General features: G+C 52.5%; 1 protein-coding gene across 1 annotated transcript; it reads left to right on the forward strand.

Moving 5' to 3' along the window:
* The first annotated feature begins 4,465 nt into the window (after nt 1–4,465).
* On the forward strand, nt 4,466–54,952 carry TCERG1L (transcription elongation regulator 1 like). The gene is made up of 15 exons (XM_059477051.1): nt 4,466–4,576; nt 5,246–5,449; nt 5,662–5,772; nt 6,197–6,343; nt 7,405–7,585; nt 16,657–16,815; nt 35,297–35,422; nt 39,921–40,015; nt 40,215–40,303; nt 41,135–41,289; nt 44,285–44,354; nt 45,602–45,737; nt 49,189–49,278; nt 51,962–52,080; nt 54,035–54,952. The coding sequence occupies exons 1-15, from the start codon at nt 4,466–4,468 to the stop codon at nt 54,189–54,191; spliced, it is 1,950 nt and encodes a 649-aa protein (XP_059333034.1). The 3' UTR covers nt 54,192–54,952.
* The last annotated feature ends 14,933 nt before the right edge of the window (nt 54,953–69,885 follow it).

A 69,885-nucleotide genomic window follows, 5' to 3' on the forward strand; every position in this document is an offset into this window, starting at 1 on the left:
TGGAGTGTCCAATGCCAGGCTGGACATTGGGGCTGGGAGCACCTGGGGCTGGGAAAGGTGTCCCTGGGGGGATTTAGGGTCCCTGGTGGGATTTGGGGTCCCTCCACCCTAAACCAGTCTGGGATTCTGTATTTCCCTGTGCCCTCCTGCCCTGCTTTCAGCTGCCCAGGAACTCGTTTGTTTTTCCTTCCTCAATTACCAGAGTTTGAAGTTTTGGTATCAATAACTCCGACTTTGGATAAAACCAGCTTGTGAACATTGTATAAATACCAGAAAACAAATTGATTGAGTCCAGTCAAAAGGAAACCGATACTCTACAGAGGGAATTTTCCAGGAGGAATGCTGCTGAATCCTTTTCCACCTGGTCTGCAGGGGTCACCTGTGTGAGCATGCTGGAGAGCTGGGAGAGGCTCCCGAGGAGCCCAGGGCAATTCCCACCATCCCAGAGAGTGAAAAAGTGAGTGAGAAGGGGCTCCCGGGGAGGCTGCAGTCCTGCACACACAGGTGTTCCTGCCGGGATTTTCATTGCACTGGAGCAACGCCTCATTTGCCTCCTCTCTTTTTGATATCTCTTAATGGGGCTGTAACAAGGCTGATGGAAATCAATGGAATTCAGCAAAAATCACATCAAAGAGCGGGGATTTCACACGCCAGGGGCCGAAACAAGGGGTCATTTTCTGTCAGTCTGTGATTTGATGTGTTTGCCTGGGGCTCTGCTCAGCGGGGGCTGGACCTGTGCTCAGAGCAGCAGGAGCTGCTGCAGCACCCACCACTGACACCCTCTGCAGCCACGGAGCACCAGGGGAGCCCGAAATGCCATGGGAGCCCTGAAATGCCATGGGAGCCCAAAATGCCATGGGAACCCTGAAATCCCATGGGAGCCCTGAAATCCCCTGGGAACCTCGAAATGCCATGGGAGCCCTGAAATCCCATGGGAACCCTGAAATCCCCTGGGAACCTCGAAATGCCATGGGAGCCTGAAATGCCCTGGGGGGGCGGAAATCCCATGGGAATTCTGAAATTCCATGGGAGCCCTGAAATTCCCTGGGAGCACTGAAATCCCATGGGAACCCTAAAATCCCATGGGAATCCTGAAATGCCCTGGGAGCCCCAAAACCCCCTAGGTGCCCCGAAATCCCATGGGAATCCCAAAATCCCGCGGGAGCCCCAAAATCCCATGGGAACCCTGAAATCCCATGGGAGCCCCAAAATCCCCTGGGAACCCTGAAATCCCATGGGAGCCCTGAGATCCCATGGGAACCTGCTGTGGTTTGGGATATGGGCGTCAATCCCCAAACCCCAAAGAGGGAATTGATGCAAGACTCCGAGGAGCTGTGCAGCAGAGCAGGAGCAGCCGCCGTGCTGGGGTGGAAGCGGGGGGTACAGGGAATTCCCGATCCCTGGATGCCCCGCACAGCTGGGGCAACATGGCTTGCTTTCCTCGTTCCGGGATCTCCCTTTTTAGCGCTGCTGGGAGCCAAGGAGCGGGCAGGGATCGGGATTGAGCAGGGACAGGGCTGGGAGATGCCCGCGATGGTGCCCTCGGTGCCCCGCGGGCCAGGGCTGGATCAGTGCCCCGCACACGGATGGGATGGGATGGGATGGGATGGGATGGGATGGGATGGGATGGGATGGGATGGGATGGGATGGAATGGGGTGGGATCGGGGGGAATCGGGGTGTGCTCAACCTTTCTCTGTCCCGCAGCATCAGCCGAGGGCATTCCCAGCCCCTGCTGCTGCCCCGGGACTCTGAGCTCGCAAACAGGCAGGAATCTTTTCACTGGGAATGGGCAGGGGTTTATTCATTCACCGGGAATGGCAGGGATTTATTCACTGGGAATGGGCAGGGATTTATTCACTGGGATGGGCAGGGATCTCTGTTCACTGGGAATGGGCAGGGATCTCTGTTCACTGGGAATGGGCAGGGATTTATTCACTGGGATGGGCAGGGATCTCTGTTCACTGGGAATGGGCAGGGGTTTTACCACCGCGAATTGACAAGGATCTGCTCCCTGGGACTTGGCCGAGCTGGATTGTGCCAGGATTGCGGGCGCTGTTGGCACCTGCAGAGGCTCAAACAGGCGCCGCAGGTGCAGCTGCACTCGGGGTTCCCCGGGATGCCTCAGGTGTGCTGAGGACCCGGGCTGTCCGTGGCCAGCACTCCAATTTAAAGGGATTCCCGGCGATGCTGCTGATCCACAGCGCCCCTTCCTTGAGTCATTGGTGCATCAGCGCCAGAGGGTTTGCTCATCACCGATCCTCTCTCACCAGACAGCCCCGGCAGGAGGAGAAGTGGTGAAGAATGCCCTCAGGGAGAGAAATCCATAATGTAGATATTAACAAAAGGCATGTCTCTTTGGAGTGCTCAGACTCATTTTTCAGACTTAAAAATGAAGATGATGGGTCTAAACCTTTTATTTCAGCGCTAAATTGGCTTTTTGCTGCCTGAAGTGCTCTTTGCAGCATTCAAGGGCCAAGGTGAGCACTGACTGAGGTGACAGTGATCAGCTGTCTCAGGTGCCTTTTCCCCACTGCATCCCAGCCCAGCTCCTGAGCACCACTGCATTTCACAGGAAACAGCCCTGTTTCTGTTTGTTGGTTTTTTGCTGTTGATTTTGTCATTGTGTTTCTGTTCCTCTGCTCAGCCCCAATTACCAGGATGTGGTTTTGAGTTTTACAAACAGCCACACACTGAAACATTTAGCAGTGATCCTCTGTTCATCTGATTTCTGTCGTTTTGTGCATTACTCCAACCTCCATCTCCCAGTGTCTTTCAGGGTAATTAGAAGCAATGCATTTCCCTGATCTCCTGTTTAGCCACAGATCATCATCATCTGACTCCAAAACTTCTAGGGTATTACCTTTATTAAGGTTATTTGCTGCCATGGGAATCAAACTCCCCTGCAATGATTCTAAACCGTGGAGCTGAAACATTTGTGTGCTGTGTGAATTCAGGCTTGGCCCATTTTGCTGTTATTCACTCCTTTAATTTTTTTGCTGGAGCTGCTGGAAGCTGTGATGCCGTCAGCAGAGGCTTGCTCAGCTCCTTCATTCCACAGCAGGGAGGAAACGGCAGGAGAAACAAACCCACAGGTTTGTGAGGGACAAACCCACAGGGTTGTGAGGGACAAACCCATGGGTTGTGAGGGACAAACACACTGGTTTACAAAGGACAAACCCACAGGTTGTGAGGGACAAAGCCACAGGTTGTAAGGGAACACAGACAGTCCTGGGAGGCTCAGCCTGGAATCACCTGGGCTGTGCTGGGCTGGACAAGGGAGCTGCCCTCGGGCAGCAGCAGGGGCACCAGGCTCCTCTCTGCTTGTCTGCCAGGAAATTCATAGGATCCCACACTGGTGTGGGTTGGAAGGGACCTTAAATCCCACCCAGTGCCACCCCTGCCATGGCAGGGACACCTCCCACTGTCCCAGATGTTCGCAGCCCCAATGTCCAGCCTGGCCTTGGGCACTGCCAGGGATCCAAGGCAGCCACAGCTGCCATGGGCACCCTGTCCCCTCTCTCCCAGGGAAGAATTTCTCCCGCTATCCCACGTAACCCTGTCCTCTGGCAGTTTCAATCCACGCTATTTTCCCTGCCAACGGAAGGGTCTCGGCTGAGGGGCAGCCGTGGGATACCTGAACGCGCTGATGCCGCGGCGCTCGCACGGCCTGGGGAAGGGGGAGATCGGGGGTCTCAGGAAGGTTGGGGGCTTTCTGGGCATGGCCAGCAGTTTGAGGACCTCCGGGAGTCGGAGCTGTTGGGGTGTCTGAAGGGTTTTAATGGTGAAGGGAGCTCCGGGAACTTGGGGGTGCCCAGGCTCTTCTACCATGCCCCGCAGGCAGGGACTGCCTCCGCACCTGCGGCCGCCGGGCATCACTCGAGAATCGCACCTGGCTAAGATCCCACCTGCCCGAGAATCCCACCTGGCTAAAATCCCACCTGCCCGAGAATCCCACTTGGCTAAAATCCCACTTGCCCGAGAATCCCACCTGGCTAAAATCCCACCTGCCCGAGAATCCCACCTGGCTAAAATCCCACCTGCCCGAGAACCCCACCTGGCTAAAATCCCACCTGCCCGAGAACCCCACCTGGCTAAGATCCCACCTGCCCGAGAATCCCACCTGGCTAAAATCCCACCTGCCCGAGAACCCCACCTGGCTAAAATCCCACCTGCCCGAGAACCCCACCTGGCTAAGATCCCACCTGCCCGAGAATCCCACCTGGCTAAAATCCCACCTGCTCTGCGGCGCCCCCTCCTCCCCTCCCTCCCCCTGTCCGTCCGTCCCCGCCGCGTCCCTCCCCTCCCCGGGGCGGCCCCGCTCTGCCCGCCCCGCTCTCCCCGCGCCGGGCGGAGCCTGTCCGCGCTGCCGCCGCGGGCTCGGAGTTGCGCCGGGCGGCGGAGGCGAGCGGAGCGCGGCGCTCCCGGCCCGGTCCGGCCCGGTCCATCCCACCCGGGCCATGCAGGATGCTCCCGGCCGCCGCCCCGCGCCCGCCGCCGCTGCTGTGGCCGCCGCCCGCCGAGCCCCCCGCGCCGCCCTGGGCCTGGGTGCTGCCCGCGGCCGCGGGGCTGCTCCGGGTGGGCGCTGCCGCCGCCGGGGCCCCCCATCCTCCTCCTCCTCCTCCCGGGCCGCCGCTGCTGCTGCCGCCCCCCGCGCTGCTGCGGCCCGGGCCGGGCTGGCGCGGCCCCGCCGAGCCCCCGCTGCTGCCGCTGCTGCCCGCGGCGGCCGAGCCGCTCCTGCACGGCCAGGTAAGGGCGGAGCCGCCGTGCGGGGACACAACTTTCCCGGAGCCGCTGCCCGGAGCCAGCCCCGGCACCGAGACCCCCGCCCGCGGCGTGCGGGGAGACGGCGGGGGCTGCCCGGGCTCTGCATCCTCCTTTTCCGAGCTCTGTATCCTCCGCTTCCCGGGCTCTGTATCCTCCGCTTCCCGAGCTCTGCATCCCCTTTCCCCGGGCGCTACATCCCTCTTTTCCCGGGTTCTACAGTTCCCTTCCCGGGGCTTTACGCCACCCGCCTTCCCTGGGCTCTGCATCCCCCCTTCCTGGGTTTTTTATCCCTCTCCCTCGGGACGCTGCATCCCCTCCTTCCCAAGCTCTGCATCCCCCTTTCCCCGGTTCTACATTCCCCCGTTCCCGATGCTCCGCACCCCCTTCCCCAGCTCTGCATCCCTCCTTCCCTGGGTTGTACATCTCCCTTTCCCCAGCTCTGTATTCCCCTTTCCCTGGGTTCTGCACCCCCTTTTCCAGCCCTGCACCCCCTTCCCGACGCTCCGCGCCCCGCGTGTGTGGGACCGCGGCACTTCCCGAGGCTCTGGGAACGTGCTGCGGGCATCTCTCCGGGGCAGAGGGGCTGCCAGGGGGCTGCGGGTCCCTCCCACGCCGGCTGCAGGCTGCGCTCTCCGCAGATGCGGCCGGAACGGGAGCGATGCCGGGGCAGCACCGCCGCCGAGCGTTCTGCGAATATTTATAAAGACGAAAGTTTTGAGCCGTGTCACTGGAACCAGCGTGTCGCGCCAATGCTTTCCCTGATGAATATTTCAATTATTAATTGCTGCCGTGAGGCTGCTCTCGGCAGAGGAGCGCTCAGCCGGGTGTTCTCCCCTCTCCGCGGAGGGCTCGGGGCCGTGCCCGCAGTTTTGCCTCGGCTTTATGGTTTTGGGCAGACAGAAGTAAAAATAAACGCGAGCCGCGAGCGCTGTGGCGTCCGCTCGATTCCGTGTGATGATTTCCAGCCTTTTCGAGCTCGAGCGTCTCTTGTGGTTCGGGAGAAAACAGTCGGTGCTGCTCTAATGAAACGGGAACATCAATTATTCCCCAGCGGGAGACTGCTCCACGAACCTGCAGAGGTGCTTCTGCTGTGGGAACCTGTTTGCCGGGCGAATTCAAGTTGAGGAAAAAATACATTTGTGCCGTTTCCTTTGGCTCTCCCGACGCATTTTCAGGCTCTTGCTGGCGCTGTACGGTTCGGTGTGAGCAGAGGAGCCCAGGCTGCCGCTGTGCCCTGCTCCAGGCTGCGCTTTGGGCTTCCCGAACCGCTCCGAACCTGCCCAGCAAACACAAACCCCCGGCCTGAAGGGACATTCCCGACATTTTCCGTCGCGTAATTAGGAGATCACGGAAAGCATCGTTTACCCAGGGTAAAATCCTTTTGTTAACCCTTCCTCTTGTGTTCCTTTGGTTTCTTTGTGCCCTCCGAAGTGGATATTTGGAGCTCACTCGCCGGTCGTGGGTTTCTCCCCTTCTTCCAGCGTGGAGTTGGTGCCGGTGCTGCCGCCCGCGTACAGCGCCGCGGTGCCGCCGCACGCCGCCAAGGGCTGGATTGAGAAAAGGCTGCCCAGCTGCAAGGTAAGTGCGAGCCTGGCCTGCCCTGGGGCTTTGGGGCTTTTTCCTGGAGTACATCGAGTACGTGAGCTGCAGAGTGCTGTGGGTTCAGGGCTGTGAGAGGTCGGTATTTGTCAGGAGAAGCCTGTGGAAGGGGCAGGTGATGGAGCAGCAGTTGCAGCTTCACTGTTCCCAAGTTTTAATAGGACTAAAATGTCGCTAATATTTATTCCTTTGAGTAGAATATCCTCATTTTCCTACCAGATGTGATTATGGGAGTTTTCCATCTTCCCTTTCTGCCTGGTTTTCCCACTGTTTGTCCCAAAGGGGTGCCACAGTGTGGTGCTGGCAGAGCGGTGTCACCGCGGGCACTACCACATCCCCGGTGCCAGGGTGGCCCTCGGGGTCCCGTGTCCCCATCCCACCTCTGGTCCCCATATTTGCCCCTCTGCCAGCTGAGTGCTGAGCACCAGCTTTGCGCTGCTGTCCCTCGGCTTTGTGCTGCTGGCCTTCAGCTGGTTTTGTGCTCTGTCCCTGCTGTCCCTCAGCTGATTTTGTGCTCTATCTCCTCTGTCCCTCAGCTGGTTTGTGCTCTGTCCCTGCTGTCCCTCAGCTGGTTCTGTCCCCCTGTCCCTCAGCAGGTTCTGTGCCCTGTCGCCCCTGTCCCTCAGCAGGTTTTGTGTTTCTATCCTTGCTGTCCCTCAGCTGGTTTTGTGTCCTGTCCCTCCCGGTCCCTCACCTGGTTCTGTGCCCTGTCCCTCACCCCCGTGTCCCCAGGCTGGGGAGGTGGCCGCAGTCCCTGGTGCTGACGGGGTCACTCAGGGTGGCCGTGTCAGGACAGCTCTGCCTCCAGGGACTGCTGGCCTCCCGTGCAGCTGCAGCAGCTGATCTGTCATGTCAAAGCCTGTTAATTTTAAGTGGTCACTTCACTTCAGCCTCAGCACTGAGGGACCCTGCTTTGGGCAGTTTGTCCCCAGCTGAGGCTCTGCCTGTTGAAATACCAAGTTAAAGATGCTTTGTTCTCACTTGTATTTCCGAGTTTGGTATCTCAGACTGTCACGTTTTCCTTTCTTTCTGTTGCACAGATCTACCTGAACAATGCCTTTGCCCTGGATTCGGCCTGGGTGCAGCCTGAGGAGTCCAGGCTGTTCCAGGGGGCTGAGAAGCCCCTGCTGCTGAGCAACCAAGTGGCCATGGCTGTAGCCAGGCCAGCTGCTGCCTCCAGGCCACTGCCCACGCTCGTCCTGGCCCCTCAGCTGATCCCAGGTCAGGAAATGAGCGCATCAATAATTAACTACTGCCTGTTTCTCGGTGGTTTTCCCTTAATGCATGCCCCAGAGAGGCAAGGCTGCTCTCTAAAGCAGAGATTCACTTCCACTCAGCTGCAAACCTTGCTTGAGCAGAGCCTTGATGGCCAAGTGCAGCTCAGCCTCTGAGTGACTCTGAGAGGAAGAGAGGGCCCTGTGTAATTACAGCAGATTGTGCCAGGCTGCTCTGGAGCTGCTTGGTGGCCCCTGCCAGGAAGGGACCAACCACTCCCCACCTACTGAGTTTATTTTTCAAACAGAAATCACTGACAGCCTCAGTGAGTCTATGGTTCCGTGTAGGATTCTGCTGGCTGCTCGTGCGCAGAGTTTGGTGGGGTCTGTGCAGACCGCCAGCAGGAGAGAGGAGCAGGGGATCCGTCATCTCATTAAGGCTCAGTCATTTGTGAAATCAGTTCCATTAATCTACATAACTGAACAGAAGAACTAAAATTTATAAATATTTACTATGCAATATTTAAATATTCTATGTGTAAATATTCTGCGATGCTTTGGGTAACTGAGATTTACACCTGGTAAAGAGCTTTTATCCTTGGACAAGAGCAGACCAGGCATTCCAGCAGGGCTGCACCTCTGTTTTGTGGCTGCAGGAGTAAATTAAAATAGCAGTTCTATCCAGAAGGCTGAGGAAAAAAGTGCCACTGATGTTTCAGCCCCTAAATACTCTCCTAAACTGGAAATTGGAATTACTGCCTTGCTGGCCGTTCCTGCCGTCCTCAGAGCAGAGGTGCTGTCCGTGGTGCTGAGAGCAGAGCTGCCCTTTCTGCAGGCTCTGCCCAAAGCAGTTTGCATTTCAGAGCTGTGCAGCACCCAGGACGTGCTGTTTGCCATCAGTGCTGGGGTTCAGAGTGTGCTGGAGGAGATCCTGGCTCCTGGGCTCGTTAGCAGACTCATTAATTAGCAGGGGGTGCCCTGGCACGTGCTGGCCCCTGCACCTGGGTCTGTGTTTTGGTGCTTGAGCAGAGCTGTGGCTCAGCCTCCTCTCCTGTGCCAGCACTGCCCAGGGCTCAGCTGGAGGAGTCAGTGCTGTGGGGAAAGCCTGGTGCGAGTTCATTTCTGTTTATTAGAGCATTTATTGGTATTTATTGCACACAGAAGCAGCTGCGTGCCCGGGCTGCTGGGGAATCACAGGATGGGTGTGCTGCCGAGGGAGGGGTCTGGGCAGGGGAGCCACAGCCCCTCCTGTTCCTGCACCTTTTAAAGACTCCAATGTTTTAAATATTTCAGTATTTTAAATGTGCACAAGCGTATTTGATCACATGCAGAATGGCAGACATAAGGCAGGAGCGTTCCTGGGAGCAGCTGAGGGGCAGTGCAGGCAGAACAGGAACACTGCCAGCCTGGTGCCACCTCTGTGGGCTGCAGGGAGCCCCAGCAGGGGAAGGGTTTTGTCCCCCTGGGCAGTGCATGTGCCCATGGCTGTCTGCTCAGGAGCCCTGCAGCTGGAGCTGCTCCTCCTGCAGCAGCTGGCTCAGTGCTGGCTGCCAGCCGAGCTCCCTCGGGGTGGGAGAGGGCAGAGGGGAGCTCAAATCCCCCACCATCTCTGTAAATAATGGGATCGCAGAATCCTGGAGTGGTTTGTGTTGCAAACCCCACCCCAGCCATGGCAGGGACACCTTCCCCTGTCCCAGATGCTCCCAGCCCCAGTGTCCAGCCTGGCCTTGGGCACTGCCAGGGATCCAGGGGCAGCCCCAGCTGCCAGGGCCAGTCAGGAATTCCTTCCCATCCTTGTTGAGCTGTTGCTGTGGTTGATGCCAGTCCATCCCATCCCATCCCAGGCTGTTTGTGGCTCCAGAGCTCATGAGGGACCTGTGGCCCTTCCTGCAGGGTGGCCCCATCCCTGCCCTGCAGGCAGAGCCAGGAGCTGCCTCCCCAAGTGTTCCCTGTGCAGTATCTGCCCTCAGTGAGAGCAGTGATGAAGGTCCTGGGGCTGGTTCCCAGTTGGGTGGGATCAGGGCAGTTCATCAGGTTCTGTGCAGCAGTTCATCAGGTTCTGTGCAACATTCACTCCAGAGCTGCCGTGGCGGCAGCAGCTCTGCCTGCCCCAGCCATCAGCAATGATAGAATTGTTTTCTCAATGGAGCTGCAGCCCTCCTCAGCTCCAGGAGTGAGCACGGAGCCTGGCAAGGCTAATGTGCATCATTGAGCAGCTGCAGCCCAGCCACTCCAAGGTGCTGTTGGCTGTGAGGAGCAGCAGTTATTGTTCTCTCCTGAAGTGCACGCCGTGAGTTACGTGCTCTGTGTTTGTGTTTCAGCAGTTATTGTTCTCTCCCACAGTGCACACCATGAATTATGAGCTCAGTGTTGTTTCTGAGGAGCAGGGTGCCCTGTGCCCCTGGCAATGACGCCTGGCTCACGCTGCTCTGGGGAGGGAGGCAGCATTTCATGTTCCTGCAAAGACAGCCCTGGTGTTTCTGGGAGGGAACGATTCATGTTTCTGTCTCCTGCACTGTGTGGGTGAGGTCAGGGCTGACCAGGTGCCCTGTGCCACTGTGCCAGTGGGTGTCCTGCACGTCCCTGTGGGCTCAGAGGCTGCTGGATGGGGTGAGGGAGCACTGGCAGGACCCCGTAGTGGGGTTCCAGCACTCCAAGGTGGAACCCAGAGCCCTGAGGCACAGGACATTCACCGGTGTCACTGGGAGCTGTGCTGGGGTGGTTTGGCATTCTGGTGTCAGGACCATGCTGTCAGTGGCATTTGGAGGTGTGCCTGGTTTGGCACTCCTGGTGTCAGGACCATGCCATCAGTGCCATTTGGAGGTGTGCCTGGTTTGGCACTCTGGTGTCAGGACCATGCTGTCAGTGGCATTTGGAGGTGTGCCTGGTTTGGCACTCCTGGTGTCAGGACCATGCTGTCAGTGGCATTTGGAGGTGTGCCTGGTTTGGCACTCCTGGTGTCAGGACCATGCCATCAGTGCTCCCTGCCCGAGGGGGTGTTCTGATGCTGTATCTGGGGAGGTTTTATGGAATTGTGGAAAGGTTGGAATGGACCCTAAAGCTCATCTGGTTCCACATGTCTCCTGCGTGGAGATGACGATGTCGGGTGGGGGCCCCCAAGGAAATGACACTTTGATCCTTCTCATTCACTTCTTTTTCTCCTGATGGCAGTGCCCTTTACAGAACCAAGGCAGTGTCAGCATGCAGATACACATCCAAACACAGCCCCAACTTGCTAGGTAATTCCGTTTACAGATTCTGAATGAAATAGGGCTGCTCTCTGTTGAATTTGGGTTCTGCTTTCTCATGAAGTACACCACCCAGGACCTCTGACCTCCTGTATTTCCTAAGCACAGCTCTGTGTTTGAAGCACATCCCCATTTACAAACATTCGGGTTTTGGCTTCCCAAATTGGATTATCTTGTATTTAAGTGCGTGTGCTGGGGCTCCCTGTTTGGGGACAGAGAATAGCACAGCAGGCCCCCATTCATGTCCCTGAAAAGCCATCAAGCCTCCCTTTGTTTGTGGAGCATTCAAGCACTGCCAGCCAAGTGCTTTATTAGCTCTGGGAATGCTTGGCTTTAACCACAGCTTTCACAAAGTTTTTGTTTTGCTCATTAAGCTTATGGTTTTTTGGTGCTTTTCCCGTTATTTCCTCAAATCAAGAGAAACTTAGAGTGAAGTTTGTTTTCCCACTTCAATGACAGCAATAACCGCAGGAGCAATGTGTTTGTGGGCAGGGCTGCGGTTCTGACCTTTCCATAATATCATCCCTCCTGAGCCCGGGAGCTCCGTGTGAATAAATCCAGCTCTCGGTGCTTGCAGGGGTGTCTGAGAGCAGCCAGGGATTTCTATTTACTGCACACGAGCAGCAAAGTGAGCAGGGCTGTGAATGGCCGACACTGGGCTTACAGTGCCAGTGCCAGCTGTGATTTCCCCTTGGAAAGCAGGGACATATCTACGTTTGTTTGTGTTTGCAGGGCTATTGGTGTGTTTGTTTCCCTTTATAGGGATATCCCTGTGCCTGTTCCCTGTGCAGGGATATCCCTGTGTCTGTTCCCTTTGCAGTGGGTTATCCCTGTGTCTGTTCCCTTTGCAGTGGGATATCGCTGTGTCTGTTCCCTGTGCAGGGATATCCCTGTGTCTGTTCCCTGTGCAGGGATATCCCTGTGTCTGTTCCCTGTGCAGGGATATCCCTGTGTCTGTTCCCTGTGCAGGGATATCCCTGTGTCTGTTCCCTTTGCAGGGATATCCCTGTGTCTGTTCCCTGTGCAGTGGGATATCGCTGTGTCTGTTCCCTTTGCAGTGGGATATCCCTGTGTCTGTTCCCTTTGCAGGGATATCCCTGTGTCTGTTCCTTGTGCAGGGATATCCCTGTGTCTGTTCCCTTTGTAGGGATATCCCTGTGTCTGTTCCCTGTGCAGGGATATCCCTGTGTCTGTTCCCTGTGCAGTGGGATATCCCTGTGTCTGTTCCCTGTGCAGTGGGATATCCCTGTGTCTGTTCCCTTTGCAGGGATATCCCTGTGTCTGTTCCCTGTGCAGGGATATCCCTGTGTCTGTTCCCTGTGCAGGGATATCCCTGTGTCTGTTCCTTGTGCAGGGATATCCCTGTGTCTGTTCCCTGTGCAGGGATATCCCTGTGTCTGTTCCTTGTGCAGGGATATCCCTGTGTCTGTTCCCTGTGCAGTGGGATATCCCTGTGTCTGTTCCCTTTGCAGGGATATCCCTGTGTCTGTTCCCTGTGCAGGGATATCCCTGTGTCTGTTCCCTGTGCAGTGGGATATCGCTGTGTCTGTTCCCTGTGCAGTGGGATATCCCTGTGTCTGTTCCCTGTGCAGTGGGATATCGCTGTGTCTGTTCCCTTTGCAGTGGGATATCCCTGTGTCTGTTCCCTGTGCAGTGGGATATCGCTGTGTCTGTTCCCTTTGCAGGGCTATCAGAGTGTTCAGAGTTTTTTAGGATGTCTAAACACAGGGTCAGGTATAGAAGGAGATATTTTTTTCCACACTAGGTGAGCGTTTTGCACAAATCTGAATTTATCCACTGAAGTGTCTGCACCCCTCCCGTCTCACTCACATTTTCCCATCACCTCTGTGCTGCAGAATCCTTCCACCTCACACGTGTCCCTGTGCCTGCTTGGCCCTTTTGGGGTGTCTGGTGCCATTTGGGGAGGTGACCCCCTCTCAGCTGAGGTTCAGTTCAGGCTCCAGAAGCCAGCTTAGTGCCAGGATGTTGCCCATCAGGCTGTAAAGCACAGAAAATCTCAGCACACTGAGCAGCACCTGATTGGCACACCTGGGAACATCTGTCTGCTCTCAGAGGGGGCTGGAGGGTGACAGTGGCACCATTGGGCTCCATCTGCAGCTGAGGTCAAAGGAAGGGACAGCGGATTCTGCCTGAAGCCCTGGAGCTTAAAAATGCAGAGAATCTGACTTAAAAATAGTGAAAATACTGCCTGAGGAGTTTAAAGTTGCAGAGAATCCGACTTAAAAATACAGAAAATTCTGCTTAAAGCCGTCAGCTGGGCTCTGAGGGGCCGGGCTGAGTGCAGGCACAGTGCTGGGGGCTCCTGTTACAGCAGGGCTGCTGCTGAGGGTGGCTTTGGGAACAGGAACACTGCATGTGCCCAGGGAGGGTGGCAGTGCCCATCCCCGGAGCTGTCCAGGGGATTCCTGAGGTGGCACTCAGAGCTCTGGGCTGGGGACAAGGTGGGTTTGTCCCCAGTGACAATGGGGCACAGCTGGCACTCTGATCCTGGAGGGCTTTTCCAGCCCCAGTGATTCTGGGGTTCAGAGGAGAAGGTACACCTCACTGCCAGGGTGTACCAAGACCTGGCAAAACCAGACCTGGGGAAAGCACCATTGCTGGAAAAAAATCCCTCATTGCGATATCCGTGATGGTGATATCTGTGATGGTGATATCCGTGATGGTGTTTGATTCCTGTTTTCATGGCGTGTGACTTTCGAAATTCCCCGCGTGGGTGCAGAGTGATTTACGGTAGCTCTAAAACCCTTTCAAGGCCTTTTTGAACAGAACGCACAGCAAGATCTGGTTTGTTTTGAGGAGAATTTCTCAGGCAGGTGCCCCCAGTCCTGGGGAGCCCTGGCCCAGCTGGCAGTGCCCTGGGCAGGGCTGGGCAGTGTTTGGGAGGCTGGGCTGGGGATGCTGCTGAGCCGAGGCACTGCAGGACCAGCTGAGCCCGCCCGTCTCCTCTCCCCAGCACTGAGACCCCAGGGATGGCCCTTCCTCCCTGGAGTTATTCACCAGGAGAGACAGAGTGAGAGCTCCATCAAAGGAGGGGAAACCACCCAAACTTCTCCTTCAGCTGAGCAATGAAACTTTGATGAGGGCATTGATGCAAGTTTAATGAGCAGCCCAGCTCGGCACAGGCTGTGCCTGCCCAGCTCACATCACTCTCCTGTTCTCCTGCCCTCTTTGGGGAAATCACATCCTCCTCTCCAGAAGAAAAGAATCAAATGAGAAGTAAACAACCTTCCTGCTCGTGTGCCCTGCAGGAAGGCACAGCAGAGTCGTGTTTGCAGACACCATTAGCTTTCACAGGAGGCGTTTTGTGGGTTTCTCCCAGCAGCAGGCAGCTGGAATTGGGAATGAGCACAGGCTCTTGGAGGGCAGGTGTTTGACCCCACTGAAAGATTGTTCCACTTCCCGGGTGAATGAACAATGAGCTTGTGTTTAACACTTGGATTGCTTGGACACTGATGGGTTTTTATTTTTTTGTTTGTTTTTTAATTTCTGCCAGTTGGTCTGGCAGAAAAATCTGTTTTCATTTATCCATTGCTAAGGGATCAAAACTTAAATATTTGTGGGGTTTGTTTGGCCTGTGTGCCCGTTACTGAGTGCATCTGCAGGTGTTCCTTGGCATGGAGGAATAATGACTGTGGAAATAATGGGCTTTTTTTGGTGACACTGAAAACACTAAACTTCTGCTCTGCTAATGCAGGGCTTATTTTGTTGGGAAATAATTGTTTGTAAAGGGCTGGGACACCTGGGGGGGCTCACCTGGACAGGAGCAGCTCCAGGCAGAGCTCAGAGCCCTGGCAGGGCCTGAAGGGGCTCCAGGAAAGTTGCAGAGGGACTGGGGACAGGGATGGAGGGACAGGACACAGGGAATGGCTCCCAGTGCCAGAGGGCAGGGATGGGTGGGAGACTGGGAATTGGGAATTGTTCCCTGGCAGGGATGGATGGGAGATTGGGAATTGGGAATTGTTCCCTGGCAGGGATGGGTGGGATATTGGGAATTGGGAATTGTTCCCTGGCAGGGCTGGGTGGGATATTGGGAATTGGGAATTGTTCCCTGGCAGGGTGGGCAGCCCTGGCACAGGTGCCCAGAGCAGCTGTGGCTGCCCCTGGATCCCTGGCAGTGCCCAAGGCCAGGCTGGACATTGGGACACCCTGGGACAGTGGGAGGGGTCCCTGCCATGGCTGGGGTGGCACTGGGGGGATTTGGGGTCCCTCCCAACCCATTCTAGGATGCTGTGATCTCACCCCTGTCCCTGCTGGGATTCTCCTGCCTGGAGCTGTTCAGGGGCTGCATCCCCACCCCACAGCCTCCCTCCCCAGCACCCCTTCCCTGTTTTCCTGCCATGCCCATGGAAAGGGAGCCTCAGGGTGAGGGAGGGCCTGCAGTGGGATCAGCTGGGGGTCTGTGGAGTCTCAGTTGTCTGCAGGGTTTGCAGGCGGGCTGGGCTTTGCTGGATGCCACAGGGAGCTGGTGATTGCTTCATTTCTGAATCCTGAGCTCGGGCGGAGGGAGGAACAGCTGCTGTTTGTCAGATTTGCTCTGCTCCTCAAGAGTTTTACACTCCTGTTCTTGTTTGTTTAACATAATTAGCCAGGATTGAGCTCTGAAGGTCTTCCCTGCCGCTGTCAGGCTGGGGAGAGAATGGTGCAGGGGCTGAAGGGTGTTCAAGGGACTATTTGGGACATTCCTCGCTTCCCTTGGCAGGGGCTGCCCAGGGAGGGCTGGAGTGCCCATCCCTGCAGGTGGCACCTGGAGATGGCACTCAGGGCTCTGGGCTGGGGACAGGGCACAGCTGGGACTCCCTGGGCTGAGAGGGCTTTTCCAGCCTCAGGGGTTCCATGAAGCGTCCTGCTGAGTTTTTGGGATGAAGGAGATGAGGTGCAGAGCTTGTCAAACTCGGGGATTTGTGTGCAGGACACAGCAGAGCAGCCAGGCAAGCCAGGGAGCAGTGGGTGCCTAATATAGCAAGGAATAAATTCAGCTTTGGCATCAGACAGTTACACTTTGGACAGCTGAGAATGATAGTGCTCCCAGTGTTCAAATATTTGACTTTTTTATTAAGTTTTTTCATTTAAATGTAATGACTCTGCACAGTTTGTGTGTGAGTCACTGCTGCCTTGTCCCTGGGGATGATGTGCTCACATCTGTGGGGTTCCATGGCAGAAAATGCCAGGAAATTTTTCTGGCTGCTTTAGAGGGCTCGAGTTCCTGCACAGGGGATCAGAGACTTTGGCACAGAGCTCAAAACTCTTATGCTTTTGATTTAGCTTTTGGAAAAAACAATTATTAACTTTATATAAAGAATTACAAGCTACAAAAGTTTAAGTAGAATGATAGTGAATTTATCACTAAAAATAGATTTTTGAGGTTTTTAGCATGGGGGTTCAGGGGGCAAGGTGGAAGAATCTGGCATGTCCTGCCTTTCTTCTTCTTCATCTAGGCCTCCATCTTCTGCTGTGATGTTGGCCCTTTGGATTGGTTTAGAGTAGAAGCTCACTGTCTAACATAGGTGATGTGTATTGGAAAGGAATGGTAAATATTGTACACGTAATTTTTAGTATAAAAAGATAACACTGCCTCAGGGCAGGCAGAGTGCCTCTGTCTGTTATGCTGAGTGGATCTTGGCAGGGCAGGAGAAAGAATTTTATATATAAGATACAATAAACAATATTGAGACTGAGAAATGAAGAGCTCTGACTCCTCCTTCAAGCACTGGGCTGGGAAAAAAGACTTTTTAATGTATCTCGGGGTAACTCTGTAACTCTGAGCAGCAGAGACCCTGATATCTCACCCCTCTCTCTCTCTGTCCCGCAGGTGGGTGCCAGAGCAGCCTTAAAGCCGTGGGTGGCACGCAGAGCCTGGCGCTGGTGGCCCTGGAGCCCGAGGCCCCGCAGGCCGCACCGGGCCTGCAGCCCTGCCAGCTGCTCACCCTGTCCCCCATCAAAGTGCCACTGCTGGCCTCGCCCTTCCCAGGTAAGGCCCTGTGGGGCTGGGGAGGCTCTGGGCAGCACAGGACTGTGGGGCGGTGCTGGGTGCTGGGAACGGGTGGCACTGCTGGCGTTAAACTGGGGGTTCTGGAGCAGTGTGGAGGTGTGCTGTGGGCTGGGTGTCAGGAGTGGGTTCAGAGCTCTGGGATGTTTGTCATGGATGTGTCCTTGGGACATTTGGGGCCAGCTGAGCTGGTTCCTGCCTCCTCTGAGGGGGTTCTGTGTGCAAATCTGTGACCCCCCCCCCCGCCCACCCTCAGGTTATGGTGGTGTGGTCACAGCTGAGCTGAAATGTTCACGTTCTCAGCTGGAGCGTTCGTGTTCTCAGCTGGAGCGTTCGTGTTCTCAGCTGGAACGTTCGTGTCCTCAGCTGGAACATTTGTGTTCGTGTCCTCAGCTGGAACATTTGTGTTCGTGTTCTCAGCTGGAACGTTCGTGTCCTCAGCTGGAGCGTTCGTGTCCTCAGCTGGAGCATTCGTGTTCTCAGCTGGAACATTTGTGTTTGTGTTCTCAGCTGGAGCGTTCGTGTCCTCAGCTGGAGCGTTCGTGTCCTCAGCTGGAGCGTTCGTGTTCTCAGCTGGAGCGTTCGTGTTCTCAGCTGGAGCGTTCGTGTTCTCAGCTGGAGCGTTCGTGTCCTCAGCTGGAGCATTCGTGTTCTCAGCTGGAACATTTGTGTTCGTGTTCTCAGCTGGAGCGTTCGTGTCCTCAGCTGGAACGTTCGTGTCCTCAGCTGGAACGTTTGTGTCCTCAGCTGGAGCGTTCATGTTCTCAGCTGGAGCGTTCGTGTTCTCAGCTGGAACATTTGTGTTCGTGTTCTCAGCTGGAGCGTTTGTGTTCTCAGCTGGAACGTTCGTGTCCTCAGCTGGAGCGTTCGTGTCCTCAGCTGGAACATTTGTGTTCATGTTCTCAGCTGGAGCGTTCGTGTTCTCAGCTGGAGCGTTCGTGTTCTCAGCTGGAACATTTGTGTTCGTGTTCTCAGCTGGAGCGTTCGTGTCCTCAGCTGGAACGTTCGTGTCCTCAGCTGGAACGTTCGTGTCCTCAGCTGGAGCGTTCGTGTCCTCAGCTGGAGCGTTTGTGTTCTCAGCTGGAGCGTTCGTGTTCTCAGCTGGAACATTTGTGTTCATGTTCTCAGCTGGAGCGTTCGTGCTCTCAGCTGGAGCGTTCGTGTCCTCAGCTGGAGTGTTCCCCTTCTCAGTTGGAACGTTCATGTTCTCAGCTGGAACGTTCATGTTCTCAGCTGAAAGGGCCCTCACGAGGTGTCTGCACACCGTGGTGCAACACTTTACTAAGTCCCCAGCAGATTCTCTGGGTGTTTTTAGTTACAGATGTGCTGGGAGAGCTCAGCCTGGGCCCTCTCCCAGAGCTGAGGTGTGTTTGGTGCCTGCAGAAATGGCTCTTTCTGGGTGCTGAGCGGAACCTTTGTGAAGGTAGCGGCTGAGGGGCATCCCCGCCTGGCTGGGCAGGCCTGGTGGTCGGGGGCCTTTAGGGCAATGTTTGTGACTGCACCTGGGGTGCTTGGGGCTATTTTAGAACAGTTATCTGCCAATTAAGTGAAAAATGTAAATGAGTGAAAAATGGAAATGAGGGCGCATGTTCCATCTTTTTGGTAATTGAGGAGTAGCACAGGGAGATTGAATTCTGCAGAAGGTGCAGCTCTGGTTTGGGGTTGGTGGGAGAGCTTTAATGAGAGATGGATCCCAGGGATTCTCCTTCCTGCCAGAGCAGGGCTGTGGGACCAGGGCTGTGGGGCTGGGAGCAGCAAACGGGCCCAGAGGAGGGAAAGGGCAGGAAAAGGAGGCTCAGGGGCCCTCATGGCTCTGCACAGCTCCTGCCAGGAGGGCACAGCCGGGGGGATTTGGGACCATCCCAGGGAACAGGGACAGGAGCAGAGGGAACGGCCTCAGGCGGGGCCAGGGCAGCTCAGGGCGGGCACAGCAGGAATTTCCCCATGGAAAGGGGGCTCAGGCACTGCCCAGGGAGGGTTGCAGTGCCCATCCCTGCAGGTGGCACCTGGAGCTGGCACTCAGGGCTGGGGACAGGGTGGGGATGGGCACAGGCTGCGCCTGTCCCGATCCATGTGTCACCTAAAAAGTGACCCTGGAGTTAAGGACCTGTGAGTTTGGTGTTAATGACCTATGAATTTGGGGTTAATGATCTGTGACCCTGCAGTTAACAACCTTCCCACATTGCCCTTCTCTAAAGCTTATGAAAGGCCATGGGCACGCAGCAGCAATGAACTTAAAAACCCCAAAATGACATCATTTCCAGTTTCAATCCCCATGTTTATTGGTACCTGGAAGGCTGAACATTGTGTGTGTGGTTAGCCCAATTAATTGATTATCCCCTGTTAACTGATTCTATTAGAGAGCAGTGTCCTGTTCCTGCCTTGTGTGGTCCCATGTCTCCAATCACAGGGATTTGCTCAATTTGATCAATAGTCTTGGGAGTGAATATTTATTTTTTAGGCCTTTGATTGTGGTTAGTTTTTTAGCCTTGCAGTTAACTCCTGGCAGCCTAATTAATAGCTTTGGGAATTAATAGCAGGGTGTTAACACGAGGTGGGAGGTGTGGGAAGGGCACAGGGCAGGTGGGGATCCAGGCTCTGCTGCTTTTCCATCCTCCCAGAGGAAATTCCTTGGAATTCCCTCAAAGCAAAACACCACGAATTTAGGGGAACTGTGAGTGTGCACAATGCAGTGTGGTCATTTTTAAAAATTCACTTTTAATACAATTTACTTTACATTTTGGGAAGGAAAATCAGAAGCAAAGCTATGAGAGAGCAGAGGATATTGAAGGGGTTTAAAGGCAGCCTTTTCCTGCAGGAGGCTGTGAAGGATCCCAGCTGGAGCCCTGGGAATGGGGCTGAGCACACAGGGCTGGGAGGTGCTGGCTGCTGCAGGCTGCTGTGCCTTGGCTCTGCAGCCAGTGGTGCTCTTGGGGATTGTTTTGTCACTGTGCTGAGCCTAGAAAAACTTGGAATGATGAAATAAACGTGTGGGAGAGAAGCAGCATAAAAGCCCTGGGTTTAATAGCAACATAAAATGCTGTTTTATATGGAATAAAATACTGAAGCTTGAGGAAGCTGTCCATGGAGTGATCTGTGGCTGGAGAGGCTCAGGCTCTGTGCACTGAGAGGGGCCCTGGCCCCACATTGCTGTGCCCTCTGCTCCCACCCCAGGGAGGTGAGCAGGGAAGGTTCCAGCAATGCAATTGCAGCCCCTTTTTTGGGTCAGAATTGCTTTTATTTCCTTTCTTCATTTCACATCTACTGGTGGTGCTGCTCGTGCATCTCCCAGGCAAATGTTCCCTTAAATATTTCATGGCAGCCTGGCTGCGAGTGTGGATTTTGTGCCAGGTTTAACATAAAGACTAAACAGGAGCTTGTGGAGATGCAGCTCCTCGCTGTGCTGCATCTTCCTGGGCCCTGCTGGGGGAGGAAACTGCATTTCCCAGCACTGCGACGCAGGGCTCTGAAATCTGCCTCAAAGAAACCCTAAATGCATTAAATCTGCAAGCACCAGCACTTACCTGCAGTAATTAAGGAATGGGGTGTCTGGTAATCTCTAACACCCCTCTGCAGCTCCTGCATAAAGGAGTGGGTGTTATTTTCCTCACATGCAGGTTTTTAATGGCAGCAGTGAAGAAGGTAAGAGATGAGCCCGTGCTTATGGACTCTGTAAATTAGCAGCGAGCACAAATATTAAAAAAGGCACCATCTGCCATAGAATCCATTTGCCAACTGTTCCCTGGCTCTCAGCATTATTTAAGGGTTTAAATGTGGTGGTTTAGGCTGCCACGGAGCAGCTGGGAAGTGACGGAGCCTTTTCCTCTCAGCACCTCAATGCTGAGTGCCAAGGGCTGCTCGGTGCCAGCTCTGTGCCCGAGTTCTCTCTGTGTCTGTCGGTCTGTCCGTGTCTGTCAGTCCCTCCTCAGCAGGGACTGCTGACTGAGCCAGGCTCGGTCTGTCCGTGTCTGTCGGTCCCTCCTCAGCAGGGACTGCTCACTGAGCCAGGCTCGGTCTGTCTGTGTCTGTCGGTCTGTCCATGTCTGTCAGTCCCTCCTCAGCAGGGACGGCTCACTGAGCCAGGCTCGGTCTGTCCGTGTCTGTCAGTCCCTCCTCAGCAGGGACTGCTCACTGAGCCAGGCTTGGTCTGTCCGTGTCTGTCGGTCTGTCCGTGTCTGTCGGTCTGTCCGTGTCTGTCGGTCTGTCCGTGTCTGTCGGTCTGTCCGTGTCTGTCCGTCTGTCCGTGTCTGTCAGTCCCTCCTCAGCAGGGACTGCTGACTGAGCCAGGCTCAGTCTGTCCGTGTCTGTCGGTCTGTCCGTGTCTGTCAGTCCCTCCTCAGCAGGGACTGCTGACTGAGCCAGGCTCAGAGCACACTCAGAGCTGGCTCATGGGCTGGGTTCAGTGCTGGGGGTGGGACCTGGGGTTAGTCCCACTGAGCCCTTGAGCTCAGCCTGAGGTCCCCAGGACATCACAGCAGCCCAGGATTGATTGGTTTGGAGGGACCCCAAATCCCACCAGTGCCACCCCTGCCATGGCAGGGACACCTGCCCCTGTCCCAGGTGCTCCCAACCCCAGTGTCCAACCTGGCATGGATGTTCCAGTATTTCCCACATGTTTCCTGGCCAACCTCGTCCCTCCCCGTTCCTTACTGGGAGGGCTGGGCTGGGCCATGTGTCCAACCTCTGTGCACACTCCTTCCTTCCTTCCTTGTGTTAATGAGCTAATTAGCAGCTGCAATCCATGGGTCAGAGCCTGGGAAGCCCCTGCAGCCCTGGCCAGGGGTGGCTCCTGCTGGCTCTGCAGCTGGGGCTCTGCTGGGCTCACTGCCACCCTTTGGGGTCCTCTGTGTGGGAATTCTCCTGGTGCACTTCTCAGTTCACCTTAGCCCAGCCTCCCCTGCACGGGAATTCCACAGAATCAGGTGAGCACAAATGAACATTTTGGGAGAACAGGAAAGTTCCAGGCAGGAATGTGGGGCTCCCTGTGGTGGTGTTCACAGGGGTCCAAGGATGAGGGAAGAGATGAGGATCTGACTCCATGTTGCACAAGGCTGATTTATTATTTTATTACATATATTCCATTTAAACTATACTAAAAGAATAGAAGAAAGGATTTCATCAGAAGGCTGGCTAAGAATACGAAAAGAAAGAATGATAACAAAGGTTTGTGACTGAGAGAGTCCGAGCCAGCTGACTGTGATTGGCCATTAATCAGAAACAACCCCATGAGCCCAATCCCAGCTGCACCTGTTGCATCCCACAGCAGCAGATAACCATTGTTTGCATTTTGTTCCTGAGGCCTCCCAGCTTCTCAGGAGGAAAAATCCTAAGGAAAGGATTTTCCATAAAATATCATGGCTACAGCTCCTGTCCTGGGGAAGCCTCCTCTGTCCTTGCTGGGTGTGCCCCGTGCCTGGCACTGGCACAGGCTGGTGGTTTATGAGCTGGCTGTAAATGCTGTGCCCAGCTCTAATGCTGGCTAACGAAGCAAGCAAATGAATGTTTATAGTTATTAGAGTGATAACTTCCTGCCTGGGCTAACATTCAGCACAAAATCACGCTTTGGTTCCCTGTGTTGGCACACTGGGGGAAGGTGAGCTGGTTCAGGGGCTCAGATAATGCCCAGAGCCCACTGAAATGGTACCAATTCCCTCCTCCCTGCACAGAGAGGCCCTGCTGGCAGCTGGAGCTGCCCACTATATCAGGGCTTTGTGATAATGGGGAGATGGCTCTCAGTGAAAATTCAGCTGGTTTGAGTTACCAAGGCCAAGTGCAGGAGGAGGATAGGCAGGGTGAGGTCAGGCACAGCTCTGTAGTGTTGCATATTTTTGCACCATCCAAAGCCACTCATGGGCAGTTTATTGGTGCAAATCCATGGTGGGCCTGCCTGGGTTTATGGATCACAGTGCACTTTGTACCAACAGTGGTTCCCAAGGCTTTGGGATGTCTGGGAGCAGGGGCAGGAGCTGAGGCTCAGGCTGGGCATCAGGAAAAGGCCCCACCTCAGTCCTGCTTAGGCCAGGCTCACGGTTAAGCAGCTGCTCCCCTGGTGTGCTCCAGGAGAGGCTCTCAGTGCCTGGGATGTAATAGCAAGGTATTGACAAAGGGAAAAATATCAATACTGCAGTGGCAGTTACAAAAGACAAACAACCCAAATCCTCTCAGTCGTTCCCAGCTCCTGGTAAATGTCATGGAAGTCGGAGTTAATTTAGTGTGGCTGTAACTGCTTGTTAAAGCCCCGAGCTGGCTTTGCTGTGGGAGTGCAGTGCTGGGCAGTGCTTCCATCAGGTTCCACTCCCAGGAGCAGCAGCTCCTCTGCTCAGAGCCCTGCCAGGTGGGTTTGTGTCACAGACACCTTGTCATGGAAAATCCTTTCCTTAGGAGTTTTCCTCCTGGGAAGCTGGGAGGCCTCAGGAACAAAATGCAAACAATGGTTATCTGCTGCTGTGGGATGCAACAGGTGCAGCTGGGATTGATCTCATGGGGTTGTTTCTAATTAAGGGCCAATCACAGTCAGCTGGCTCGGACAGAGAGCTGAGCCACAAACCTTTGTGATCATTCCTTTCTACTCTTAGCCAGCCTTCTGGTGAAACCTTTTCTTCTATTCTTTTAGCATAGTTTTAATGTAATATATATCATAAAATAATAAATCAGCCTTGTGAAACATGGAGTCAGATCCTTGTCTCTTCCCTCATCCTGGGACCCCTGTGAACACGGTCACAGGTTTTCCCCATCCAGGTGTTTTGCGGAGATAATCAAAACTCCACAACTTTGTGGAAGTTGTAAAGCTGGGATGTTTATTACAGCGCTGGACACATGTGGGAATCATCCCCTAAAATGACACGTGTACTTCTGGGAACTTCAGGTCCCTTTTTATCCTCCTCTCAAATACATATGCATACAATTCCACAATAGGTTCATACATATTCATTTTTACCAATTTCGGGTGACATTTGCCGCTAGTTCTTCTTTATCAGAAAGAATTCCTAGGTCAGGCTGACTGGCTGTCACAGCAGTGTCTGTCTCTCTATCACTCTCTGTCTCCCCCCTTATCTCTGTCCTTCACTGGGGCAGTTTCTCTGAGCCTAGGCCTTGCAGTCAGGCTACATAGCCATGTTTGCTAACCACAGACTCAACTCAAAAATGTACATTTCACCTAAATCAAAATGGATTTCTACCCTGGAACATTTCCACTCTGCTTCACAGGTGAGGCTGGGGCTGGCAGCACAGCTGGGGCTCGGGGCTCACACACTGACACAGGAGTTTGTCCTTTTCCCTTTCAGGAGCAGAGGGAGGGCACACAGGGCAAGCTGGGCTCTTCTTCTGTCTGTTAGAGACTCAAATTAACTGAGATTTGTGTTGCTTACAAAGCCCTCACTAAACTGGGTGTGTTTCTTGTAAATGGAGCAGAAGTCTTAGAAGGAAAACCCAAACTGAGTGAAAGAAAGGAATAAGCCTTGGAAGGACAATGGGATCGTTCCAGGAGGAGCCCTTGCTTGTCCCTCCCCAGAAGAAGATGAATGGATGAGAATCCCTGTGAGAATTCTGTGAGTTTTAAATCAGAGCTGAGAAACACCTTGTTGTGGTGGCTGCTGCATCCTGATATTTATTGATGCAATTAAAGCATTAGGAGCTCTGCAGGTGTGGCCAAGGCTTGCTGGGATGGTGCTGGGATGCAGAATAATCCCCAGGGGATGTTCAGGCCCAGCTTCTGTGCTTTTGGGGTGCCCAGCAGGAATATTGGGGGACTTGGAGAGGGGAACAAGACAGCAAATGCTGCTGAGGCCCCTGTAAAAGATGGGAGTGATGCTGTTTTGTGTGCCTTGGTCTTGCTTTTTAGTGAGGGGGGAAAAAGCATTTTTAGGCATTATTTTTTATGTGTTCAACTTTATTATTCAGCTGTTTGAGGACTGGTTTTGATGCTGTAAAATGAAGCCACAGAGTGGATTTCAATGAATATATTCCCAATGTCTGGCATGAATCAGGGCTGGATGTGGGGTAAACTCAGTGCAAAGCTAAACCTGATGGAGGAGGAAATTCCACAATCCCAGTGGATTAATCTGCACTTTTAGGATTTGCATCTGCAGGGTCTTTTGCCTCCTGGTGCAATTCTTGGCATGGGGACAATGTCAGCATTCCCTGGAACAGGAGGGGACCCTGGAATGCTCCTGCCATTCTGTCCAGTGGGATTGAGAGCTGAGCAAACCCTGTGCCACAAACCATCCTGTGAATCATTCACATTGCTGCTACACTTCATCTTGGAAACTAAAATTAGTATAGAAATTCCTGACTGGGAGTTTATTGTGAGGGAATTGAAATTCCAGGGTGCAATGGCATGATGTGAGGGGTCGGCAAGGCTGAGAGCTCAGGGTTTGAGGTGGTGGTATTATTATTGTTATTGTTATTGTTATTATTATTATTATTATTATTATTATTATTATTATTATTATTATTATTGTTGCTGTTGTTGTTATTTATTTATTTATTGTTATTACTATTCCTCCAATCAAACAGCCATTCCTGTTCAGCCCCCTGGATGGTGGGAACCAAGTCCTCAGGGATTTTCCTGATGTTTGCTCCCAGCTTTGCTTTGGAGCTGTGGATGTTTCCTGGGTGGCTCCCCCGTTCCTCAGTCAGGCCCCACCAAAGTGCAAAGAAATGTAACGAGGTGAAATGAATCTTCCTTCTTGGCCAGAATATAAATAAGGGAGCTTAATTACATTTCCCAATTTTAAGTGTGCCACAGGAGCTTCCCCAGGGTGCTAAATGGAGTTTCATGGATTTTATTGCACGCGCAGCTCTGTTGGCACGTGCAGGACGTGGGGATGGTGGAAGGGGAAAAGGAGAAGGATGTGGGGATGGTGGGAGGGCCCCTGCCCTTGGCCCTTGGGATGGGCTTTGAGGTCCTCCCAGCACAAACCAGGCTGGGATCCTGTCACCCCCAGAAAATCCCTCCTGCCAGCCCCCGTTTGGTGTCAAGAGCCTGGGACTTTAAACCTGACTCAGAAACCACCAAAAAATGGAGCACGAGGGTCACATTCCTGGTTTCTGCCTGGCTGGGTTCAAATTTCCAAATCTAATTTCTGACTCAAAGCCTCCCAGAAATGAGTGCTCGAAGATTTCACTCCAAAACACAAAGGATTGGTTCAGGCAGAAATAATTACTGTGCGGTGACAGGAGCAAGGGGAGGTTCTGGGGGCCTGATGCTGCATAATTCAGTGTGTTCTCTCACAATGACATCCTGTCCAGAGAGGAGATGGAAATTTGCTGCTGGGGTTTGTGTGAGGCTGGAAAAGAATCATACAGGTTTGGGAAATGGGACTGGGCAGAGCAGTGGGAAGGACTGTGGGAGATGAAGGCTGTGGGGTGACCATCACCATCCTCATCATCCCCTTCTGTCCTGCTCCAGAGGCTCCCTGGGCTGCAGGGGGGTCCCACCTCCCCTTTCTGGAAAAGCTCTGTCCCAGCCCAGGAGAGCCCCATTCCCTCCAGCCAGGCTCAGCACAGATCCCTGCTGTGCCTGTGGCCCCTCCAGCCTTATTTTCCAATTTTCTGATTTCTCATTCACTGATGGCTCCATGAATAATTCAGGGGGAGCCTTTGATCCGGGCTGGCTGCCACCTGCCCTGCTGGGAGGGCAGGGAGGTCACCCAGGTCAGGAGCTGCTGCTTCAGAAACTGCCCAAAAATCCAATCAAGCCTTTTCCCCCACTTTGGAGGCTCCATGGAGCTGTGTAATGCAGCAGGAGGGCAGAAGGTGTTTAATACTGAGCCTGGGCAAATCTCAGTGCGGTTCTGCACTCTTGGAACCAGGCTGGAACCGCTCTGCAGTCCCTGCTGGGCGTGGGCTGTGTGTCCTGCAGAGGGAATGCCACATTCCTGGGGTAATGGCGGCTGGGATCCCCTGAGGGAGGTGCCAGAAAAACTCAGATTGTTGAGGCTTTCTTAAAGATTAATAATGATTTACATTGCTCTGCTCCCTGGGACAGCGATGGGACCCGGGGACCGGCTGGAGCTGTGCCAGGGGGTTTGGATGGATTTTAGGGACAGGTTCATCCCCAGACGGTGCTGGCACTGCCCAGGGAATGGGCACAGCCCCGAGGCTGCCAGAGCTCCAGGAGAGCTTGGACAGCACTCCAGGTGTGCCCAGGTGGGGTTTGGGGTGTCTGGGCAGGGCCAGGGCTGCACTGGGTGATCCTGAGGGTCCCAGCTCAGGACATTGCATGATCCCACAGGATTTACAACAAAGCCCAGGAGAGGATCAGAGTTCTGAGGCAGCAGGAGAATCTTGTGTGTGGAGATAACCCAGGGAGGGAGGCAGGGACCATGGTCTGACCCTGTGCCAGCCTGCAGACCCAGGGGTGTCCAGGCTCTCCCCACTCCTGGTGGCACCTCGGGCACCTGGTGGGCTCTGTCCTGCTCAGGAGGATTCTCCCTGCTGGAGACTTTTCACCATTTTCCCTCTTCCTTTCTGCCTTTTCTCTGCAGCCCAGTTCAGGCAGGGAAGGTTTCAGTGGTTTTTGTTCCACAGTGTGTAAAATGTCGCTGCCATTGTCACTTGGGAACGGGATCTCTCAGGTAGAGAGAAGAGATTTGTCTCGTTTTTGGGCACGTTTCTGCCAAGATTTCTTTTTAATGAGTAAAGCCAGCTCGATGGCTCAGTCTCAGTGCAGAATTTTGAAATTCAGGGGATGTTCACCAGAGAGGGGTTGATGGGAGAGGAGCAGCAGATCTGAGACAGATGAATGGTGATAACTGGTTTGTCCTGGGAAGTGATGGATCCCTTTGCAGGAGTGCCGTTCCCACCTCGCCAGAGCAGCTCAGAGCACCTTGTCATAATTCCACATAATGCCAGAAGTGTCCCTAAAGGAATGGTTTGTGCTTCTCAGTACAAATTCTGGTGCCTTTTGCTCTCCAGTCCCCCCTGGCACAAAGCAAGCTCAAGGAGAAGCCACCCCTGGGGCTCTGCTTTCCCTGGGCTCCCAGAGCAGGAGGGGTCCCACACTTCAGCTCCATATCAGGGCAGTCAGAAATGAGTGAGAAAAGGGGAATTTCACCCTGGGATCACAGCACATCCTGGGCTGGAAGGTGTGACCGTGTTCACAGGGGTCCCAGGATGAGGGAAGAGATGAGGATCTGGCTCCATGTTTCACAAGGCTGATTTATTATTTTATGATATATATTACATTAAAACTATACTAAAAGAATAGAAGAAAGGATTTCATCAGAAGGCTGGCTAAGAATGGAATAGCAAAGAATGATAACAAAGGTTTGTGGCTCGAACAGAGAGTCCGAGCCAGCTGACTGTGATTGGCCATTAATTAGAAACAACCCCATGAGACTAATCCCAGCTGCACCTGTTGCATCCCACAGCAGCAGATAACCATTGTTTGCATTTTGTTCCTGAGGCCTCCCAGCTTCTCAGGAGGAAAACCCTAAGGGAAGGATTTTCCATAGAAGATGTGTGTGACAGGAGGGGACCCAGAAGGGCCCAGCCCGGCTCCTGGCCTGGCACAGGCACCCAGCAATGCCCCGTGCCTTGGAGCCTTGCCCAAGCAGCCCCTGCCTGCTCCTCTCCCAGAGCAGCAGCAGGCACAGAGAGCCTCCAGCAGCAGCTGGGTGTGCAGCCCAAAGCTGAGGAGCTGAGCCCAGCAGGGTCTGGAGCAGGGCTCAGCTCTGCAGTCACCCAGGGACACGAGCTGAGCCTGCCAGGATTTGCATCATTTGCTTTGCTAAGCAAGGCTTGAATGGGGTTTAATAATCCTGCTCTTTTTGTTATTAAATGTGTCGGGTTCAATTCCGTCATGGTGAGCCCTGCTCCTACAGCTCCTGTGATGAGAAATCTCATTAAAAGTTGGGAAATGCTTTCTCTTAGCTTCTGCTGCTCACAGACTGCTTGTTTCAGTCTGAACTTCTTTTTTTCCAGTTAAAGCCACTGTTGGGATTTGGCACAAAGGGAGAGTTCCTGCCTGGGATCACAAGGGCAGCACCAGAGGAGGTCAGGGCTGGGCAAGGGCTTTGTTGGGATGGGCACAGGGCCTTGAGCATCCATTCCCACCCAAAGAGCAGAAATGGGGATGATAGACCCTGCCTGAAATGATTCCTGAGGAATTTCTAAGCTGGGACTGCCCAGGTGTTCCCCCAAGTGCTGCAGCAGGGTTTGGAGGGTGATCAGAGCTGAGGTGTCCTGGGATTATCCCTGGCAGGGAGGGGCAGCACACTTCACAGGGTTGTGGGGGATATTTCATGCCCCTGAACCCAGCAGGTTTGGGGTGTGGTCTCTGCTGGTGCTGTCACTCTCACGGCAATTTGTTTTTGAGGGGCCCTTCAGAGGTCATCCTGTCCCACCCCCATTTCCCTGGCTGGTTTACAGGTGGTATTTCAAACCCCAGTAGTACAGGGCAGGGCTGTAAGAACCGGCTGAATGTGACACTCCAGCTTTGGGGGGGTTGATTTGTATTTGTTTTGATGTCACTTTGCTTTTGAAGCCTCTGTGCCTTCCCTCGTTTCGCTGCTCATTTGGTGGAAATTGCTAAAAAGCAGGTTGTTAAAGGAGGAGAAATTGGAGAGGGAAATGTTCCCCAGCACAGCTCACTCCAGAAGGTGCTCATTGCCACTTAGGCCTGACTCTGCAGATTTTCAGGAATTCTTGCTGACTTTCTTCCCTTCCCGCTCCAATAAGCAATTTACTCCAGCATTCACCAGTTCTGAAGTGGTTATGGCAATGCATATTGAAATGAAAGCTCCAAATGATCCTGCAGGAACAAGAGTGCAGCTCCTGCTCTGCTGGGGAGGGGCTGGGGGCCAGCAGGGGTTGGGATCTGCTCAGGATCCAGATATGGAATGGGTTGGGATGGCCCTAAATCCCACCCAGTGCATGGCAGGGAACCGTGGAATGGAATGGAATGGAATGGAATGGAATGGAATGGAATGGAATGGAATGGAATGGAATGGAATGGAATGGCCCTAAATCCCACCCAGTGCATGGCAGGGAACCGTGGAATGGAATGGAATGGAATGGAATGGAATGGAATGGAATGGAATGGCCCTAAATCCCACCCAGTGCATGGCAGGGAGTCAGCAGGGGTTGGGATCTGCTGGAGATCCAGCCATGGAATGGGTTGGGATGACTTAAATCCCACCCCTGCCATGGCAGCGACACCTCCCTCTGTCCCAGGCTGCTCCAGCCCTGCCAGCCTGGCCCTGGGCAGTGCCAGGGTGGGAAGTGTCCCATGGAACAGAGCAGTGATGTCTCTCCATATTTGTGTTCTGCTGTACACTGATTTATCCGGGCATAAATCTCTCTCCAGCTGCACTTCTGTGCCTCATGGTTTTATTTTTCATTTCACCAAAGAGAGAGGACCCTTCACTCATTTTCTGACCTCCTTCCAGGGCAATTTATTAATCTGATGGAATCCAGTGGGGTGACTTGGCTTCTACACCATCAATTTTAACCAAAAAACCCCCAAAGCATTATTGTGCCAAAATCCTACTTCTCCCAGTGCCTGCGATGGCCTCGAGTCCCCTGTGCCAGTGCCAGGCTGTGCCAGTGGCTGTGCCACCCCTCACCTTCCAGCTGTTGTCATTCTGCTGTGCTGCCCCCAGGTCAGGAGTGGATTCTTTTTGTCACTTCCCAGTGCAGCAGGAAAGGAGCTCTTCAGCAGACATTTCTATATCCTTTTCTCAATTTGAAACTGGGAAAACCCAAACAAACACAAAGCACAGGGCAGATGGATGAAGGAGAGCAGAGCAGTTGGGTCATTCTGCCCAAGCCAGCAATGCTGATTTCCAGGGTTGGCTCTGACTGGGGAGGAGCTCCAGCTGCCCCTGGGGGTGGCAGTGGGGCAGGGCAGCTTGCTGAGCCCTGCAGCAGCTGTGCCAGCTGTGCCAGCTGTGCTGGGATGCTCTCCCCAGCACGGCCCTGTGCCTGTGCGGGCAGCCAAGGGCAGCTGCTGCTCAGGAAGCACCACACGTTCCCAGTGTGAGCACAGGGAAGGGCATAATCACATTCAGAGAGTGCTGAATGTTTTAATGAACGTGTCTGGGCCTTGCAAAGGAGCAGAGGAAGGAAGGGAAACTCCTCAGAGGTGGCTCCTGGGCAGCCTCGTGTTTACCCAGCCGGGGCTGCCTTGAGGAGGAGTGTGGTGTGTCCTTGAGGGGAAGGGGGAGCAGGGCTGAGGGGCTGCATGGAGCTGAAGGATGCTGTCTGCTTGGGAAAAAGTCGATTTTTTTTATTACTGCTCAATTCTTCCTTTTTTTTAAGCAGAGAGTATTCTCTTGTCCTTTGCTGATAGGCAGGAGTGCCCCAAATTATCTCATCAGGATGGACTGTGCTTCTAAATGAAGCAAGTCCCTGGGCCCTGATCTCCAGCACTTCTGGGGCCAGGAGGGGACAGCAGCACTAATCAAAGTGACTGGGTGCATTGCTGGGCCTGCCTGTCACACACACAGGGCTGCAGCTGCTGCTTCCACTGCTCCTTCCACCAGGAGAGGTGACGGTGATGTCCCAAACTCCAGGGTGAGCACTGGGGCTCCTCTCACGGGGCAGGGCAGCCACAGCAGAGCAGTTCAGGGCAGAAATTAGGGGGGTTTATTCATGGAAGGGCTGTAAAGCCCTGGAACAGGGAATGGTGGAGTCCCCATCTCTGGAGGGATTTCAAAGTGCATGTGGCACCTGGGGACATGGTTTCATGGTGACCACGGTGGTGCTGCTGGCCGGGCTTGATGGTCTTGCAGGTCCTTTCCAGCTGTAGGGACTGTGGGATTTCCTGATCCCAGCTGGTGCTGCTGTCCCCGCCGTGGGGCTGGGAATGGACACATTCCTCCCTTGTCATGTCCCAGCAGTGCCAGAACTGGATGAGATGCGGATTTATCCCGATTGCCCTGCCCACCACACCCTGCAGCCCTCTCTCCTCTGCTCTCCTGTGCCTGAACATCCCTCCCCACTCTGGGCTGGGCTCCTCTGTGGGGCTGCCTCACCCTCATCACACAGGGCTCAGGGTTCTGAGCAGCAGCTCTGAGCTCTGCCCTGCTTCTTCTCTCATTTAGTTAAAAATGCCAGCTTTGGGAGTTGCAGAGGAGGGTTTGAATCCTTTCCTCCTGAGATAGATAAGATGGTGGGGTAACTCTAAGAAGGGGTTTAAGTCTTCAATCCTTGGCTTACAAGAGCAATGTTTTTATAAACTATTAGAGTTAATTAGAGTTTGAGTAGTTTATTCTCAAGCCCAGCTCCCGTGGGGGCTGTGAGGGGCAGCAGGAGTGAGGGCAGTGGGAAATGCTGGCACTGCTGGCTCTGAGGAGCTGAGCTTAGCACCAGGCAGGGCATGCTGGCACCTGCAGCTGCCTCCTGGAGCTGCCCACACAGAGCTGGCAACTGCAGGCACTGCTCACATCCCACGGGCTGGGGCAGTGCCCAGCCTGATCTCAGACACCTCAGTGCTGCAGCTCAGTGCCAGGAGGGGCTGGGGAATGGGGCAGTGCCCAGCACTGATCTCACACACCTTACAGCCTGCAGCTCAGTGCCAGGGCAGGGCTGGGGAATGGGGCAGTGCCCAGCACTGATCTCACACACCTTACAGCCTGCAGCTCAGTGCCAGGGCAGGGCTGGGGAATGGGGCAGTGCCCAGCACTGATCTCACACATCTTACAGCCTGCAGCTCAGTGCCAGGGCAGGGCTGGGGAACGGGGCAGTGCCCAGCACTGATCTCACACACCTTACAGCCTGCAGCTCAGTGCCAGGGCAGGGCTGGGGAATGGGGCAGTGCCCAGCACTGATCTCACACATCTTACAGCCTGCAGCTCAGTGCCAGGGCAGGACTGGGGAATGGGGCAGTGCCCAGCACTGATCTCACACACCTTACAGCCTGCAGCTCAGTGCCAGGAGGGGCTGGGGAATGGGGCAGGCACCTGTCCCTGGCCACCTTGTCCCTGTCACCTCCTCTTCTCCCTGCTCACCTTCTCCCTATCACTTTTCCTGTCCCTGTCACCTCCTCCTGTCCCTGCTCGGCTCCTCCTGTCCCTGCTCACCTTGTCCCTGTCACCTCCTTCCCCTCTGCCTTGTGTGGCTGTGTTGGAAGATGCTGGGAAGTGCCTGAAAGGATCCCAGGAGCGTGCAGATGTCCTGCAGAGGCACTACTGGCTCATCAGCCTAGCCTGCCCTGGCCCTGCCAGCACCCAGACCTTCACAGGAACAGAACTTCCCTCCTCCCTCCCTCTCCTCAGGATTGTTTTGCAGTAGAATTGGCCTGAATTTAATCACAAAGGGTTCACACTCAGGTGTAATTCCAGCCCAGGTTATGTTCAGTTCAGAGCAGAGGCTGATATTGCATCGTGACATTCAACTCCATCCAGGCTGTGTTTGTATTCCAAAGCCATCCATTGCAAAGACTGCTCTTCAGAAGCACAAAGAGCTCCAAAGCATAAATATTTATTCCTTAAAGGTTAAGATTGCCTTAAATCATTCCAGCTTATTTGGTGAGCAGCAGTTATAATTAAAATAAGCAGTTGAACCCCATCTGCATGTATGAAATGCATATATATGTGTATATAAATATATATTTATATGTACTTGACTCTGGTGCGGATGGAAGCCGTGGGATAATTGCTTCCATCACATCAGAAGATGCACTGATATTGTTCCTGGATGGGGTAATAAATCAGCATAAAGAAGCAGCTGAAATTATATAATGGCATGTCACGTTTGAGAGGCGGCAGAGCCGAGTGGGGAATGAGCAGAGCTCGTCTCCAGTGCGGGGTGCAATTGCAGGGATAATTATGCAAGTTATGGAAATCACTCCAGTTTTGGGTGTGGAGAACTCATGGAACTCAAGGCCAGTGTGATGGTGCTCACAGGGGTCCCAGGATGAGGGGAGACATGAGGTTCTGACTCCATGTTTCAGAAGGCTGATTTATTATTTCATTATATATATTATATTAAAACTATACTATAAAGGAATAGAAGAAAGGATTTCATCAGAAGGCTGGCTAAGAATAGAAAAAGAAAGAATGAATAACAAAGGCTTGTGTCCTGGACAGAGAGTCTGAGCCAGCTGGCTGTGATTGGCCATTAATTAGAAACAACCCCATGAGACCAATCCCAGCTGCACCTGTTGCATCCCACAGCAGCAGATAACCATTGTTTGCATTTTGTTCCTGAGGCCTCCCAGCTTCTCAGGAGGAAACATCCTAAGGGAAGGATTTTCCATAAGAGATGTCTGTGACAGGACGGGGCTTGGAGCAGCCTGGGACAGTGGGAGGTGTCCCTGCCATGGCAGGGGTGGCACTGGGCGGGATTTGGGGTCCCTTCCAGCCCACACCAGGTTGGGATTCCGTGCTCTCTGTTGGAATATTGTGCTGTGGCACCTGGAAATGCAGGGACACAGATCCGTGAGAGCATTCAGAGTGTGTGAATGGGCTTTTGTAACAGACTGAAGGTTTCAGAAGTGATCCATCCTATTCCAGGGTGTGCAGAAGATGCGATGGGAGCTGTCTGATATCCCTGCAGGAAATCCTGCAGCTTGGGCTGTGCTGGGAATTGTGATATTCCCAGTCTGCCTTAAAGCAGGGATGGGATGGGATGGGATGGGATGGGATGGGATGGGATGGGATGGGATGGGATGGGATGGGATGGGATGGGATGGGATGGGATGGGAGGGGATGTACAGCCATGAATATACAACAAATGGCATTTGTCTTTGGTGGCTGGGAAATGGGACATGGCCACTGCTGCTGGGACACCTGGCTTTGCCCTGCCAGGGGATGGGGTTGGGTGGCTCTTGTGTGGCTCAGCTCCTGAAAAACTTCCCAGTTCATTGGGAATGAACGCTCCAGGTTGGACCTCAGGTGTGGCAGCAGGCAGGAGTTATTCTGCAGGACTGAGAGCCTGGTTTAACTGGCCTGGTTCTGGTTCCTCATGAATAATGAATGCACATGAGCAAATCACAGTTTCTGCTCTGGGCCTTGTCCCAGCAGACTGTGAAGCCCTGGATAAAGCTGCACTTTTAAAGTATTGGCAAAATAATTTCCCGTGGATAGAGTGGGACACCAAGAAGTTGTGATGAGTAACAGTGGAAACCAGAGGATGTTATTTAAAATGACAACACTGATCTTGCTGTGACCTGCTGGGAGGGCATCGATCTGTCCTGGCAAATTCTTACTTTGAGGGCCACATTTTCATTAATTTGAAATTTCTGGCACTGTTCATTGGCTGAAGATCCGTGGGCATCGTGGCCAGGAATCGAGCTGAACACAAACCTTGTTTTAACCCTGCAGTGGGGGCAGGACATGTGCTCAGCAGATGAATTCCCTGAATCACTGAGGCTGGAAAAGCTCCCTGAGATCCCCCAGAGCAGCTCAGCGCTGCCATGGCCTCGAGTGCCAAGGGCTGGGCACAAAACCTGAGGGTTTTAAAGGCAATTATTGCTTACCAGGGCTAATTCCACCCTGTCCTTGTGCTCTGCTTGCAGCTTCTGCCTCCAGGCTGGACAGTTCCATGGGGCCCCTGGTGCCAGCACAGCTCACCCGTGTCACCGCCCTGGCCGCGCCCGCTGTCACCCTGATGGCCACCAACCTGCTGGAGCAGGCACGAGCAGGTGGGTGCTGTCCCCAGGGCTGTCCCCAGGGCTGGGAGGGCCTGGGTCCGTGCTCTGTGTCCCTGCAGCCAGGCTGAACCTCCTCATGCAGGGCTGGGACCCCCAGAGCCGCTGGGGTTGTGCTGGGCTGTTGGAGCATCGGGGGGCAGGATGGTGGGGACGGATGGAGATGAGAGATCTCTGCAGCCAGGTCAGGAACTTGGGGTTATTGCACAGGGCCTGGGTGCAGGGCCCTGCTGGGATTTGGGGTTCATTGCACAGGGCCTGGGTGCAGGGCCCTGCTGGGATTTGGGGTTCATTGCACAGGGCCTGGGTGCAGGGCCCTGCTGGGATTTGGGGTTCATTGCACAGGGCCTGGGTGCAGGGTCTGCTGGGATTTGGGGTTCATTGCACAGGGCCTGGGGGCAGGGCCCTGCTGGGAGCTGCAGCCACAGCTCAGAGCAGGCCTGAGAGAAGAGAGGGGCAGATAGGATGAGAGGGTGAGAGAGTAAAAGCATAAGAATGAAGTTCCTGTTCCAATACAATAAATCTTCTTCTGTGCTGAATAGTCTAATTCTCACCAACCAATCCAGTACAAGATACAAATCCTATAACATTTACATACAGCCTGTAAGAATCATTACATTACCATACTGTGTTACGTTTTAAACCCTAAAAACTCCTCTTTGGGCCCCTTCTGCCAAGCTGTAGGGTCTGCTCTGCCCCTTGGGCCTGTCTGCAAGCAGAGGGTGTTGTTCCATCACAAGGGGATCACCTTCAGCTGCCCACACCATTGTTTTCCTGTTGTTCAGTAACTGAGGGATCTCAAAGCTTGCTTTCATTCCAATCTCGCTTATGGTTTCTATATTCTCAAAATCTTTTGCCAGGCAATCATATTGATAAGGCTTTCCTGTTTCATCTTCCCCAACACTGGGCTGCTGCTTCCCTGCCTGACCTGGGGCCACTCAGCCAGGGAGGGGTGACACTGTCACCTTGGGGCCATCACAGGGCCCTGGGGGCCCCTTCCCAGGCCTGTTCTGGGGATAAAAAGGTGTTTATCAGGAATTCCTAGGGACCAGTTCAGACATAACCCACCTGACCCTCCACCCCAGGGAAGCTGTGGCTGCCCCAGCCCTGCAAGGGTCCATGGCCAGGTGGGACAGGACTTGGAGCAGCCTGGGGCAGTGGAAGGGTGGGCCTGGATGGGCTTCAAGGTGCCTCCCAACCCAACCCAGGCTGTGGTTCTGTGATTTCCAGGGCAGTGGCAAAGAGCAACTCATGGGCAGGGTGGCTGTGTGCCTGGGAATGCAGCCATGGAATGAGTGTGTCCCTGAACTCCACACCAACACTGAATTTGGGTTCTCATTTGTCCCTGAACCCCACACCAACACTGAATCTGGGTTCTCATTTGTCCCTGAACCCCACACCAACACTGAATTTGGGTTCTCATTTGTCCCTGAACCCCACACCAACACTGAATTTGGGTTCTCATTTGTCCCTGAGCTCCACACCAACACTGAATCTGGGTTCTCATTTGTCCCTGAGCTCCACACCAACACTGAATTTGGGTTCTCATTTGTCCCTGAACTTCACACCAACACTGAATTTGGGTTCTCATTTGTCCCTGAACTTCACACCAACACTGAATTTGGGTTCTCATTTGTCCCTGAACTTCACACCAACACTGAATTTGGGTTCTCATTTGTCCCTGAACTTCACACCAACACTGAATTTGTCTGAGTTCTCCTCCTGCTCCCACTCCAAATGCCCTGAACAATGACAGGGAGGGTGGGCAGTGTTTGCTGCAGGAAGGAGAAAAGCTCAGCTCAAGGAGATTTGTTCTGAGAGGGGAAAGGAGCACTTGGAGGGCACAGCAGGAGTGCTCAGAGCAGCAAAGAAATTGAGTTAAAAGGAAACCAGTGTGGGCAGGCAGGAGCTGTGTCCCTGGAGCAGGGAAAGGACCTGGACTGTCTCTTACAAAACAAATTTTGACTATGCCTTGTCCACAGCTCCTCATGGCATTGAATCCATCTTCACTCTTCCCCTGCCTCTCTAATTCTGCTTTTAAGGAGTTGTTTGTGATCACACCCAGCATCCTCTGTGCTGTACCCAAGGCAGTTTTGCTGCTTCACCTTTGCTTGCATGCTGTGAATTATTCATGTTCCTGTGCTGGTGGAGCCTGGGAGAAGGAGCCTCTTTCATCAGGAGCCTTTATCTCCATCCCCCCTCATCCTCCACAGCGAGCAGAACTCACAGTGCTGGCTGTGCTGCTGACTCTGGGGTGAAAAGAAGCTGGAAATGTCTCATGCTGGCTTCCCTGTCAGGCTGCAGCTCAGTCTGAGCACTTAGAGTTGGGGAGAAGGTAATTAATGAGCAAGGAGTGAAGGTGTGCCCAGTGAACACGTTCTTTAAATCTTCTCTTGAAATACCTCCATAGTGTACTGTTGTTGATGGTTTTTCACCTATGATTTTACATTAAAAAGGTTGCCTTCTTCGTTTACAAGTAGTACTATATTTAATCATATTGCAAACTAAAATACCTCTTGCAGTATGTTCTTGTGTTCTTCTGAAAATGATAGTTATTCCTAGTATCTTCCAAAAATGTCAATATTTTCAAAAGATTTACATAACTAGACAATTTGGTGAGACAATTTGGTGGCACAGTGAACCCTGGAGCAGGTCCCTGCCAGTGTGGGCACAGGAGGTTTCAGGGATGGGGAGGCACTGATGGGTTCCCTTGGGAAGCTGGGGGCCCTGGGGCTCCCCCTGGCACAGCCAGCCCCACTCCGGGAGGGTTCCCCAGCCTGGGGAGGGAGGAACAACCTCTTTGTTTTATTTTCCTCTTTCCTTGCACTGCAGGCAAACACTCAGTGTTCAACTGCAGGTGTAAAACTGAATGGCTCCTGCTGTGCACAGCCTTCAGGGCTTCCCTTTGTTGTTTGATTTGGTTGCTTGCTTGCTTTTTCTTTTTTCTTTTTTCTTTTTTTTTTTTTTTTTTTTTTTCATTCCCATCCTCTTTTCTAGGTGCTGGCTGCCCAGAGTGCTGTGGCAGCAGGTTCCACATGGGAATGCCCAAGGAGCTGCCTCTGCAGAGCTCACCAGGGCTGCAGCAAGCAGGGCTGTCCTGGGGCCTTGGATGGGCTGGGAGGGAGAATTCCAGGAGGGAAAGGACAGGGAGAATTCATGGGAGGGAAAGGAGAGGGAGATGACCCAGAAAGAAAAAGGAGAGGGAGAATTCATGAGAGGGAAAGGACAGGGGGTGAGCTTTAGTGTCCCTTCCAGCCCAAACCATTCCATGATTTGTATCAGAGCTTCCAAAGGCAGGGAATGTTTCCTGTCTCTCAAGCCCATGTGCCTGTGGGATGAAATTCACCCTGTATTTCACAGGGATGTAATTCACCCTGTATTTCACAGGGAGGAAATTCACCCTGTATTTCATGGGGATGAAATTCACCCTGGATTTCATGGGGATGAAATTCACCCTGGATTTCACAGGGAGGAAATTCACCCTGTATTTCACATGGATGAAATTCACCCTGGATTTCACAGGGATGAAATTCACCCTGTATTTCACATGGATGAAATTCACCCTGTATTTCACAGGGATGTAATTCACCCTGTATTTCACAGGGATGTAATTCACCCTGTATTTCACAGGGATGTAATTCACCCTGTATTTCACATGGATGAAATTCACCCTGTATTTCACAGGGATGAAATTCACCCTGTATTTCATAGGGATGAAATCCATGGCTGCTTCCCAAATCAATGGTGAGTGTAAGAGCACCAATGTCACCCTGGCCATTGCTGGTGCCCTCTCAGTGCCCCTGGGGCTCCCCAAGCAGGGTCCCTGTGCCACCCTGCGTGCCAGGCCTTGCCCAGGGCTGCGCTTCCCCTCCCAGCAGCCAGGCACTGGCACCGGGTGTCACCTCCTGTGTCCAGAGCACCCGAGTGCCTGGCAAGGCTTTGATTCCCAATTACCAGATACCCAGGGAGGGAAGATGAATTCCGAGCCCCTTTTGATGTGTATCAGCAGCTGCCTGCTCCTGTCTCCTTTAATGTGGAGATGAATGGCTCTGGTTCGTGAATCTTTTTTGCTCCCATAAAGCCATCTTCTGAGCAAAATGCCATGGGTTTGATGTTGTCTTATTCTGAGATGTTCCAAGGGAAGCAGACTCAAATGGGGGCCTGTTCTGTACCTGGAAGAATTTTGAAATAATTGGAGTAGCATTTCGAGGGGAATCTGCCCCATGGAACCCAGAGTGGTTTGGGCTGGAATGCCATGCCATGCCATGCCATGCCATGCCATGCCATGCCATTATCCCATTCCCCCTGCCCTGTGTCCCACTGCAATGGGGTGTCTGGAGAGGAGATGCACTCTGGGCACAGGGGCTGTGAATGAAGGGGAGGAGTGGCAGGAGGAGGCTCAGAGCCACGGGCAGCACTCTGGGGTTTGCTCAGCAGTTTGGGCTGGTTGTGAGTTTGTTTATTTGTTCCACATTTGCTCCTCTCCTCCCAGAGCGTGGCAAGGACCCGAGCAGAGCCGCCTGCCCCCCAACGCTGATCCTGCACACGGAGAGGAAGAGCGTCCCCACGGGCAGGGACAGTGACAAGGTGTGTCCCCTTCCAGAGCCCTTTCCAGAGCCCTGGGAGCCCTGAGCTGCACAAACCCAGGTCAGGGCTGGCCTGGGCTGGGATGGCGAGGGCTGTCCATAAAGCCCCTCCTGCAGTTCTGGCCACAGGGTGGGATCTGTACCCCAGATCAGCTCTGTGCAGCTGCCCAGTTTGCTGGCTGACCCCTCTGTGTCCCCAGGATCACTCCTTCAAGCTGCTGAGCGAGGCTGACAGCGCTCCCAGTGGGAACAAGCCCGTGGCATCGGCCCCCGTGCCAGGATCGCCGTGGTGAGGAGCTGCCAGGGCCCTTCTGGGCTGGCACGGGGCACAGCACTGCCAGGGCTGCAGCAGCGTGGCTGGGGGCTCCTGGCAGAGCTGCTCCATCCCCACGGCCTGAGCAGGGTGAGGGAGGGAGCAGCAGCCAAAGCCTGGGCTCTGCAGGGTGGCTGTGCCCAGCTGGGCTGGCACTGGGCTGTGACACAGGCTGTGCCTCGTGGTCCTCATGCCCCGAGCACTGACAGCAGGAGCTGGGTCGAGCTCTTGTGGCATTTTTAAATAGACAAACCTATCTGCACTTTGTGGCCTGAGTGGTTGGTAGAAGAATTTTTATCTTATTTACCCCTAGAATTATCAGTTTACACCTGGTTTAGTTTATTTAGTTTATAGCCAGGGGCTGACACCCATGGGACCTCTGCCCCAGCCCCATCCAGCCTGGCCATGGGCACATCCAGGGATCCATGTGACCCTGCCAGCCCAGCCTGTCTGTACCTGAATTCCTGCATCTCCCCTTCCTTCTGCAAGAGCTGGGATGGCACAGGGATTGGCATGGGCATGGCACAGGGATGTCATTGGGATGCCATGGGGATGGCACAGGGATGTGCCCTGTGGTGTCCCTGCAGTGTGCCCAGGGCGTGCCCGGGGGTGTCATGGGGTATCCTTGGGTTGTCCCTGGGACGTGCCCAGGGTATTCCTGGGGTGTCCCTGGGGTGTCCCTGGGGTGTCCCCAGGTGTTCCAGGTCTGTCCCCAGGTGTCCCTGGGTGTCCCAGAGCTGCGGTGCCCCGCTGTGGGCACGTTGCTGGTCTGTGCCAGGCTCTGAGGCCGGTGTGTCTCCTGAGCAGGTGTGTGGTGTGGACTGGAGATGACCGGGTGTTCTTCTTCAACCCCAGCATGCAGCTGTCGGTGTGGGAGCGGCCGCTGGACCTGCGGCACCGCGGGGACATCAAGCGGCTGCTCGAGGACCCCCCGCACAAGCGCAAGCTGGAGGCTGCACCAAGTAACCAACCACCCAACCTGGCCTTGTTCCCCTCTCCCCGAGCCCCTGGAGCCCCAGGAGCTGGGCTGGGTGTGACACCCTGAGTTAGAGAGGAAAGCCCGGGGGCGTTCCCAGTGCAGGGAAATCCGTGTTGGCCGCAAATCCTTGTTTTCCCTGCGATGCTGGGCTGGGACTGAGCCTCCTCCCTGCTGCAGAGAAGCAGGAGGGCTCCTGCAGGAGCTGATCTCTGCTGGCTGCAGTCCCTCTCAGGGGGCACAGTATGCTTCACTGCCTGAGCTCAGGGTGTGCATCAGCAGAGCATCAGTCCCTGCTCCCACCGCAGTGCATCACTCCCAGCAGAGCATCACTGCCTGCTCCCAGAGCTTGGGATCACCCAGCAGTGCATCATTTCCTGCTCCCAAAGCTGGGAGCACCCAGCAATGCATCACTCCATGGCTGGGGATCACCCAGCCCGACTGTTCAGCAGGAAATCCCAGCAGGGAGCTTTGGGGAAAGGAAATCCCAGCAGGGAGCTTTGGGGAAAGGAAATCCCAGCAGGGAGCTTTGGGGAAAGGCTCCCAGCTCTGGGAGCTGCTGTGTCCCTGTCAGAGCTCCTGAGGCTCCACACTGGCTGCACTGGAGGGGTGTCCCTTGCTGGGGACATCAGCCATGGCAGCCTTGGGACTGCTCCTGGCCTTGGCTGGCTGCTCAGGGTTCTTGAATATTCTGGGTTTGGTGTGAAAGAACAGCCACATCCTCCAGGTGTTGCTTGCTCCTTGCTGGGCAGGGGGGAAAAGCAGGACTTTGGTGCTTGTTTCCAAGTACTGTGTTTTGTAACTGAATCGGGGTGGTGGCACTGCCAGGCTGCTGCAGGACCTGCCCTGTCCCCCTGGGCACCAGGGATGGGCACTGGCTTTGGTCCAGGGGGACATCTGCCAGTGAACCCCTGCAAACACCAAACAACTGCTATAAACCGAAACAAACGCTGCAAACCCCAAATGACCCCTGCAAACCCCACAGAAGCACCAGCTGCCTGCAGGGAGATGAAACTGAGCCATTTTCAGCTCCTCTGTCAGCAGAAAAGCAGCTCCAAGGAGGGCTCTCTGTCTGTGTCCTCCTGTTGACACAGCCTGTAATTCCATTTTCCTCTCTGAATTTCCACAGCAGGTGCTTGTGGGTACATTTCTGTACAATTTTTGTGTATGACTTGAAGAGCTTTAGCTGTGGATTAAATTCCTGCAAAGCCTGTCTGCTGAAATTCATTCTTCAGGAGAAAACCAGAGCTTTTAATTGCAGGATGTGCTGCGAGCTCAGTGAATTCCTGCCAAGGGATGGCCAGAGACAAAGCTGAGGGTCATTGTTCATGGTCTCTAGCATTGTTCCTGCTCTGTAATTAATTAACAGAAGAGTCTTAACTCGGGCCTGAGAGGTGCCACTTTAAAAATCTATTTTTTGCTGTGCTCCATCCTTTCCATTTATTATGTCTACCACAAAGATTTGATTCATGCTCCTGGTTTTTTATGGCCATGACTTCCATTGTTGTTAAATATCTTAATCCTCCCTGCTATAATTGGGCCCTGTGGTTGCTCAGGGTTGGAGCAGTTCATAATTAGTATAGATTAGCTCTGAGGTGAGGGGGATTATTTGTTACCTCTTCTCTTAGCTTGTAATCTCCAGTAAATAAATAACACAAACGAGCTGAGTGTTCCCAACAATGCTTCCCACATTTATTTAGCTGAGTGGCTGCTGCTGAGATTTAATTAGGATTTTCAAATCAAACATCTTTAAAAAAAGTAAAAAATATGTCAAGCGAAGTTATCCACGGGATGCTCAGGGCTGTCTCTGCTGAGGGATCAAGTGCTTTTTAAATTTGGGCAGAAATGAGAAATTGAGAAATGAGCAATTACTGCTCCTGCACCAAGGGTTTGTTCCAGGAGGTTGATGTGGCTCCTCCCTGGTGGGGTCCCATCCCAAGGGCGTGGGGAGCAGGGCAGCTCCTCCAGAGTCCAGAGCAATTGCTGCTCAGGGTCTGCCTGGCTGCTGGGGCTGAGCAGGATTGTCCAGCTAATTAACAGAAAATGGACATTGTGGAGTCACCAAATCATGGGATGGTTGGGTTGGGAGGGATCCCAAATGTCCCCCAGTGCCACCCCAGCCATGGCAGGGACTCCTTCCCTGCGCCAGTGTCCAGCCTGGCCTGAACACAGCTGGTAGCACTCCTCCTGAAACCAGTGCTGATGTCCTTCACTGAATTCCCCCCGCTGTTTGGGCCCTTTGGCACCCAGACAAGAGGCTGCAGCCCATCCCTGGGGCCAGCACATGAATATTGGCCAGCCCCTGTGCTGGGGACCCTCCCGTGCAGCCACTGCAGGGATCTGGCTCCTGGCACTGACCTCGGGGGTTTGGGGAGAGCTGCAGCTGGCAGAGGTGGCAGAAAAGGGTTCAGAATCAGGATTTGTTTCCCTTGTCTGTGAGTGAAAATCCAAGCCCTGAGCCCCTCAAGGACTAATGTCCAGGCCTGACCAGGGGCTGCCCTGGCCTTGGAGCTGCTCTGCAGCCTCAGCAGTCTTGGGGTTGTTGGATGTCCCCAGCCCTGCCGGGTGCTGCTGGAATTCCTGGGAAAGCATTCTGAGATCCCAGGAGGAGGAATGGGACAGAATTACCTCCAGGGGATCCCTCAGGCTGTCAGCACAGAAATGACTTTGCAGGAATGTCTTCAGTTGCATTTTGAAGGGAAGGGAGGAGGGAGGATGGGTGAAACAATAATAAGATTTAAAGCAATCATGTCATGAATGAAAAATGAGGAAACTGGAAACAGTCACTTTATTGCTGTGCCTTCCATTTGGATGAAGGCAATTCCGAGGATTTTATAAAATACTTGTTATTTCTAAAATCCTCTGTGGGGGTGAAAGGCAGGAAATACCTGAGCAGCAGAGACAGGGAAGAGAAGTCAATCTGAGGAATTTGTATCCCCATTTATCTCATTCAGATCTAATAATGACTTCTATCTTTTCAGCAGACAAGTGTGTTAGCTCTTGTCCAGGGGGTGAAAATGATGATCTGAGCATCAAAACCAAGAGAAATAAGTGAGTTCAAAGTTTCCTCGTGTCTGTCTAATGGTGGGAGGGCTGGTACAAAGGAGGGCAGGTTAAAGCAGTTTTGGCTCTGTGTGGGTGAGTGATGGAGCATTCTCCAGGTGTCCATTCCTCACCTGGGCCAGGATTCCCTGCAGCCTCTGTTTCCCATGCACATCACCTGGGTTTGCATGGGGGACTCTTCCTTTATCCAATAGTTGCAGACAAGGCTGTGGGTCACTCCAAAGGGATAAATGTGTCCCTCCCTCAGGTGCAGCAGATTTTCCCTGCTCAGCCCCAGGTGCTGCTGTTTCTGACCTTCATTCCCAGGTGTGCCTCACACTCTGCTGAAGGCACAACTGGAAATGCAGCTCTGGGGTGTGCAGAGTGCCCAGCTCCTGCCAGGTGTCCTTCTGAGAGGGCAGCACAGCCTTTGTGCTGGGAGCCCTTGGGAAACCTGGCCTAGTTAGGCTGGGCAGAGCTACAGAATACAGCAGGGATTTATCCAAAGCATCTCCCCCATGGACCCACCTTGGGCAGCACCAGAGCCCAGCCAGGGCTGCGCCCAAGATGAACCAAAATGGCCCCAAAACGCACGGCCGGGCACGGGCTCTGTCCCTGGGATCAGCTCTGCTCCATTTGCACCTTGCAGTTCATTGTCCCATTCCAGCTTTAGCCCTGCAGTCCCACCCTGCTTGTTTTTCTCTCTGCAGCCCACGGGGTTTGTGCTCCTGGGCTGAGATTTGGGTCATTTGTCCTTGGTGCCCAGCTGGAGCAGGAATTGTTTTGTGTCCCTGCTCTGTGCACAGAGCTCAGCATCCCTGATGTGAGCCCAGCCCCACACACTGAAGCAGCACAGAATGGGAAATACTGGTAAATGCCCACAGAATCTGAGGCATCAGTGGATTATTACAGCTGTACTGAATTCAATCCTTTACTGTGATTTTTGTAATGAAAGAATGCTCCCCCTTTAAGGCCCCCCCTCCTTGGTAGGGCTGTATGAAGTTGTCACATTGCTTCACCTTGAGTTTGGGTGTCAGATCCCTCTGGTGGTCCTGAGTGACCCTCCTGCCTCAGCAGGAGCTGCTGCAGCCCCCTCCAGCCCAGGTTTGGTGGGCGTGGGAGGTTCTGGGATGCCCCAGGGAGGATTAAAGGATCCAAAGGATGAAGTCCCTGTGCAGAACAGAGCAGTGGCTGACCCTGTCTGTGTTTTCCTGTGCAGGGGAGTGTTGTTGACCCTGTGTGTGTTCCCTGTGCAGAACAGAGGAGTGCCAGGCTGCAGGCCCAGCCGGCGCTGAGGAGGAGCAGGCAGGGGAGGAAGGCTCAGCCCCACGGATCTCACCGCCCCTGGAGGAGAGGATCACCCACTTCAGGGACATGCTGCTGGAGAGAGGGGTAAGGAATGGCCCCTCCTGGGACACAGCACAGCCCTGGAGCCATGCCCTGAGTCAGGAACCATGCTGGGTGCTGTCCCTGAGCCCTGTGACACTGTCCATGTCCTGAGTCAGGAACCACGCTGGGGTCCTGTCCCTGGGCCCTGTGACACTGTCCATGTCCTGAGTCAGGAACCACGCTGGGGTCCTGTCCCTGGGCCCTGTGACACTGTCCATGTCCCCAGTGCCATGGCAGGAACCACGCTGGGGTCCTGTCCCTGGGCCCTGTGACACTGTCCATGTCCCCACTGTCACCCCTGGAGCTGGGACCCTTTCCAGACAAGCCCTGGGATGTCCAGAGGCAGCAGCTCTCCAGCAGGGGCTCAGAGGGACGTGGGGCTGTGGGCACTGCCCTGTCCCGGCCAGCTCTGGGCTGTCCATCACCACTGACCCCAGGGACTCCAGGGAGCCAATGGCACTGACTGCCCTTCCAAAATCCTGGCACCAGGAGTGGTTTGGGGTGGAAAGGACCCCAAATCCCACCCAGTGCCACCGTGCCATGGCAGGAACACCTCCCACTGTCCCCCAGTGCCCAGCCTGGCCTTGGGCACTGCCAGGGATCCAGGTGCAGCCCCAGCTGCTCTGGGCACCTGTGCCAGGGCTGCCCACCCTGCCAGGGAACAATTCCCAATTCCCAATATCCCATCCAGCCCTGCCCTGTGGCAGCATAAAGCCATTAATGCTTATCCAGACCCTTGGGGAAGGGTGCTCTGGAGATGGTTCCAGCTGTGCTGGGAACAGGGAATGCTCTGGGTTTGGGCTCAGTGGGACAGGGAGGTGTGAAATGAGCAGTGGGTGCAGATCCTCTGCCTCCCCCACCCTGCCACGTGTGTCCCATAAAGGGAATGTCACTCCTGCAGGAAATACAGCCCAAGGTGGCTCCTGTCAGGCATTAAAGCCTATAAAATTTATCCCAGCAATCAGCAGGCTTTAAAAGGGGATAATTAGAGCTTCAGCAGCTCAGCAATGAATTATCCCCACACCAGAGCTGCTTTATTAATACAGCTTGTTATTTATGCTGCAGAAATGCAGGAGGGCCATGAAGGAGCCCTGGGTGAGGGCTTTGCTGGCAGGTTGGAACTCGGGGGGCAATAAGTCAGTATTTGGAAGGATTAGGGGTGTTCTAGAACAGGATTCTCAGGTGTTTCTATGTAAGATCTGCTCCTAAAAGAAATTTGGGAAATTCACAGTTTGGATTCAGTGATGTTTAAAAATGGGGATAGAATAGGTTACTTTGCTTTTACCCTGAACATTTTCCAACTGCCCAGCTCAGCAGCAGCTGCCTGGCATGGCTGAAGCACAGGGAGACCATTAATGCCATTTAAATCTGATTATTTAATGACCATCCCCTGCCCTCTCCTCCTGAAGGAGCTGCTGGATGGAATCACAAAGAGCTCGGAGCAGATGGAGTTTGCCAGTGCAGTTCTGCAGCTTCCCACAGAAATTATGTCAAGAGAAGAATATTTATTGTAACATTTTAAAAATAGAGGGGGTTTGGGGGAGCTCCAAGACACAGCCACTCTTTATTCTGAAGCCTGGGGTGAGTTTTCCTCTGTTAAAATGGAATCTGGATATTCTTCTGGAAGTTTCAAAATTTCCATAAAATTCCAAAATTTAAGGTTCCTCCTGGCTCCCTCTCCCACCCAGCATCAAAATATCCACATTCTAAGCCAGCATTTCCAGGAAGGTCCTCTCCCTGCTGGCTGCTCTCAAGGCTTCTGAGAGGATTCCAGGGGGTGTTTTATCTCAAGGTTCTCCCTTCTTAATCCCGGGGAGAGAGGGGGATTTGTGTGATTTGTGTGTGAAGTGTACCTGGGATGAAATCAGAATTACCAGGTTATTTTAGGTGATGTTTGCCAAATGTGCAGTGTAAAAATTGCTAAGCACAGAATCATCAGCTGGAATGATTATGTGATGAACCAGTCTGAGCTTAATTAGCCTGAGCTCAGAGGGGGATCTGTGCAGGGAACAAGGCTGATGTCCAGGAGAGTGTGAAAGGCACCAGGAAAAGAGAATTCCTGGTGCTGGAAACTCCAGAGCTCAGGACAGGGGGCACAGAGCCTGGGCTGTGGGAAGGGATGCTGGGGGGACCAAAGGCAGCCTGGCCTCTGGGTACCCCAAAGGTCTCAGGTCTCAAAGGCAGCCCAAGCTTTGGATTTTCCACTCTCAAGCCACTCTGTGAGGAAAACACGTCCACTTAAAGCCACTTTGCTTCATCAGAGCTTTCCTGCTGGAGTGTTAATTACTGTTTAATTACACTTCACATCCTTTTTTTTTTTTTTTTTTTTTTTTTTAGTGAATTCATTCTTTTGTAATTAGTTGGAGTGATTAGAATATTTTATTTCCTTCAGATTTTTCTGTCGCCAGTGAATTAGCAGGGATGCTGTAGAGGCTTCTGAGCTGGTGGGAGGGAACTGTCCCTGCCCAGGCAGGGGATGGGGATGGGCCTGGGTGGTGTCTGAGGTCCCTCCATCCCAAAGTGCTGTGTGATTCCATGGCTCCACGAGGCTGGAAGCAGCCCTGCAGGATGGCTCATTCCCGTCCCTGTGGTGCTTTAGGGTGTTCACTGCCAGCCCTCCCTGTGCGCCCCAGCTGGCTCCCAGCTCCAGCTCTGCAGCTGGAATTGTCCTTTTGAGGGCATTGGTGCCTCTGCTGCCCAAAGTGCAGCACAAATGGCATTTCCTGCCTGCTGTGGGCTCCTCCAGCACAGGGAGCATCTCTGGAGGAGCAAACCCACCCTGCCCTGAGGGGCTGTGACCGTGCTCACAGGGGTCAGAGGGTGAGGGAAGAGAGGAGGATCTGACTCCATGTTTCACAAGGCTGATTTATTATTTTATGATATATATTACATTAAAACTATACTAAAAGAATAGAAGAAAGGATTTCATCAGAAGGCTGGCTAAGAATAGAAAAACAAAGATAACAAAGGTTAGTGTCTCAGACAGAAAGTCTGAGTGTTTTGTGGAGATAGCCAAAAACTCCACAACTTTGTGGAAGTTGTGTGCAGATTAGACTCCACATGCGTCCAGTGCTGTAATAAACATACTGGCTTTACAACTTACACAAAGTTGTGGAGTTTTTGGCTATCTCCACAAAACATGAGCCCGCTGACTGTGATTGGCCATTAATTAGAAACAACCCCATGAGACCAATCCCAGCTGCACCTGTTGCATCCCACAGCAGCAGATAACCATTGTTTGCATTTTGTTCCTGAGGCCTCCCAGCTTCTCAGGAGGAAACATCCTAAGGAAAGGATTTTCCATAAAAGATGTGTGTGACAAGGGGCCACCAGAGCTCTGCCAGAGACTAAAATCCACCTTCAGCCACGCCCAGGATGCTGCCCAGGGCTGCTCAGCTCAGGAGCATTCACTCACCCCTTGCCCATCCTCACAAAATGCTCTGTGTGTGCCCAGGTGTCGGCGTTCTCCACGTGGGAGAAGGAGCTGCACAAGATCGTGTTTGACCCACGCTACCTCCTGCTCAACCCCGAGGAGAGGAAGCAGGTGAGTGCCCCGAGCCCCAGGTGGGTGCCCTCTGCCCCAGGTGAGTGCCCCAGCCCCAGGTGGGTGCCCTCTGCCCCAGGTGAGTGCCCCAGCCCCAGGTGAGTGCTCCGTGCCCCGAGCCCCAGGTGAGTGCCCCATGCCCCAGGTGAGTGCCCTCTGCCCCAGGTGAGTGCCATGAACCCCGTGCCCCAGGTGAGTGCTCCATGCCCCAGGTGAGTGCCATGAGCCCCGTGCCCCAGGTGAGTGCCCCATGCCCCAGGTGAGTGCCATGAGCCCCGTGCCCCAGGTGAGTGCTCCATGCCCCAGTTGAGTGCCCCGTGCCCCAGGTGAGTGCCCCATGCCCCAGGTGAGTGCTCCATGCCCCAGGTGAGTGCCATGAGCCCCGTGCCCCAGGTGAGTGCTCCATGCCCCAGGTGAGTGCCCCGTGCCCCAGGTGAGTGCCCCATGCCCCAGGTGAGTGCCCCATGCCCCAGGTGAGTGCCATGAGCCCCGTGCCCCAGGTGAGTGCCCCGTGCCCCAGGTGAGTGCCCCGTGCCCCAGGTGAGTGCTCCATGCCCCAGGTGAGTGCCCCGTGCCCCAGGTGAGTGCTCCATGCCCCAGGTGAGTGCCCCGTGCCCCAGGTGAGTGCCCCATGCCCCAGGTGAGTGCTCCATGCACACGGCCCCGCTGCAGCCAGCACCCCCAGACTGACCAGGAGCCTGCAGCAGCTGTCCTGGGAGAGGAAAATAATAATGTAAAATCAGAATTTGCCTGGGGACACACACGGGTTTGGCTCTGCCCATCGGGGGGATGCTCACCAGGCACAGGGTGGGGTTTGGGGTCTGGGAGCCGGGCTTGACTCCATGGGGTTTTGGGGGCTCTGGGAGCTGGACTCTGTGGGGTTTGGGGGGTCTGGGAGTTGTGAGTCCCTTCCCATCGGGATATTCTGTGGTTCCCAGGGCTCTCTCCTTGGACAAGCAGGGCCTCCAAGGGTTGATCACAGGGACCTTTGGTGTGCAGAAACAGCTCCTGAGCCTGGAAAACCTGGGAATGGGGAACTGGGAATGGGAAATTGGGAATGGGGAACCTGGGAATGGGGGACCTGGGAATGGGGATCTGGGAATGGGGACCTGGGAATGGGGAATTGGGAATAGGGGACCTGGGAATGGGGACCTGGGAATGGGGAATTGGGAATGGGGAACCTGGGAATGGGGAATTGGGAATGGGGACCTGGGAATGGGGAATTGGGAATGGGGAATTGGGAATGGGGAATTGGGAATGGGGACCTGGGAATGGGAAATTGGGAATGGGGAATTGGGAATGGGGATCTGGGAATGGGGAACTGGGAATGGGGAACCTGGGAATGGGGACCTGGGAATGGGGAATTGGGAATGGGGACCTGGGAATGGGGACCTGGGAATGGGGAACCTGGGAATGGGGAATTGGGAATGGGGAACTGGGAATGGGGAATTGGGAATGGGGAATTGGGAATGGGGACCTGGGAATGGGGAATTGGGAATGGGGACCTGGGAATGGGGAACTGGGAATGGGGAATTGGGAATAGGGGACCTGGGAATGGGGAATTGGGAATGGGGACCTGGGAATGGGGAATTGGGAATAGGGGACCTGGGAATGGGGAACTGGGAATGGGGACCTGGGAATGGGAACCTGGCTGTAGGAGGAAAATGGCTCCAAGGGAACAGTTCTACCCTGGATTATTGGGATAGTGCAGAGACACTGCTGGATTTCCATTGTTTATGACCTTTTCCAGGAGTCTGGCAGGGATTGGTGCTGACCCCACAGGACAGAGCGCTGGGGGCTCTCTGCCAGGGTTGGGTTTTTCTGGAGAGCTCCAAAGGGATGTGGGGCTTTGCTGCCTTGGTAATTTGGGCATTAATTATCACCAAAGTCTGCAGATGAGTCTACAGAATTCAGGAGAGATGCAGGGATTTGCAGAGAAGGTGAACACTGCTGTTCTGTGGTTATTTCTCTCCCTTAAAAGTCTTTTGTCATCCTGCAGAAGGAATAATTTTTAATATTGAATCCTCCATTTTTTAAATAAACAGGATGAAAAATGAACTTATTCCATATTGTCCCGTGGTTCTCCAGAGAGCTTCCTGTAGGTATTTACCACAGGACTGGGCACATACATCTTCATTTGCTCCCTCTCCAATATCTCCTTTCCTAAGGAAAAAAAAGTGAAACAAAATAATAAGGAAACACAGGAATGAAAATGTATGAGGAGCTGCCAGGATGGAAAGGGCTGCTAAAGAGCCTGAGCAGGGAGTTTGGGATTCATTTCAGGGAATGGGCAAGGACAGCACCTGGGCACGATGAGTCAATCCAGAGACATTCCTGGGAGCCATGGAATCATTTTATCAGCCATGGAATCATTTTATTGGCCATGGAATCATCATTTTATCAGCCATGGAATCATCATTTCATCAGCCATGGCAGGGCTGGCACTGGCTGGGCTTTGAGTCCTTCCTGCCCAAACCAGTCTGGGCCTCTGGGATCAACAGCAGCACTGCTGCCCTTTAATTAAATGCCCAATTACTGCAGGACAGAGGGCCAGTCCTTGGAGGTGATGGGACAAAAACTGCTGGGCACGTGGGGAGGCAGATGAGGACTGCAGGCCCTGGGCTTGCCAAATCCCCCAAGGCTTTGTCCATAACTCCTTGTCCTGGCTCCCTTCCCTGGGCAGATTTTCGAGCAGTTTGTCAAGACCCGGGTCAGGGAGGAGTACAAAGAGAAGAAGAACAAGCTGCTGTTGGCCAAGGAAGAATTCAAGAAGCTTCTGGAAGAATCCAAGTTATCCCCAAGGTGGGTATTGCCATAGGAAGGGTTGGGAAGCTTGGCTTGGTCATTTAGGCTGAGCTTTTCAGCCCAGAATTCTTCCTAGCAAGAGGAAGATGCCAGTTCCAGTGCTGGGGTGGCATCTCTTCCCTGGTATTTTCCTGTATTTTGTTGTTTTCCTGGGAGAGGAAATGTTCCATCTGTGTCTCCCACCCTCCCTCTCTCTGTCCCTTTCCCTCTCCCTCTCTCCCTCAGAACGTGCAGCACTTTGCACAGCACATTTATTTTATATCCTGTATATGCAGTGATTATAGAACACACATTACTTATGGAAAATCAGTACCACAATGTTCAGTCTCATCCATATTACACATGCAGGTGTAATTACTCAGAAATTGCATTTAGTCTTGGGCTTTGGTGGAAGAGAAATATAATTTCTCAAAGTTCCTGTTAATGCCATGCCATTAAATTCATGGAATGTGTCCCTGCCCATGGCAGGGGGCTGGAACAAGGTGATCTGTGAGATTCCTCCCAACCCAAACCCTTCTGTGGCTCCATGATTCTGTCATTAAATTAAAATACAGCAATTGTGCAAGGCACACTTTATGTTTTACTTTGTTTTTCTCGTGGTGGATCCAGACTCACACAGTGGCAGTGGCAATGCTTAGGGCAGTGCTTTCTCATTTGTAAATTACATGAAAATAAAGAGGTTTATATTATAAATATTGTTAAATTGCTGGAACAAAGAAATGACTGTTTTCTCTGATAAAACATTCAGACAATTATTCAGCACGACCCGTGTGGGCACATGGATCCAAACAGCACGTGGGGCTGGAATAATTGTAATTACAAGAAATATTTTACAACAAAATTAGGGATATTCTGGGCTGATTTCCCACTCAAACTCTGCTTCCAGCACTGATATTCCCAGTGCCCAGGGGAAAAGCTGTGCTGGCCCAGAGGCCAGGGGCATTTCACCCCTGAAGGGTTTGGGAGCTGACTGTGACAACAAAGCATTGAGGAAGCTCCTTTCCCTGCCTTGATTTAGGCAGACAATGAGAGGAATAAATCCCAAATATTTCCAATAAAAAGCAAAGAGTCACCTTGGGGAAAGGAGCTGGGCATGCAGCCTGAAAGGCAATGAAGGTAGAAAACCCTGCTAGGAGGGAGCTGGCTTGGAAATACAAAACATGCAGGAGCTGAAATAAAACCTCCCTGTCACTGCTCTGTGAGCGTGGCTTTAATGGCTCAGCACCCCCTGCCAGCCACCAGCCCTTCTGAAATGCCATTTTAATCCTTGCTGGCTGCCCCAGTGCCCAGAGCCCTCGTGGGGGCTCACCTTCCTCCACCCCAGGAGGAAGAGGAGGATTCTCCATCCTGTTCCTGTCACCCATTCCCATTCCCTGGTTCTTGGTGTGGTTGCAGAGCAGGAGCCTGGGGGTGGCTGTGATGGTGCTCACAGGGGTCCCAGGATGAGGGGAGAGACGAGGATCTGACTCCATGTTTCACAAGGCTGATTTATTATTTTATGATATATATTACATTAAAACATACTAAAAGAATAGAAGAAAGGATTTCATCAGAAGGCTGGCTAAGAATAGAATAGGAAAGAATGATAACAAAGGTTTGTGGCTCAGCTCTCTGTCCAAGCCAGCTGACTGTGATTGGCCATTGATTAGAAACAACCCCATGAGACCAATCCCAGCTGCACCTGTTGCATCCCACAGCAGCAGATAACCATTGTTTGCATTTTGTTCCTGAGGCCTCCCAGCTTCTCAGGAGGAAAACTCCTAAGGAAAGGATTTTCCATGACAAGGTGTCTGTGACAGGTGCCAGGCACTGCCCCAGTGCCCAGTCCCCTTTTCCATGCCCTGGTTCTTGGTGTGGGTGCAGTGCAGGAGCCCGGGGGTGCCAGGCACTGCCCCAGCTGCCCAGTCCCCTTTTCCCAGGACAACCTTCAGGGACTTTGCCTTTTCCACAGGACAACCTTCAAGGAGTTTGCCGAGAAGCACGGCCGGGACCAGCGCTTCCGCCTCGTCCCGAAGAAGAAGGACCAGGAGCATTTCTTCAACCAGTTCATCCTCATCCTCAAAAAGAGGGACAAGGAAAACAGGATAAGGCTGCGGAAAATGAGATAAGAGCAAGTGGAGCTGGCAATAAAGACGCGTGCCCGGGCTGGGCTGCGGGAAGGGGTTCCAGGAAGGAGGAAACGCTCGGGGTCCCAGAGCAGCACCAGGAGTGGGAGGTCAAAGCTGCCTCTGAAGGGAGTTTGGGGAGCACCCACTGCAGTGGGGAAGGCTGTTCTGCAGGAATGGGAAAGATATTCTGTTCTCAAAGAATTAATGTTTCATATTGAAGCTCTCTTTTGTACAACATCCAGAGTTCGATGCATTTCTAATTGCCATGATATGTCGATCCCTTAATTGTTTTAATTATGCAAATTACTTGTAATATACACAAGTTATGACTCCGGTGCAGATTTATAATTAAGCAGAAGCAGATGCCATCCAGAGCAATCTCAAGGCATTTCCATCATTTAGGGGAAGTATCTCAAGCAATCTTTTGGCACCTCTGCATTCCCACCAAGCGTGTGGGGCCTGGTGGTCTGCAGGACCCGCTCCCGCTGCTCATCCGTCTCTGTCCAGTCCTTGAGTAGTAGTAAGCAGCTATTCATTGTAAATCTTGGTGAAGAGTGTGGAAACCTTGGCACGTGTTCCATGGGAGAGCTCTCCGGCCCAGGACTTTGCCGTGGGCAGGGTTCCCCTCAGCCTTCCAACCCCAGTTCTGTGGTGAAGCCATCCCAGTTGGATTTGGGTTCTGTTCCTGTGTGTGAAGAGTCTGCATGAGATTTTTCTCATCATATTTGTATAAATAAATATTTAACTTTTGTAATTAAGAAGCATTTCAAGCCTGATTTCAGGGGGGAAGCTTTTTGAAGAGGTTTTTATTTGCCAGAACTCGAGCGGAAAATGCTGTCAGGGACGGGGTGGGGGTTGTTGGGGTGTCTGTGCAGGACCAGGGGTTGGACTGGATCCTTGTGGGTCCCTTCTAGCTTGGGACACTCTGGGATTCCAGGAAATAATGGGGAAGATAACACAGGGCTGGTCATTTTTACTGGAGAGATGGAAAACCAGAGGGGGCTCCTGCAAATGATGATTTGTGTGCAAATTCCAGTGAGATCCATCGGAAATCTGAGGATATTGGGAACAAAAGAGTCACTCTGGCTGCACAGGTAGGATATTGTGGCTGGAGGGACATCAGGAGATCTCTGTCCTGCTCCAAAGATGCTCTAATTGTGATTCTTTTTCCCAGGAGACCTAAATTTTAAGTTATTGCTCCTTAAATCCATAGACTTCTGTTTGCTTGGAGCGAGAGAGAGACTTTCTCCAACTCCCAGTAATTTTTATTTGGGTGTGTGCTGGATATTTTTGTAATCAAGGCGATAAATGAACTTTCTGCTGCCTCGGAAAAATGAACTTGCAATACCTCAGAGTGCCAGGACAAGGGGGAATGGCTGCCCAGTGCCAGAGGGCAGGGCCAGTGGGACACTGGGAGGGGATTCCTGGCTGAGGGGTGGGCAGGGACAGGGAACGGGGCTGTCCCGGGCCAGTCCAGGCGCTGCTTGCCGTGCTCTGCAGCCTCCACGGTTCCACATCCCCGAGGGATCCACTGCAGCTGCTCCTGCTCAGGTGGGTGCCCTGGGGCTTCTGGATGGCTGCATTTTGTTCAGTTTTCAGGGTGGAAAAACACGTCAAGGAGTGGAATGGATTTAATTATTTTTAACGGTTTTTAATGGTTTTTAGTGGTTTTCAGTTCAACCAAGAGCACTGAGAGACATCCCTGGAAGCTCCCCAGACAGCCAGGCCAGGCATGGGGAGCAGCTTCATTTGGAGCTGGTTGGATCACAGGGAGGAGAATGAACCCAGGGTATCTCCAGAAGGAGCTTGGGGTTTGCCTCCCCCAGGACAAGGCACTGAAAATTAGGAAATCGTCATTAAAAGCTAAATTATGGTGGAGCGGGCTGCCAAGGACTTGAACAGGTTCATTTTGGTTTCCCGTGCCAATAAAATGCTGCTGATGGCTTTGCTTGGGTAATGTGAGGAGCAGTTTGTGTGCTGGCATCCTTGGCTGGCTTGTACTGGTCTGAACCCAAGATAAATAGGAGGAAAAATCAAAGGTGATAATATTATGTGGCTTTCTTCATTTAGGTAAAATCCTGAAGGAACAAACTGTGCACAATGTGGGCAATGTGAAGGAGTGCAAAGGATGATTTTGGGAGGTTTTGGAGAGTTTGGGATGGATTTTTCTCTGCTTTTCAGCCTCCCAACAAGGCTAGAGATATTTTAGTGGTTGAGCAAGAGTTAAAGCCATTTTGGTTCTCTTTTTGAAGTACTTTGTGATTTATTTTTTTTTAACTCAGTTCTTTGTATTTTGATTTCTGTGCCCAGGTTTACTTTGGTAAATATTGCTTTCATGGCACCCCCCTGGGAGCAGCTTTCCCTGTTGCTGTGATCTTTGCTGGGAGAGCTAATCCCGAGCAGAAATGAAGAGAAGTCAGAGAAATCAGAACAAATGATGGCAGAGTTCCCAGGAGACTCTGAATTTACTCCTCTGGATTCAGAGAGATGCTCTGGGTGTGTTTGTGAGCAATTCCAGCTGGTTGATGCTCAAGGGCCAGTGCAGTGTCCCTGCCTTGTGTTTGCCTGGCACTGGCCCTTCCCAAGGAATTCTCACTGCTCAGAGCAATCCTGGCACTTCCCCGTGGGCTCCTTCCACCTGAGGTTCCTGTGTTTGAAGGCTCCACACTGGGAAGGGAAATGGGACAAACTGGGAATGCTGGAAATGCAGAAATGATGTTTTTCCTTGAAAGGGAAAACTCCGTCCCCGTTCCAAGGAAAAACATCATTTCTGCATTCCCAGTTTGTCCCAGTTTCCCTTGCCAGAGACAGACCTGGAGCTGGCTGGGAGCTTTCAGGGGTTTGTGAGAAGTTCCTCTCAGACAGGGAACTGGGTTCAGCCCTGACTGGATGCTTCACATTTGTCAAAATTGCTTTAAATTGAACCTTTTTCCCTCCTCTCCTGGGAGGGAGGGAGGGAGGAGCCTCCAACTGCTTTCTGATTGTTGTATTTCCTGATCCAGGTGCTCAGCAGGGCTTGGCTGTGGGAGAGAAGCAAGGATTTATTTTTGTTCTTTTTTTAAATAATGAATAGTCAGTGAGACGATCCTGAGTTCTCACCTTCACTGCAGACCACAATCCCTTTGCCTTCTTTAATAGAAGTGAATAATTTGCCAATATTTAACTCTGGGGATAATTTTCAAGGTAAATCATTGAATGGTCTGGCTTGGAAGGGACCTTTAAGATCATCTCCTTCCCCCAGTGCCTTGTGTAGCTCATTTTGGAGTCAGCTGCTGATAAAATGAAGGGTTTGATTTCAAAAAAGGCAAGGAAATCTTTGCCAATTCACATAGCATTCTCTGAACACTCCTTTCTCAGCTTGTTATTTATTTAGAGAGAAAAACCCAGTCTTTGTAAATCTCCTGCTTGCTTGAGCTCACATCCCAGGCAGCTTTCCAAGGACGTGGGGTCTCCAGCTCTGCTGGGACATGTCTGAGCTGGGAGGAATCACTGAAACCTCTCCAAATGAACCTTTCCACGTTCACCTGTTGGAGTCAATGTGGCCATCACTGGTTGTGAAGCAATGACGCCAGGTGGGGATTGACCATCAGAATTCCCAGAGCTGCCCCTGCATCCCTGGCAGTGCCCAGGGCCAGGCTGGAGCACCTGGGACAGTGGGAGGTGTCCCTGCCATGGCTGGGGTGGCACTGGGTGGGATTTGGGGTCCCTCCAACCCAGACCAGTCAGTTCTTGGACCAGGCTTTACCCCATGAACAAAAATATCCTTTTTTGTAATATATATATTTCTCTTTTTTCTCCTTTGAAGAGAAAAGCTTTTCCCTGGAATCACAGCAAAGCTGTGCTTCTGCTTGGAACAGGCACTGCCTGCAAAACAAGAATTCATTTAACTTTAAAGAGCATTTTTAATAAAGACCTTCTCCATCTGAGGGGGCTGCGAGTGTAGGCACGGTAGGCTGAGCCTTTCAAGGCCCGTGTTTTGTTTGTATTAAAAATAATTTTCCCCTCAGATGTGATGTTTTTCCTCCTAAAAGAATAAAATATTGATTTAATAATTCAGACACAGTCAGCTGGAGGTTGACGTGTCTGGATGCTCTGCACAGATCTCCTTACAAATTGCAGCTGTGTGTTTTTATGGCTTTATTGTGAAACAAACGCTGCTCCTGTATCCACCAGAACATCTCAATGTGGCTGAGATGTTACCAAGGCAGGGAAAACCCTCTGGAATCAGGAGCTGATTCACAGAGAGGGAATGGAGGGGGCAGAGCCCAACCCTGCCCAGGGCTGGGGAAACAGATCTGGGGGCTCTGGGGAGTGCCCATCCCTGGGGTGACACCTGGGCACCTGTGGAGGTGGCACCTGGGGACACACCTGGGCAGGGCTGGGCAGGGTTAAAGAACAAAGCAGGGATTTATTCCAGGGAAATCATTCCCTCACAGGACACACCTGGGGCAGTGATGCTCAGAGCTCCCTGGAACAGAGGTAAAGAATAAAGCAGGGATTTATTCCAAGGCTCACAGGACACACCTTGGGCCGTGGCTCCAGCCCAATCTCACACTTTGGTCAGTTCTGCTCCATTTCCGTGCTGGGTTCAGTGCCCAATCCCAGCTCCAGGGACGCAGTCCCACCCTCCATCCCCTGCTCTGGGCACTTTTGGGGCTGAGGCTGCAGCGCTGTCCTTGGTTCTGGGGCTGGAAAGGATTGCTGTGTGTGCTGGGCTGTGGGCAGAGCTGCTGGCACTGGGTGTGGGGTGCAGGGGCACCCTGGGGCAGGGCAGAACCTGGAATAGCAGGGCTGGAACTGAAGGGATGGCCTGGGCACTGCTGGCTGGGTCTGGGGGCTGCTCCAACCTCCCCATTCCTGTGGTTCTGTGCCTGAGCAGCTCCCAGCCCTGGCCACCTTCAGGGGCTGCTCTGGCCCCAAAGCAGTCCCCTCTAAGGGGTACTGGGATGTCACAATACAAGCAGACAGAACTCCTGTTCCTTCCTGCAGAAAAGCTGGATCTTTAGTGCACAGCTCATGTTTTACAGGGATGTCAGAAGGCACCGTGCTAAATCCAGCTGCTTAACAAAGCTTTGAAGCTCAGCTCATTGCCTGGTGATGGCTGTTGCACATGGCTACCAAACCGCTCTGTTTCTGCACAGTTTATGTGTTTTCATCACAGGACAGATTCCTCGGGGTTTTTTAGCTGCTGGCTGCACTTGGCTGAGGTTACAGGCCTAAGCCATGACTTTACAAAGCCTTTCCTTCCTGGCTTTTTACCTCCATGCAACACTGGGACTCCTTTTCCCTGGGACAGTTTCCAGCCCTGCCCTGTCCCAGTGAGGCTGGCACGGTGCTGCCTCGGGGCTGTGGGTGCTGCCAGGAGCTGCTCTGCCCTGTGCTGGGAATAAAGGGATTGCTGGACATAAAGGGGGTTTCTGGACATAAAAGGAATTTCTGGACATAAAGGAGATTTCTGGACATAAAGGGGTTTCTATACACAAAGGGGGTTCCTGTACATAGAGGGGGTTTCTGTACACAAAGGGGTTTCTGGACATAGAGGGGGTTTCTGTACACAAAGAGGTTTCTCTACATAGAGGGGGTTTCTGTACACAAATGGGTTTCTGTACATAAAGGGGGTTTCTGTACACAAAGGGGTTTCTGTACACAAAGGGGTTTCTGTACACAAAGGGGTTTCTGGACACCAAGGGGGTTTCTGTACACAAAGAGGTTTCTGTACATAGAGGGGGTTTCTGTACACAAATGGGTTTCTGTACACAAAGGGGTTTCTGGACACCAAGCGGGTTTCTGGACACCAAGGGGGTTTCTGGACACAAAGGGGTTTCTGTACACAAAGGGGGTTTCTATACATAGAGGGGGTTTCTGGACACCAAGGGGGTTTCTGGACACAAAGGGGTTTCTGGACACAAAGGGGTTTCTGGGCCCTGCAGTCCCTGGGTGCTGTGGGCTCAGTCAGGGATCAGTGGCTGTGGCTGAAGGCCCAGGAGAGGTCTCAGCACAGCAGCATTGATGGTCTCTCCTCTCTGGCATTGGCAGCAGAGGAGTCCAGGTGAGGCACTGATGGGTTTTGGCTTCTCACTAATTGAAAATGAGTAAATCTTTCAAGTCACTGCCTCTGCTTTCTGTTGCTGAGGTCTCAGCAGTGCACAGAGAGAGTGTGCTCCATGTCAGCCTCTGAAATTGCTGCACCAAAACCTCCATTGCCCTGGGATGCCCTGGGGAAAGCACAACAGTGAACTGCTTAAAAATTAAAGTCTTTGCTTTGGGCACTTTCTGAAAAAAAAAATCCATTTTGACTTTCAATTAAAAAAAAAAACAAAACAAAGGAGACTATGAATTGCAATGCAGAAATGAAGAGCAGAACTATCCTGTCACTGCCTCCGTGAGCTGCAGTCAGGCTTGTGTGTAAATTATTCTGTTTATTGGGAGCGCTGCCTGCAGAGCTGAGGTCCAGCACCAGCAGGACGTGGAGAGAGAAAGGCAGCATTTCCTGCCAGCCGTGCTGTGTCCTTGGGCATTCCACACATTCCACACCCATCCTCTGCCCGAGGGGAGATCCTGGGCAGGGCAATCCAAGCAGGCTCTGAGGGTGTTGGCTCCATGCCCTGGGGATGCCAGGGGAGATGATGCAGAGCCAGGAGAGAGCTCAGGGGGGAATGCTGGGCTCCCACCCCAAACCCAAACCAGCCCCAAACCCAATCCCAAATCCAAACCCAAACCCAGCCCCAAACCCAAACCCAGCCCCAAAACCATCCCGGGGGCTCTGGCAGGGACCTCTCACATGAGCCCCTTCCCAGACCTGTGCCCAGGCTCCTCCCTGGGATCCAGGGCAGCCACAGCTTCTCTGGACACCCAGAATTTGTTACATTATATTTTATAATTTTATATTGTTTATATTTTATTTTAACATTAATCTATTATGTTATATAACTATTGATTAATAATTAATACTCAATATAATAATTATAATAATAAATAATAATTATTATATTGATATAATGTATATAGTTTTGTATTATTTCTATAATTTTATACTATGCTATGTCATATTAGTGCAAATAAGCAAATGGGAAATAGGTTTAATCCCCTCCCCATTTCTGAGTTAAGCACAGTGCCTGTCTGAAGGGTCAGCGGGAGCCTGGCAATAAACCAGATTATCTTGGAGCAGTGAAGGGGCGTCAGCAGGGTGTGTGCTCCCACAGCTCAGCAGGTTGTTTAATTGATCCCACAATTGATTGGTCTCAGCTAATGACAATTGTGCCTCCTTGCCCTCCTGTCCTCGTGGACAGTGTGCTGGTGATGCCTTGTTCAGGCTGCCCCAGAGCAGAGGCTGGGCAGAGTCACAGAATACAGCAGGGATTTATCCAAAGCTTCTCCTCCGTGGACCCACCTTGGGCAGCACCAGAGCCCAGCCAGGGCTGCACCCAAGATGAACCAAAATGGCCCCAAAATGCACGGCCGGGCACGGGCTCTGTCCCTGGGATCAGCTCTGCTCCATTTGCACCTTGCAGTTCATTGTCCCATTCCAGCTTTAGCCCTGCAGTCCCACCCTGCTTGTTTTTCTCTCTGCAGCCCACGGGGTTTGTGCTCCTGGGCTGAGATTTGGGTCATTTGTCCTTGGTGCCCAGCTGGAGCAGGAATTGTTTTGTGTCCCTGCTCTGTGCACAGAGCTCAGCATGCCTGATGTGAGCCCAGCCCCACACACTAAAGCAGCACAGAATGGGAAAGAGAAAAGCCAAACCTGAGGAATCACCTCTTTCCTTGGGAAATCCCTGCTCAGCGGAGGAAGGGGGAACATCCCAGGACACTTGGCAGGATCCTGCCACACTCTTTTATCCCTTTATCCACTCCTTGGAAAATGATTCCCTCTCAGCCAAAAGAATGTGAAATCCAAATCAGTGCCCTTGCCCCTGACTGCCAGTGCAGAGATCAGAATGAGCTATCATTAAATTACATTCTGCTCTTTATTCCATTCTGCTTATGATGCCATTTTTCTCCCCATTCCAGCCATGGGATAAATGATTCCATTGTGCAGCCCCACTTTAAGGCCTGCCTGCAAGGATGGGATATTTATGTTAATCAGCCCCGTGCCTGCCTGCCATCCCCAGCCCTGCTCATTTGTCTCCTGGTGCCACTCCTGATTACCCACTTTGGGCACAGATTGCTGCAATCAGGGGGCAGGAGCAGCTCCCTGCACGGGGGCCTTGAATCAGTCTCCTGATCACAGCCACCATCCATTTCCTGGATAAATGCCTGTAACTTTGCACTTTGGGCATTCATTAACTAATTATTCCGCTGATTGCAAGGAGAGGCAGGTAGAGCTGTGAATAAACGTGCAGAAGCAGCATAGCAAGGTGAATGAAGAGCAGACCTGGGGCTACTGGAGACACAAATGAGGGTGGAGGGGCAGTTTTGATCCAGCCCCCAGCCCACTCCTGGGGCAGTTGTGGTGCCCAAGGAGGAGCTGTCCCAGCCTAGCTCACACACAGCACTGTGTAATTAACAGTACAAGGGGAGCAGAATGCTCAGGCACTGAGCTCTGTGCTCTGCCAGGTTCCCAAACTCATAAACACCAGGATTCAATAATGTCTTAATTCAGGAAAACTAATTTCCCAAGCCATTAAGTGGTGTTTAGCAAATTAGCTCAAATTTATTTCTCCAAACCTGGAATTAAAGTTGCAGTACGTCTCGGTTGTGGTTGGCTTTCCCTTCCCTCTGTAACCAAATTTCTGCTGTGCTGCTCCCTCCAGCCCAGGGCTGGAATCAAGCTGCAGTGTCACACACATCTTTTATGGAAAATCCTTTCCTTAGGAGTTTTCCTCCTGAGAATCTGGGAGGCCTCAGGAACAAAATGCAAACAATGGTTATCTTCTGCTGTGGGATGCAACAGGTGCATCTGGGATTGGTCTCATGGGGTTGTTTCTAATTAATGGCCAATCACAGCCCAGCTGTCCAGACTGTCTGGTCAGCCACAAGATTTTATTATCATTCCATTTTTCTATTCTTAGCCAGCCTTCTGATGAAATCCTTTCTTCTATTCTTTTAGTATAGTTTTAATGTAATATATATCATAAAATAATAAATCAGCCTTGTGAAACATGGAGTCAGATCCTCCTCTCTTCCCTTATCCTCAGACCCCTGTGAACACCACAAGGGCTCAGATTTCTGAGCAGGGTTTGTGATCTCTGCCTTTCCCCTGTGATGTGCTCAAACAGGAACTGTGTGCTGCAGTGAGATGAGGGGTGTGGACGGTCCAAGCTGACCTTGGCCAGGATCTCAGCTCTTTGTGAGGAAACACTGAGCCTCACCAAAAGGAGTAATGATTTGAACTTTAATGTTTCCAGGATTAATCTGTGTTGTTTGTAATTTTTCTGGGTTCTTCCATGCGGCAGGCAGAAGGGATAAATGCTGTATTATTTTCCTTTTCCATCCCTCCTGCTTCCAGAGCCCCTTCTGTGCCTGCCCAGGCTGGTTTGAGCTCAGGGTAAATGTTGAGCTGAGGTTTGAGCTGAGTGTAAATCCCACATGGAGAGCACTTGGTGTCTGCTTTTTCCTCACATTGTTGTTTTATCTGTTTTATCTCCCACTGTGGGAGCTGGGCAGGTTCAGGCCAGGAAATCAGGGCCAGAGAAGGGTTTGTTCCTCAGAGCTGGAACAAATCTGCTCCTCCTTGTCACCAGCCCCAACCACCCTTGGGTGGATCCATGGTCCTGTTCTGCTCACACCGATTTCCATTAGGCTGTCACTGGGCTGTATTAATGACTCCAAATAAAATCTCAATACAAATTCTCAGTGCCCCCAAAGCCCAGGAAATAAATCCATCACATTGAGCAGATGGAAATGCGGGCAGCTCAGTGAAGGGCTCTGTAGCAGCACGAGATGTATTGGCTTATTCCAATTTCCTCCTTGTTATCAGAGGCTGTTCTGACTGGCAAACTCCTGACCCTTGGAGCAGAAACTCCTCTCCCAGCAGTTCAGAAACATAACAGGATTGTGTTATCAGCCCCCCCTGGGATGGTGTCCTAGGGTGATGTTCTGATGCTGTATCCCCATTCCTGTGTTCTGTTTATGCTGGATATCATGTTCTGTGCCTTCCAGACTGGCTCTGAGAGCGAATGTTTTGTTTTGGTTTTGCTCTCAGCCGCTCCCCCACGGCTGGTGGGACACACAGACAGGGCAGTGCATGGTGCTGCTTTGGCTTTTTGCTTTGCTTTGCTCTTGCTTTTGCTCCTGCTCATTAGTTAGTTTAGCTAAGCAATCTGAATTTTTCCCTGGACTGTTTCTCCTTTCCTTTTTTGGACCAACTCGGGCCTGCTCCGGGCTGGGCCCTGGGAGCACCGAGAGTTTGCACCTTGGGCCTGGCGGGGCCTGCTCTGGGCAGCAGCTGCCCCAGCACTGAGGGACTGAGAACAGAGCGACCGCCCCCAGAGAGACTTTGTGAATTTGTCATCTTTGTCAGAGCGGTGACAGAGCGGTGTCACCTGCTATTGTTCATTCTGTGTGCTGGGGGTGCTGTGCCTGTTAAACAAACAGGTTCTTCCCACTCCTCTCTGAGCAATCCTTCCCGACCCGGTTGGGCACAGGGGCTGTGTGGGTTTGCTTTCTGGAGAGGCCCCTTTGGAGGTTTTCTCCCAAATTTGCCCTAAACCAGGACAGCTGGTGGCAGTGCCCTCTCGCAGGCGGCACAGGCAGACAGGCTCTGGTCCATGCTGGGGCACAGGGGAAGGGCAGGCAGGAGCATCCTGGGCACAATTCCTCTCCAGAGCCCTCCTCTCCTGGCTCTGCTCTCAGGCAGTGCCTGCCCCACAGAGAATCTTCAGCACCACATCCTGCCTGCCTGCTGCATCCATTTTCTGGCACACTCTTGAGAGGAATGGTGGATTTTTCTTTCCGAACAAACTCTGTGTCTGCTGGCGGATAAAACCAGCACTGGGAGATAAAAGAAACAATGGGAAGGATCCCGCTGATTGGTGAATGTAAAGAGATATTTGCTTTTCACAAATGAACTTCAGGTTTGCTGATAAATGAAATTAGACATTGAAAGATGAAAGAAACAATGGGGAAGAAAAACTCCTCAATTCCATAAGAATTAGAAATTAAAAGGCAAGGTTATACATTAGAGGGAAATCTCTGGTATCAGGTGTTCTGGGAAGTCTGAACCACTCAAGTACCTAAGAAATGGGGAAAGAGAGAAGGGAAATGCAGCTGGGAAAATTGGGATAAAAAGGAGGCTGCATCCTCCAAAACTTGGAGAGACACCAGGGGGATGCCCCATGGCCTCCAATCTTCCTAAAACTCCCCCAGATTTCTGGTTCTGAGCACACTGTGCTGGGCGTGGTGCTGCTGCCCCATCTCAGCACCTTTGGAAGCTACAAAGGCTTTTTTCTCCCCACTTCCTCCCATCCTCCCAAAATGTCCCAGACTTGTTCCCTGGCTGGCATGGAATCACCATCCCCATTATTCCAGAGCTGCCAGTGCAGGTATCTCCCAGCCAGGGATAATAACAGCAAAAACAAATATTAAAATAAATATTAAAAAATATTAAGTCTTTCTGAATTAGCTGAGTCCAACATTCACAGCAACATCAAAGCACGCTTTCTAAAAAAAGAAGATTGTTTCACTTTAGTCCAAGGAGATGAGAGGGAATAGGAATGAAATGGAAAATTATCAATCAGCAGCATTTCCTTCAGAGCCTGAGAGTGAAATATTCCACGATCACGTATTCCGGACTTCCCTTCCGTCAGGGAGGGAAGTCAGGGGTTGAACCTGGCCAGAACCAGGCCCAGGTGGAGCTGCACTTTGATCAAGGGTTTCTTTTGAAGATCCACTGCTTGATTTGAGAATATCAGATGGAATAAATAACACGAGCAGGAGCTGAAAGAGAAATGCCAGAGGAGGCAGAGGCTGGGATTGGGAGGAGTGGGACTGGTTTGTGGAGGGACAATGGCAGGGGTGACAGGAGCCACCAACCTTCTCTGTCGCCTGGAGGCTGCTGTGCATTAACCTGCTCCTGACGCCACTAATTACACACTAATTACCCATTAACTGTGAGCATTAACCTGCTCCTGATGCCACTAATTACAGCCCTCACATTAAGGTGAGCATTAACCTGCTCGTGGCCAGCACCAGTTACACCCTGAGCACCCCATGGAACAGAGCCTCACCAGGGTGGCTTCGTGTCCTGGAGGAGGAGGAGGAGGATGGAGCTTGGGGAAGGCAACTGGAGGGGCATCTGGGAATATCTTACTTAGAACAAGCCCCTGAGCTTCCTTGTGTGGGTTCCCCTGCCAAAGGGGACTGCAGGAGCAGGAGGACAGCCAGGAATGTGGATTTTTGTGGTCATACACTCCCCCACTCCCCACTTTAAGTAGATGAAAAGGCCTAATTGGTTTCCCTGGAAGAGAAAAGAGCTCAAGCTGCTTACAGAGCAAACAACAATCATTTGCTTTTCCTCTTTATTCAGGAGAGCTCCAATGTTAGGAGAGCACTCTGAATCCCTGTTTATTCTCCTCACAAACAAGCCCTGTGCTGCTGTTTTTTCAGGCTACAAAGCACAGCCCCTGCTAAATTGGGCCTTAATAACTGAATGGATTCCAGGGGAGGCTGGGCAGGGGATCTGCTCCTGTCCCAGCTGAGGAACCCACAGGGCTGCTGCTGGACACAGGCTGGGAATGGGCCCAGCTCTGCCCAGCCCTTGAGCTCAGGGTGGAGGGAGCAGGAGAGGCCTTTGGGATGGCAGAACCCCAGAATGCCAGAATGGGCTGGTTCTGCTCCTGGTTCTGCTCCTGCTCCTGGTTCTGCTCCTGCTGCTGGTTCTGCTCCTGGCTCTCTTCCTGGTTCTGCTCCCAGCTCCTGGTTTGCTACTGGTTCTGGTTCTGCTCCTGGTTCTGGTTCTGCTCTCAGCTCCTGGTTCTGGTTCTGCTCTCAGCTCCTGGTTTGCTCCTGGTTCTGGTTCTGCTCTCAGCTCCTGGTTTTGCTCCTGGTTCTGGTTCTGCTCTCAGCTCCTGGTTCTGGTTCTGCTCCTGGTTCTGCTCCCAGTTCTGCTCCCGGCTCCTTCTGGAAGCTGGTGGAACCCTTGGGGAATCCCTGAGCCTCCCGGGGTGAATGTTTGGGTGTGAATTCCCATTCCCATCCATTGTAAGAAACCTCTGGCTGTCAGAGCTGTGCCAGGAGGAGCCGTCCCATCAGGGAGCAGGGAAAGGGGGGGCACAAAGCCCTGGGAGGTGATTTTCATCCGCAGATAAATCCTCCTCTGGAGCATTCAGGAGATCCCAGCGTGGCTGGAGCTCCAGTGCCTTTCACAGAGCAGAATTTATTTCCCTTTCAAGATCCTGGCAGCTGCAGGAGGCTGCTGGAGCTCCACATCAAAAGCCAGCCCAGGAGCTGGGGATGAGCTGGGAACAAAGGCACCAGGTAACAGGGAAATGGAGGGGAGCTGTGGAAATGGAAATCCCTTCATGAACATTTCATTCCAGGGCTGGGGTGCAACACTTCATCCCTTTTTGTGGTGCTGACTGACTCTTGCAGCTCCCAAAATTCACATCAGATAAACCCAGGTGTTTCTCTCCTCAGCTGCTGCTGTCCTTGGGGTTCCTCAGAACTCTGGATTGTCACCATTTCTGAGTGCAGGATTTTAAAGGAATGTTGACACACACCATGTTCTTCTTCACCTACCACGATGCTCTTTGAGGCGCCTTCACTTCTTGCAGGGTGACAAAATCTGTTCCAGGCAAAGGGAGGGACTCCTCTCCTCACCCTGCATTATTCCCCAGCTGGGTGAAGGAAACCCCTTGGGTTTGTCTCCAGCCCTGACACATGAGGGCTGCACGTGGGGATTTTCCTTCTGAGGATTCAAACCAGCAGGTTCATCCCTCTGGGTTTCCAGGCCTGGTGAAGGTCTGCCTGCTGGGACCTGTGGAAGCTCCAGGGATTGCAGAGGCTGTTGTGGAGCTGCTGGCTGAGGCAGCACAGCCGAGAGGTTCTTGTGAAAAATGAGTATTTTATGATCGGCTTTTGGCAAATATTAAAATGAATATTATATGTGTTGTGTTAGAAAGTGATGCTGTGTTATTTCTCTTAAGTAGTGTGTTAAATACAGTTTTAGGTTATAGCAAATGTTAAAATAGAAACGATGCTATGTAGGATACTTTTTTAAAACAGAGGACTCACACTGAGACAGCAGCCACAGGACACCTGAATCTTTCAGAGAAAGAGAATTTATCGCTCCATTATCAGGAGAAATGAACTTCTTCCTGCCACGAAAGGCGCTGTTAGGATTCAGAGGAAGATGTTGAGGATGACCAGACAGAATCCTGTGTTTGAATGGGATTTATGCATCATGGATGAGGTGTATGAATATGCAACAGGCTGTTTCTTTTAAGGGTTAATCCTCTGTTAACGTGGCTCCTTTTGTGGGCTTATTTTGCCCAGAAAAAGGTACCCGGGCTGTCTGTAACTCTTTGCTCTTATTGTCTTGTGTTGTCCTAATCCAAACTGTCCAAATTATTATTACTCTAATTATATTACTATTTTTATAACCATTTTATTACTATTAAACTTTTAAAATTTTAAAAACAAGTGATTGGCGTTTTGCACAGTGCTCGTGGGGACCCCTCAGTGAGCACAGCCAGGAGCCTTCCCCTGGCTCTGTGTTTCCTACAGAAAGGTCAGATAAACAGGATTTAAATAGGATTTTAAACAGGAAAATTACATCCAGTGTTATTGCATTATAATATCTAATGTGAAACACCTTTCATTGGATTACCATGCGATTTGTGGTCCATGTCAGTGGCACATGGTCAGTCCTTGCTGCAGCAGAGGGCAGGGATGGGTGGGATTTTGGGAATTAGGGATTGTTCCCTGGGAGGGTGGGCAGGCCCTGGGTCCCTGAAGTGCCCAAGGCCATGCTGGATGAGGCTCGGGGCACCCTGGCATGGTGGAAGGTCCCAAATTCAAAGGCACTTTGCCTGTAAGAGCTGAGAGATTAGAAAAGGAGAATTTCACTGAATGAATGTAGGGATGAAGCAATACATATTTTTATTTCCATCTATTTGAGTATATAGAACTGCTTTATTTATATTGAAATTGATATCATGTATTTTTTATTTGACTCCAAGTCCCTTACAAGATCTCATCCCACCCTTGTCTCTGGGCACATCCTTACAGTAAGAAAATGATTCATCTGACACACAGGAGACCAGGAGAAAACAGCTAAATCATTTTGCAAAAGAACATCTCACATCTTCTGCATCTATTTTTTATATAGTTCATATAAAATAACAGGTCTAAACACTCCAGTTTGCAGTGGAGCTTATTGAATATCACTGATTCTTTTTTCTAAACCACATATTAAATAGCTTCTATCACTTCCTAAAGCTTTTACTTCAGTCTTAGTTAAGTCCTGCCCTGAAATGTCAATTAGCCTTATCAACTATGACATTATTGTCTCACAGCCTGAATTTCCCTGCGACTTGCAGGGAATTATGGCCCCATTATCCCATTGCAGAGCCTCAGAGCTGGGCTGTGAGCTGAGGGATGGATCCAGCGGGCAGAGCTGCTCTGTAATGTCAGCAGAGCTGTCAAGGATGTCAAGGAGCCCTTGCTTTGCTGGGAATGGGGACATTGCCATCACACCCCTATGGTGCTGTGCAGTGCTGTCAGAGCAACCTGGGATTTGTGGCTGCCGCCTGCAGGG

The sequence above is a fragment of the Ammospiza nelsoni genome, chromosome 8 (genome assembly GCF_027579445.1).
Source record: "Ammospiza nelsoni isolate bAmmNel1 chromosome 8, bAmmNel1.pri, whole genome shotgun sequence".
NCBI lineage: Eukaryota > Metazoa > Chordata > Aves > Passeriformes > Passerellidae > Ammospiza > Ammospiza nelsoni.

Excerpts from the sequence above, each read along its gene's own strand:
- TCERG1L (XM_059477051.1), top strand. The coding sequence starts at position 4,466 with ATGCTCCCGGCCGCCGCCCCGCGCCCGCCGCCGCTGCTGTGGCCGCCG. Across the intron at positions 41,290-44,284 it reads CAAGCTGGAGGCTGCACCAA|CAGACAAGTGTGTTAGCTCT; the intron begins GTAACCAACCAC and ends CTATCTTTTCAG. Across the intron at positions 45,738-49,188 it reads ACATGCTGCTGGAGAGAGGG|GTGTCGGCGTTCTCCACGTG; the intron begins GTAAGGAATGGC and ends GTGTGTGCCCAG.